The sequence below is a fragment of the Phyllobates terribilis genome, unplaced genomic scaffold (assembly GCF_046119375.1).
Source record: "Phyllobates terribilis strain yellow unplaced genomic scaffold, ASM4611937v1 Scaffold_1__5_contigs__length_1240528914, whole genome shotgun sequence".
Classification (NCBI taxonomy): Eukaryota; Metazoa; Chordata; class Amphibia; order Anura; family Dendrobatidae; genus Phyllobates; species Phyllobates terribilis.
This window is the reverse complement of record NW_027362761.1, coordinates 1,161,486,274-1,161,558,362: the sequence shown is the minus strand read 5'-3', so window position 1 is coordinate 1,161,558,362 and position 72,089 is coordinate 1,161,486,274.

Sequence of the window (72,089 nt, the reverse complement as noted above, 5' to 3'; positions counted from 1 at the left end):
GTCTCTAATCTGAGCTGCTGTTAACCTGCGATTTCTGAGGCTGGTGACTCGGATAAACTTATCCTCAGAAGCAGAGGTGACTCTTGGTCTTCCTTTCCTGGAGCGGTCCTCATGTAAGCCAGTTTCTTTGTAGCGCTTGATGGTTTTTGCAACTGCACTTGGGGACACTTTCAAAGTTTGCCCAATTTTTCGGACTGACTGACCTTCATTTCTTAAAGTAATGATGGCCACTCGTTTTTCTTTACTTAGCTGCTTTTTTCTTGCCATAATACAAATTATAACAGTCTATTCAGTAGGACTATCAGCTGTGTATCCACCAGACTTCTGTACAACACAACTGATGGTCCCAACCCCATTTATAAGGCAAGAAATCCCACTTATTAAACCTGACAGGGCACACCTGTGAGGTGAAAACCATTTCCGGTGACTACCTCTTGAAGCTCATCAAGAGAATGCCAAGAGTGTGGAAAGCAGTCATCAAAGCTAAAGGTGGCTACTTTGAAGAACCTAGAATATAAGACATATTTTCAGTTGTTTCACACTTTTTTGTTAAGTATATAATTCCACATGTGTTAATTCATAGTTTTGATGCCTTCAGTGTGAATGTACAATTTTCATAGTCATGAAAATACAGAAAAATCTTTAAATGAGAAGGTGTGTCCAAACTTTTGGTCTCTACTGTATATACTAGATTCCTTGATAGGGTGTTGATCCAGGGAACTAGTCTGATTGTCGTATGGAGTCAGGAAGGAATTTTTTTCCCTAATGTGGAGCTTAGTGTTTGCCACATGGGTTTTTTTGCCTTCCTCTGGATCAACATGTTAGGCTATGGTTTGAACTAGATGGACTTAGTCTTCCTTCAACCTTAAAAACTATGTTACTATGTAAAGGGGTTGTCCACTACTAGAACTACCCCTTCTTGATCTAAATGTTTGGCCCCGATAAAATAAAAAAGCCTATACTCACCTCCCATACTGGCGGTATTTCAGCAGTGTCGGCACTCGGGGTCCCAGGGCTCCTGTGCAATTGTTGTGACATGTGAGCCTGGCACCCAATCAGCGACGGCGTCACTGTCCCTACCTCCTGTCGAATTGAACATGAAGAGGAAGTCCGGGCTGCAGCTGATCTCTTACTTCCTCTTCATGTTCAATTCTTACGAAGGTGGAGACAGTGACGCTGGTGCTAATCGGGCGTCTGGATCACGTGTCACAACAACTACACAAGAGCTCCGGGACTGAGAGTGCTGACACCGCTGGAATGGGTCTGGCACTAGAGGTGAGTATAAGCTTTTTTATTTTATCTGGGCCAAGCGTGGGGTGTGAGAAGGAGTTGTCCAAGTAGTGGACAACTTCTTTAAGTCTACCTTAAAAACTATGAAGCTAAGGAGCGCTCAGCCAAACTAGCACTCCTGGGTATGGGAGAGCCGGGCATGATGGCTGCCTGCCAAATGATCGCTCGGCCGAACCGGCAATCTAATATGTATGGGTATGGCAGACTTAATCCCAAAGTTTATGGCTTCTCTTTTTCCCATAGTAAGTGTATTGTAGGGTAGAAACGGTGATGGCACATTGATAGAGGGTGTATTTGCATTAACCCTTTTATTCACAATACCCAAACTAAATGTCATCTCTAATGAATGAGCATTAAGTGGTGCTTTAGCCAAACTGAAGAATACCACAAGGGACTTTGGCCACGGCGGGCAGCTGGGCGGCATCTCTCCCGTGTGTCATTATTCCTATCTGATGCTATTTGACACCTGCTGGGGAATGTTGGCAAACAGCCACCATGGAGAAGCTGAAAGTGGCTTGGCTAATAATTGTGCGGTTTTCTATTGAAGGCTTTAGGCATTTTCTCTCTAAACAATGAACAAAGCCTTTTTTTTTTTTTTTCTGCAAGACACACAAGTCAATAATGTTCAGCGCAGGGGATGTTATTACAAATTGTAGATCTGTGTGGGTAATGTAAACCTGTGCTGAAAATGTATTAACAATATCTACCTTGTAGCGCAAAGCTTGTAATTATGTAGCTCCGACCGCACTGCTACTTCCAGGATAACACAACGTTGCCAGGAGGAGATTATTGTTGTATTTCGCACTTGACATTTACATTCACTGTACCGTAAAAGTGCCATAATAACTTAGTTGATGTATTTATTGTAGCTGTAGTTGGCTTGTACGTGTTGATTGGAAAACTAATTCATTTACCTGGAACCTACAGTACTGCCCGGAGCACCATTCATTGGTAGAAGTTCATTGACTTCGGTTGCACTTTAATATTGATGAGGTAAGAGATCTATAAAGTCAAACTCATATTTATGGACTATCCTAAGGAAACTCGGACAGCACCCAAAACAGCCATAAGCATCCTATCTTCTAGATATGAAGACATGGAAATATAATTTATTAGCGAGAACACTTGACTTGCCTACGCCTTTAAAATTGCTATGTAGAAAAAAATCAGTGGCAGTAGTTAAAGGAGTTGTAGCATTTTCTATCTTCAGGAGCCCACCACTCCCCTGTTTCTCAGATTTCTTAATCCCTGGGGCAGTCCACTCCCGATGATTGACAGTTCAGACCAGCGGCACGGTTGGACCTGATGATGAAAAACATTAAAGTCCTTTGACAATGGAATGGAAAGCCTTTTTGTCGAAAATAATGTTGTAACTAGGCTTCCTTTTTCCTGGAGAAAAGATTCAGCTTGCTGCCCTTGTCCTGTATTTCAATATAATGGTCAAACACATTGGCTCAGATGTGCTCTGCCATCATATGCTTAGGCAACCCCCCTATGGTATGCCAAAAAACTCACTCCTGTATCTATCTAAATATTTTCTGGTTATCGTATTTTTTTGGCACTTAAACTATTTAACAAATAGAACATTTTCCAGTCGATTCTTTATTAAAACATTTCAAAAACTTTTATTCCCTATTGTAAAAATTGGCACTTACGATAGATCCAAGTATGTGTATTTCCTATACGTTTCAGAGTTAAAAAATGGCCTTAATCATGGATAAGTTTTTTTTAGCCAGTTGTTACGATATGAAATAAAAGTTTTTGAAACATTTTAATCAAGAATTAGCTGGAAAAGTTTTCTATTGGTTATGCAGTCTTTGGCCACAAGGGGCAGGAGTAACATTTCCATTCTGAGATTAATTGAAAGCCTCAACCAAAGTGAGCAGGACTACATCTGTTTGCACTTAAACTATTCCATGGAGTTGGATTCCTGGTCATTTTGGTCAAGTAGAAGAATAACGTTGGGTCAAAGACAATCTTTTACCAAACATGGCTACTCATTAAAGAAAGTGTTTACGAGCTTCAGTTCTTTTTCATTAAATCTTTGACCTTTAAAGAGTTTTTTCAGCTAAAGAAAAATCTTTGAGTTTGCTTAAATAAGTAAGTTATCCAATTTACAAAAATAATTCAGAAGATGCCCTGATCTTCAACTGCTTACTCAAGTCCTGGGAGGTCCTTTTCCAAGATAGCGATTCCTGTGTCAGCACATGACTGGAGCTTTCTATGGTTCACTGCTCATTTCAATATATAAGTCAGCCCCCTTCTCTCTACTGTGTACACGACTAAAATAATAAGTCTGTCAACCAGCCCCCTTCACATTATGTCACACAGGAAATAGTGGTCTACATTGGACACAAACCAGAAGAGGACCTGGCAGGAGTTGGTATCAGTGCTTGCAGCTGAAGAATGAAGGAACCTTTTATATCTCATTTATATTAGTATAATTTTCTAATTTGAGCAGATTTAAACACAATTATTTAATTTTTTAAGCTAGAAAACCCATTTAATGTTTGAATGTACAGTACAGACCAAAAGTTTGGACACACCTTCTCACCTTCTGTCTACCCTTGTTGTCTGTAGAGTTTAGTGGAGATCGACTACTGCTCATCTCCTCCCATCCCTAGCTTTAGCCATACGCCAGGGAAAGAAAGGGCAAGGCACGCGTGCGACGATTGCTGAACAAAAGTTTGGACAGACCTTCTCATTTAAAGATTTTTCTGTATTTTCATGACTATGATAATTGTACATTCACATTGAAGGCATCAAAACTATGAATTAACACATGTGGAATTATATACTTAACAAAAAAGTGTGAAACAACTGAAAATATGTCTTATATTCTAGGTTCTTCAAAGTAGCCACCTTTTGCTTTGATGACTGCTTTGCACACTCTTGGCATTCTCTTGATGAGCTTCAAGAGGTAGTCACCGGAAATGGTCTTCCAACAATCTTGAAGGAGTTCCCAGAGATGCTTAGCACTTGTTGGCCCTTTTGCCTTCACTCTGCGGTCCAGCTCACCCCAAACCATCTCGATTGGGTTCAGGTCTGGTGACTGTGGAGGCCAGGTCATCTGGCGTAGCACCCCATCACTCTCCTTCTTGGTCAAATAGCCCTTGCACAGCCTGGAGGTGTGTTTGGGGTCATTGTCCTTTTGAAAAATAAATGATGGTACAACTAAACGCAAACCGGATGGAATAGCATGCCGCTGCAAGATGCTGTGGTAGCCATGCTGGTTCAGTATGCCTTCAATTTTGAATAAATCCCCAACAGAAAAATCTTTAAATGAGAAGGTGTGTCCAAACTTTTGGTCTGTACTGTATAAAGAAAACATCTCAAGTCAACCATTCCATGAAGACATTTAGAAATATTCTGCTTTGTCAAATTAAACATTGTTCAGCTCTTGACCTTTAGCTCATGGGATCTTGATCGTACAGGACCCTTGACTTTTCCAGTCTACATATATGGTATTGTTGCCTACATGATCATCTCAACACTGACCTTTAATCTTGGACGCCAACTGGAAAGTGCAAGTACTTTGTCATGTCCAAGATGTTGAATCAAATTTAAGGATTGTGACTTATTAAAAAAAAATTTTCATAAGTAAAAGCTCGGATTGCACGAATTGTACATTTAGGTGTTAGCATCCTTGCAATCCCTTCATGCTCCACTTCCCCTTGCTCAGGCATTAGAGGCTCCTTTGTAAACCATTTTGGCCCATGGTAGTGTAGAGATTAATTAAAGATTAAATTGTCCTGTCCGGAAGGCATGTCCCAGAAGGAACTTGCTGAAACTTTTCCTTCTCTTGAAATCAACATTTTGATGCGTGTCCCGGGGACAGCAGCTTATTCAGAATTGAAGTAAAGAAGCCGTGCTGTTCACTTACTAGTCACAGTCTAGAGGTATATTCACTGCTATTTCCTGGATCCCGAGAGGAATAGTAAAATGCTTCTCTTTTTTGGAAAGATTAGAATGCAATTTACCTTATCGACAAAGACCTTTATTGTTTTCTAGAAGGCAAAAAAGTTGTAATAATTAGTAGATTCCAAAAGTGAATGTTAATAAAGACCACACATGTTCATAGGGATATGGACGTGATAGTTGGGGTCATTTGCACAGACTCAGCACCATTCTCTCTGAGCCAGAACAGAGAGCTGCTTAGTAGCAGCAGCTCTGGTTCCGGTAGACCTAAATCCATCTTAAAGGGAATCTGTCAGTGGAATCAACTCTCCTAATCCATCTATATTGGCATGTAGGTCATGGGAAGCTGAATAACATGATACCTTGAAATCTACGATCTGATGTCTTATGCCAGAGAAATCCAGTTTTTTATTAATATGTAAATGAGGTGTTAAGTTCTATGGGCCGGACATAGATCTCCCTGAGAATCTGCCTCCAGAGATTATGATAAATGACACGGGCATTACCAATGTGAGACATGTAATGACTGACAGTCTACTCTTCTGATCTACATGTCTCACACTGCATACTCCCCTTTGCTTTCTCCCCTCTAATGATGGCCAATCAAATCATGGCTATGCCCTCAGAGAAGTTCTGTAATATACGCCTGTTTGGCTGAAGGGAAAATTTGTACCTTTGATTAACGGGGGGCATAAATTTGGAACAAAAGGTCACAGAAGAAAAGTAAAACTTGTTCCAGAATCAGTGGTGCCTCGCCAATTGGAGGCGGTGCTCAGTTTGAATTAAAAAATCCTATGAAAGGTCCCCTTTAAGTCATTAGTGCATTACAAACACTTACCAAAATTTATGGAGTTGACAAATGGCATTAATTGAATTTTGTCTGTTGTAGCTTCATCAGTAAGTAAGCCGGTAACATGCTGAAGAGGCAAATGTGAGTCTATGAAGGCTCATGCTTTGTTATACCCTACCCTGACTTAAGGGGAATTTTTCTTGTTCTCAAAACCCATTTCCATAAACCCCATTAGATTAATTGTGTCGTCCGGGAAATGTATATATTTTGGGTGTCTTACATAATTAATTCTAACAGTGTGTAATGTACTATTTGTTAGGATTTCGCTTCATTCTTCCTCCCCATGCTCATCACGTGTCAAGTCATGTGCAATTTGCTCATTGGTCTCAAAAGTGGAAGAGAAAGCACATGGCACACTTTTGGGATTCTGCATGTTGGAGCCCCTGTCCAATTCTATAAATGTTCCAGACAACCCCATTTAAGTGGTTGTACCAACATTGTAAGTTGTCCCCCATGCACAGGAGAGGATAACCTACTAATTGGTAGCTATCTGAGTATTGGAAGCCATTTTGATCCCAAGAACAAAGCTTTGGATAGCCCCACGTGACTCAATATCTATGGAACTGCCGAAGATAGCCGAGTGAAGTCCCATAGAAAATGAAAGTGGATAAAACAAAGTAAAGCGCTCCATGTATGTGTCGATCAGATAAGAAATAAATGGCATAAAGGACAAATGAATGACCAAGGAAACAAGAAGCAGTATCATCCAAGCACTGCCCAGGAAGAACACACCGCCAAGCCGGCTCTAGGTAATAACATCTGTTTAATTGGCTGCGCATTTCAAGGATGGTCTGTACTATTTATCATGTTTTGGGCAGCATGAATCGAAAGGATAGGATCTTTTTAACATATTGTTCCAGCGTTATTGGGCTAAATACCAAGGGACATTCTGCATAGAGTTGTGTATTCTAATTATAGGCTAAAAGGGGGTGTCATTAGGGGAAATAGTTGCTGTTGCAAATGCAGGGTCCAGATGACATGGTCCTTCATGCCTTCCAGAATAGTGGGACTTCCTTGCAAATCTTTTGATGACTAGTAGAGGTCTACTCTTTTGGTTTGTACAGTACAGACCAAAAGTTTGGACACACCTTCTCATGTAAAGATTTTTCTGTATTTTCATGACTATGAAAATTGTACATTCACACTGAAGGCATCAAAACTATGAATTAGCACATGTGGAATTATATACTTAACAAAAAAGTGTGAAAATATGTCTTATATTCTAGGTTCTTCAAAGTAGCCACCCTTTGCTTTGATGACTTCTTTGAACACTCTTGGCATTCTCTTGATGAGCTTCAAGAGGTAGTCACCGGAAATGGTTTTCACTTCACAGGTGTGCCCTGTCAGGTTTAATAAGTGGTATTTCTTGCCATATAAATGGGGTTGGGACCATCAGTTGTGTTGTGCAGAAGTCAGGTGGTTACACAGCTGATAGTCCTACTGAATAGACTGTTAGAATTTATCTTATGGCAAGAAAAAAGCAGCTAAGTAAAGAAAAACAAGTGACCATCATTACTTTAAGAAATGAAGGTCAGTCAGTCCGAAAACTTGGGCAAACTTTGAAAGTGTCCCCAAGTGCTGTTGCAAAAACCATCAAGTGCTACAAAGAAACTGGCTCACATGAGGACCGCCCCAGGAAAGGAAGACCAAGAGTCACCTCTGCTTCTGAGGATAAGTTTATCCGAGTCACCAGCCTCAGAAATCACAGGTTAACAGCAGCTCAGATTAGAGACTAGGTCAATGCCACACAGAGTTCCAGTAGCAGACACATCTCTTCAACAACTGTTAAGAGGAGACTTTGTGCAGCAGGCCTTCATGTTAAAATAGCTGCTAGAAAACCACTGCTAAGGACAGGCAACAAGCAGAAGAGACTTGTTCGGGCTAAAGAACACAAGGAATGAACATTAGACCAGTGGAAATCTGTGCTTTGGTCTGATGAGTCCAAATTTGAGATCTTTGGTTCCAACCTCCGTATCTTTGTGCGACGCAGAAAAGGTGAACGGATGGACTCTACATGGCTGGTTCCCACAGTGAAGAATGGGAGGAGGCGGTGTGATGGTCTGGGGGTGCTTTGCTGGTGACACTGTTGGCGATTTGTTCAAAATTGAAGGCATACTGAACCAGCATGGCTACCACAGCATCTTGCAGCGGCATGCTATTCCATCCGGTTTGCGTTTAGTTGGACCATCATTTATTTTTCAACAGGACAATGACCCCAAACACACCTCCAGGTTGTGTAAGGACTATTTGACCAAGAAGGAGAGTGATGGGGTGCTACGCCAGATGACCTAGCCTCCACAGTCATCAGACCTGAACCCAATCGAGATGTTTTGGGGTGAGCTGGACGGCAGAGTGAAGGCAAAAGGGCCAACAAGTGCTAAGCATCTCTGGGAACTCTTCAAGATTGATGGAAGACCAATTCTGGTGACTACCTCTTGAAGCTCATCAACAGAATGCCAAGAGTGTGCAAAGCAGTCATCAAAGCAAAAGGTGGCTACTTTGAAGAACCTAGAATATAAGACATATTTTCAGTTGTTTCACACTTTTTTGTTAAGTATATAATTCCACATGTGTTAATTCATAGTTTTGATGTCTTCAGTGTGAATGTACAATTTTCATAGTCAAGAAAATACAGAAAAATCTTTAAATGAGAAGGTGTGTCCAAACTTTTGGTCTGTACTGTACATGTAAGGTTTGTGACTACCTCTATATTGCACTCCTTCCATCTGCCCAAAACTGTCTTGAATTAATACTGAATAAATCTAGTTTCCACCTATCCCGAGTTCTATGGCCAAATGAAAAAAAAGGACTTCCTCCCTTAATCTCCTTTTCTTTTTCATTCTATTTCTTCTCAAATTACTATTAATATCCTCCTTCCCACTGTCCTCAATGTCGCTGTAAGACAACTGTCTGCAGCAGCAGTCCCCCCCCCCCCCCCGTATACAGTAAAATAAAACATTGCTAAGCTGCACACCCCTTTTCCAAGGGGGCATGGCTTCGGCTAACTTTCAGCCTAAAATGGAACTGATCAGTAGGAGATTAACGCCTTGTTCTTTTCAGAGTTTCACCAAGACTTTCAGTTTAAGGCCACTACCCCACTATCAGTATTTGGTCTTTTTTTTTCTCAGGAGTGGGAGCCAAAACCAGGAGTGGGTGATAAATGCAGAATGGGTGACTTGTTTCTATTATACCTTTTCTCTGATTGTTCCTCACCTGGTTTTGGCTCCCACTCCTGAGAAAAAATACTGACCGAATACTGACCAAATACTGATAGTGGGGCCGTGGCCTAAGAAAGAGTCATACAGAAAATCCTAAATACTAACTGTGATGACAACTAGATTTGTTGCTTAAAGGGAACCTGTGAGGCCAGGTAATGCTATTAACCTGCAGATCTATGGTTAATCTGCAGGTCAATAGCGTTAGAAAGGTGCCTGGCTGCCGAACTGAGAGTGCGGCTCATGGGAGATAATGAACTTTATTTCTCCTAGAAGCCACCGCCTTTCAGTCATACAAGCGTGCCGGTGTGGCTACAGTCATTACTCAGTATAATGTGAGCGGCAGCTGTAACAACTGACTGACAGCTCACGGTGCAGTGTATTAGTGCAGGGCCGGCTGTCAGTCAATGCCGGGGCGCTGTTACAGTGCTGTGACCGGTGATTGTAGATGCATAACTGAATGACTGAAATCAGTAACTCCAGGGAGGAATAAAGTTAATTTTCTCTTGGGATCCACTTTTTACACACCTTTTTTCACATATCTTGGGCTCTGCTTCCTTCACCTCGGTCCGCTGCACTCTGTTGCACTCCACATCTGGTTTTGCAGGTTGCCCGGCATGGCTCATTGAAGTCATATCTATGATCCTATTTAAGGCCCATTAGTACACCTACCTGTGTCTTAGGATTGAGATTCAAGACTTTAGTTTGGTGTACGCCATCTTTGTGCACACCGTGCTTTACCTTGCTTCATTCCCTGCTGACTTTCACTTCATCCGTCCTGCTGCTCCCAAGATTACTGAGTGTGCCATGTCCCCACTTCCCATGAGTCATCCTGCCAGCTGCACCAACGTTCAGGCTCTGTGCACCCACCCGTGGTGCTTAGTGGGTCCACTTTATAAGGTGAGCCTCACACTGTGCTTTCAGTGCTGTTTCTGGGCACCTTTCTAACGCTATTTACCTGCAGATTGACCCTATATCTCCAGGTAAATAGCGTTATCGGATATGACAGGTTCCCTTTAAGTTAATGATTAATTTCTAGGTGTAATGTCCCTTTAAATGCATTTTACATTATATACAGCTCTGCTGTATATGCAGGCGCTACATTACAGTGATGAACTAAAGAACTGTACCTGTTTGTGCGTTCTGGGCCAACTTCATGAAACATCCTCATCACAATGCTGCGCCATATTTCAAGCCTTTACAAACAATATTGATATATTTTAAATAACCGAAACGCGTCACCAAATTCTCTGAACCCGACTTACCTGAGCTGACCCTGTGTTCCATAATCACAGTGTTAATCAATGACACCTATCCCCTGATTTAATGTTCTCCTGCACAGAATATACTGCCAAACTCTATGGAGAAGGGGATCGCGGCACTATTGTGCTGCTCACATCCACTGTGTTGATTTAAGTAGTTAGGTTTTAATTAACCGTGAGCTAATATATCTTGGCAATAAGCGAACACTTTGTTTCTGAGTATTTCAAAGAAAAAAGAAAAAAACCTATTCGCTCACTGTAACGCTAATGTACTTGATTCACCGATGTCCCAGACCTGACGCGAAACGCGGAGAACAGTACACACTTTGATTTGATTACATGAAAGGTAATCCTTTCTATTCTTTCCAGACAAGTACATTTGAATTAATATTACCATCTGCCAATGGGGACGTCGCTGCCAAACGGTTGACCGCAGCGAGTACATTGTGGCCGTTAAATCCTTGTTGTTCCATTCCGCTAATATAACTCGTTTATGTGTCGCTGTTCCTTTAAGAACGCTATGCCGCGTGCGAGTTTATTAAGTGGAGTCAGTATGTCTGACACCAGAAAAGCAGCTAAGTAAAAAAGACAGGCTTGACAGCAATAAAAAGGTACTGTAGCCCCGCTAGTTAAAAATAGCTGCTCGAGTTACAAGAACTTTGAACCGCGGAGGAATATTTTGCATACAGCTGCCATGAAGGTTTTGGTGATATTTCCCCTTAAATCTTATCACACCTTCCATTCTTCTGGCCGGGAGCCTCATAATAGAGACAATTGTGTTTTATCGCAGTAAGCCCATTGTAAACCGAGGAGATGTATAAAAACACTTTTATGGCTCTGAATGGAAGAAAAATAAAAAAAGAGTTGGGCTGTTCTAATTCCAAGGGTTCGCAGTTTATTTTACATGAAGACAGAGGCTCGTCGAACTTGAAATAGCATTGGATAACGCATGATGTAGGGTTAATCTGCAGAGAAATAGCGTTAGAAAGATGCCCGGACCCTGTACTAAAAGTGTGACTCCCGGGAAAACAAGGAACTTTATTCCTAACCGAGAGCTGCCGGCTTTCAGTTATAGAGGCGTGGTGGCGCAGCTACAGTCGCCGCTCACAGCGCTGTAAGCACGCCAGGGTATATTGGCTGCCGGCCGACTCAGAAGAGCATTAGTAAAGATTAAGCTATGAGTCCATGTGCCGGAGCATGCTTACAGCCACCACTGTCAGTGCTGTGAGCAGTTCTGTACCTGCGTCGGCCCGCCTCTATGACTGAAAGCCGGTGTCTACCAGGAGGAATAAAGTTAATTTTCTCCCAGGTGCCACACTTTCCGGACAGCATCTAGGCACCTTTATAATGCTATTTATCTGCAGATGAACTCAATATCTGCAGATTAATTCTGCAGGCAAAACCTGTTCTCTTGACAGTAAAGAAGCAATGGGTTTTGCTGCATTTTTCCTGATTTTTTTGGTGCCTTTTTGCTGCATTTTTTGTTGCAGATTATATGTGTCATTTGTCTACGGTACATGTTTAATGAAGCTAGTTTTATTCACCAAAAATGTGGCAAAAACTTGTTTTCTTCACTTTCTTATTTCTTCTGTGGGTGAAAAATGTTGCAAAAACACTGAGAGAATTGACTGACATGTTTCACGTGTAAAAATGTTGCAGTTCTCCAAATCGGTTAGTAAAAAGAAAAACAAGCGTGTGCACGAGATTTTTGAAATCTCATAGCCTTTACTAGTACCGTAAAGTGCAGCTTTGAATTTGCATAAATAAATGCTGCAAAAAAACAAACGTGTGAACATAGCCTAAGGCTGACCTCCAGTCTGATACGTTTTAGGCTGTATTTATAATGCATTTGCAGTACACATAGAATTTATCCATAGGCCAGTTTTTTTATGTTTTTATTTCTTTTGTAACATGGATGCCAAGGGGAGACAAAAATATCCGCTTCTGATAATATGCTCAAACACAATGTTAAAAACCCGCACCTAACCTCAGGGCCCTCTTCGGCTGGTTGGTGCCCAGTGCATCACCTTTATTGATTCCTTACCTGAAGGCTTTATTCAGATTTCCGTTCTTTTTTCTTGTACGGGTAAAAAGTGGACTGATATTTTGATCTGAGTTTCATCAGCGTTTTTTCCGTGTGTTAATTTTTACCATCAGCGATTCGTCTGTGATTTTCTCGAATGCCAAAAATAAGTAAATAAATACAAATATTGCAAAGCTTCTCCTACCCATTACATCGATAAAAAGGTACAGCACGCGGATTGCAGACGGACGGCGTCCATACTATGTCAATGATTTTAGTAAATAGGAGATTTTGACTCGGATCAAAAAAGAACATGTCTCTGATATTTTTGTATATGCGCAGAACGTTCAGACACATGGGTATGTGAGTACAGTGCCTAAATTGTGCGCGTTCTGCCAAGCTGGGTGGTACTTTGTTGGAAGGGCTGAGGTGTTGTAGTTGCAGCGGAGTGCGTCTGGCCGCTGGGGCTGGAGCTGAGGATGTTCAGTCTGGACAGTCGGATGCCACAACTTTATATTACAAGAAGACCCCGGCAGTAAAGAGCTGACCATGGGGAGGAACTCTGTATTTATAGCAGCAAAACTCTGAAGGCGGGGAGGATAAAAGCCATAGAAAAACTCAAAGAATGACCATTGTCAATTGGCCACAAAGTCATTATGTCTGCGGTAGCGTTCAAGTGATTATCCCATTTGGGATCGTTCTTTCAAAATGGATGATTTCTTACATTAAAGGGGTCATTCAGGATTGGGGCTCAAGTCTGCAGTCACTTTATCTGACTGCAGATTTGTTAATCCTCACAGTGTACACAGTGCATGCTGTCAGGATTTTCCACTGCCGGAGGGCCAATTAGTATGCGAAGTGCCAACTAGACGTGAACGACTTCACTCAATACAAGTGTATTGAATGAGGCCAGTCATGTCTAGTCGAAATGTGGCTGGGACTATGCAAATCGCTTACTTACGGTTACATGACGGCCCGCTCTGGAGAATCCTGACAGTCTGCAGTGCGCACAATGTGAGGATTCACAAGTCTGGAGTCACATAGCATAACTGCAGATTTGAGCCTCAAGTCTAGACAACCCCTTTAAGGTCGTCCCAGTGTTTAACTCAAAATAATTTGTCTTCATCTTTATCCTTACAAACCTGCTTTCTTAGCTACTAACATGTCTGTTTTACTACATTTTCTTTAGAACTCTGTGCTATCCTGTTCCCCTATTAGGCTGTGTTCCCACATGTTGTGTTTTTTTCAGTCAGAAATTTGCAGCAAAACTGATCTCTGGCAGGAAATCAGCTGCGTCAAATCTGCAGGTTTTGCTGCGTTTTTTTGGTGCTTTTTTTCAGCGATTTTCTCACCACCCAATTACTTCCTATGGGTGAAAAAAACACTGGAAAAAGTGACATGTTCTATTTTCCAACAACACAGCCAAGGCACAAAATACGCAGGAAAAAAAACCCACAAGGTGTGGGAACAGGGAATTCTGGTTTCTCATAGACTTTGCTGGTACTGCAAAATGCAGCTAAAAATTTGCATAAAAATCTGCAGCAAAATACGCTGAAAAACACAAGGTGTGGGAACATAGCCTTATTCTTCTAGGAAATGTATCAATAAAAGCCTGGATGTCACCATTCCAAACACATTCTCAAAGTGTAAGTGTGGAACCCCAGGGGTCTGGTTACCACAGTAATAGCAATATTACGTCTGTGAGCAGGTGGGAGGTCTCCTGGTCAGGAATCCTAAGCATGCAACATCTCCTGCCCAGTCCTGGGAGGGGAAGAACTTCCCCTATATAAGCTGGGGCTGAGGCGGGGTTAGGGAGAAGAAGAGGAGTCGCAGACAGAGACACAGTCTGGTCTGGAGTGGAGCTGATACAGGGAGAGCAAGATCAGGAGCTCTGTGGTAGCAGTGATAAAAGGGGTCAGAGACTGGAAGCTGTAGAGCTCGTCCTGACTGAAGAGATCTCACCGGACACGGAGTCCGAGGCTGTGGGGACTGAGCCATACCCAGCAGCAGAAACCGACCGGCAGGGGATTTCAGGTCCTCTGGCCAAGAAACCCGAAGGCACGGTCACACGCAAGGGACCAGCACCGCTGTCGTGGAGCGGAGGCTACCAGAAGACCCCGAGTCACCGGCCATACGGGTGAGCACCACACGGTACACTCAGGGACGTGGGCTACTTTTACCCGCTTCTAGCAAGGTAGCCAGGAAGAGTACAATTAGTGGGGAGGCCTACAACTCCGCCTGGCCAGGGGAGATCCTATCTGCTCACGGACTGACCAGGCCCCAATCGCTAGCCAGTCCTCCTGGGAGGGTCTACCTTTGCCACCAGTAAAGACCCTGAACTACACCGCACCGTCTCTGAGTGGTTCCTGGTGCCTGCGAGCAATTCTACTATCCCCATCATCCACGTCCGCTGCCCTGAGGCCATATCCCTCCCGTTGGGGGTTATACTATCCACGCTGCACAACCGTACCACCGGCCTCAGCGGTCTGCCCTGCAGCGGCGGTTTCATAACCGCATTCAACGGGTGGCGTAGTCGAACACTATAACATCTTATACTAAACTCCGCCGCTTAGTTTGACACCCTGGGCACGGACCGGGTCACCGCCACGAGGACTACTACCCCCAGCAGATCCGGCTCCGGGTATCCCCCTGCGCAGCAGAAGCAGCACAGGCCCAGGGGGCGCGTCAACTTTTGGCGTAGTCGGCAGGATTTCGTGCCCGCAACCACCGGGTACTGCGTGCCTGAAAAAGACTGTTAAACTTACCTGTGGTGAAGATTCCCGCCATCCGACGCCATCTTTTGCCTTCTTCCCGCCATCCGTGGAGTTTTCCCGCCATCCGACGCCATCTTTTGCCTTCTTCCCGCCATCCGTGGAGTTTTCCCGCCGTTGGACGCCATCTCGAGGACGCCGCGCGGGAAGAAGAGGGGCGTGGACTCCGAAAGCGCGCGAGAACTGAAGCCCCGCCTCACGTCCGGACGTTGCGTAAGGTCCTGGAAGGAACCCAGCAGACGCCGACGTCACAGGAGCGCGACGGAAGGTCCTCAACCCTGACGATCCACTGCGGAGCCGCGGCCTACGGAAGAGGATCATCGCAAGGTAGGCCATGGTCCACTAGGGGGGAGGAGGATGTCGAATACGGAGGAGAGCTTCACTGCCACAGCCACCGCCAGCACCACCGCTGCTGCGGTCATGCCTTTCACCATGCCCTACATCCCGGGGGCAGCCTGGCTACCCCAGTACTCAGGGGAGTCACATACCCTAAATGACTTCAGAGAAAGGCTGGATAGCCTCTTCCAGGTGTACCCCCTCACAGAAGAGCAAAAAGTGAGCATCCTGGTGGCTCAATTAACAGGGGCAGCCCAAAGGGAGGTAAAGTCCTGGCCACTTGGGAGGAGGAGGACTGTCGCAGAGATACTAGCCCGGCTGAAGGACACCTTTGATACCCGTACCTCAGCCGAGATCAAGCTTAGATTCTACGGGTGCAAGCAGCGAGCACATGAGAATATAAGGGACTATGCGCTAAACCTACAAGAGGCCCTGAGAGCCATTAAGCAGGCCGACCCTGACGGCGTGGGAAACGAAGACAAACTGTTGACTGAACAATTTATAGAGGGTCTACATTGTAATGCCCACCGAACCCAGTTGCGGGCCATGGCCTTACAGGACCCTCATCTGGACTTTGCACAGTTCAAGGACAGAGCCATCCGGGTGCTCCGAGAACCGGCACCAGGTGGCGCTGTGACCCACAAACGCCCTGCTACCACTTACCACCAGGAGACGGCGCCCTTGTCGGCAGGGCCTGTGGGAGCTGATGCGCAGGCTTTAAACAATGACCCGGCTACAGACCTGCACCATCAGGTCCAAGAGCTAACTAAAAGCGTTGCCGCGCTAACCCGAACTGTGCAGTCTTTACAGGTTTCTACTCCAGGGAAGATCCAGCTGGCATCCGGACCGGAGGATATCCCGTGGCGCCGACCAAGGAGGACCCCACCGGCCAGAGGAAGACCCAGCGACCGATACAACGAGGACGGACAACCCATCTGCCGCCGCTGCAATCAACCCGGACATATGGCAAGGTACTGTCCTTTAAACTGGCACAACCTGGGGTAGAGGGCCAACCCCTAGGAATAAGATCACTAGGCCCATCGAACTGGCGTGACAAATACGTGGGAGGACGTCCAGTCTTGCCTGTGGTACTGGATGGCATTCCTATGAGTGCCCTACTTGACACCGGGTCACAGGTCACCACCATCCCGTACGTGCTCTTCAAGCAGTACTGGAATGACTCGGATATAACCCGCTACCCAGACGACGACTTGAGTATCATCGCCAGCAATGGTCAGCCCGTGCCACAGATCGGATTTAAAGAGATGACCATTAAAATCGGTAAAGTCGAACTGGCAGCACAGGGACTGATCATTGTAGACATTGACAAGCGCGAGAGTCACCCAAAGATAACTCTGGGAACTAATGTGATTGAAAATTGTCTTGCAGAGGTGATTCTCATTTTACAGCAGGTTGCCAAGAACGCCAGCTCCGGTCAGCAGCGAGTGCTCCAAAAAGAGATCCGGGCACTGATGCGACGGCAACAAGTGGAACTCTCCGGTGGTGAGATAGGTAGCGTGAGAATGTGTGACCCGTTCCCTATTGCCATGCCCCCAAAAAGTGAGATGATGATTTGGTGCCGGGCAGCTATTGGTCTCAGAGGTAGAGACTACCAAGCAATGGTAGAACCCGTCTACTCAGACAGTAGGCCCACCATTTTGACAGCACGGGGGGTGGTTGATGTACGCCATGGGAGGGTGCCCGTTCGTATAATAAATATCGGGAAGAGGGAAGTGTACCTGCCCCGGTATGCTACGCTAGCCAAATTGTATACCATCAACCAAAATTCTGTACAGTCCGTGGAACCCTTGCCTCCATCTCATCCAGAGGAAGGTAACGGCTCTAAGTAACAAATGGAGGACTGGTGTCAGCAACTGCATTTGGGTACTGACTCCACTCCCTCACACCAGAAACAGGGAGTCTATCGGGTGGTTCGAGAGTACGAGAGAGTGTTTAGTAAACACCCGCTAGACTTCGGGCGAGTAAAGGGGGTAGAACACCACATCCCCATGGGAAACCATCCTCCCATAAAGGAGAGATACCGACCCGTACCCCCTGCACACTACCAACACGCCAAGGGGATGCTTAGAGACATGAAGGAGGCTGGGGTAATCAGGGATAGCTGTAGCCCCTGGGCAGCTCCACTAGTCTTGGTTAAAAAGAAAGACAACACTATGAGAATGTGTGTAGATTACCGGAAAATCAACCGTATCACACACAAAGATGCGTACCCCTTACCAAGGATAGAGGAGTCTTTGGCTGCTTTAAAATCTGCTAACTTCTTCTCCACTTTGGATCTCACTAGCGGGTACTGGCAGGTTCCTGTAGCAGAGGCGGACCGGGAGAAGACCGCATTCACCACCCCGATGGGACTTAGCGAGTTTACCTGCATGCCGTTCGGACTCTGCAACGCACCAGGAACCTTCCAACAATTGATGGAATGCTGTCTGGGACACCGGAACTTTGAGACGGTCCTGCTGTACCTGGACGATGTTATAGTTTATTCCAAAACCTACGAGGACCACCTGAAACACCTGGCGGAGGTGTTTGAAGCCCTGGCAAACTACGGTCTGAAGGTGAAACCGTCGAAGTGTCACCTGCTAAAACCAAAAGTGCAGTACCTGGGACACGTGGTGAGTGCTGACGGAGTGGCCCCCGACCCTGATAAGATCACCGCGATTAAGGAATGGCCAAGACCCTCCAGCGTAAAGGAAGTGCGGCAGTTCCTCGGGTTGGTAGGCTACTACCGAAGATTCATTCCCGGTTTCACCAAAAAGGCAGCTCCTATGCAGGACCTCCTGATAGGCCAGTCCAGGAAGGCCAAGAACCAGAAGCCGCCCTTCAGATGGGAGAAGCTGGAAGAAGAGTCCTTCCGCCAGCTGAAGATGGCCCTCACGGGGGATGAAATCCTGGCGTACCCTGATTACAGCCAGCCCTTTATCCTCTACACCGACGCAAGTAACATCGGGCTAGGAGCCGTACTGTCCCAGATCCAGCAGGGGAGAGAACGGGTAATTGCTTACGCCAGCCGAAAACTGCGACCCACCGAAAGAAACCCTGAGAATTACAGCTCATTCAAGCTAGAGTTCCTGGCAGTGGTGTGGGCAGTCACCGAACGCTTTAAGCACTACCTCGCCTCTTCGCGGTTCACCGTGTACACGGATAACAACCCGTTGACACACCTGGACACTGCAAGACTCGGTGCCCTGGAGCAGAGATGGATGGCCCGCCTGTCCAACTATGAGTTCACGATCAAATACCGGGCAGGACGCTCCAATACCAACGCGGATGCCTTGTCCAGAATGCCAAACCTACCGGACGTAGGGGAAGATCCAGGGGAACTGGAAGAAGTTGAACTCCCCGCGTTTCACCGTCATGGGACTACCCAGTATTCCCACCGTGTAAGGGGTAAGCAATCCGCTACGTTCAACCCCTTACCTCATTACAACTGGGCGGAAACACAAGACAGTGACCCCGCCGTCCGACTAGTGAAGGAGATGCTGACTCGGCCAGATGCCCGCCTTGACCCAGACGCTCCGGAGGAGACCAAGCAACTGTGGGCTGAGAAGAGTCGACTGTTTCTTTACAAGGGGAAGTTGTGCCGCAGAATGGTTAACTCCCGGACGCATGAACTGATCTGGCAAGTAGTGGTGCCAAGAAGAGATGCGGCTATGGTACTGGAGGCATACCACGACGGAGCTGGGCACTTCGGATGGAAGAAGCTGGAGTTCCTGCTGCGCGGGCGGTTCCACTGGGTAGGCATGAGAGGAACCATCGAGAGGTGGTGCAGAGACTGTGGCCCATGCAACCTAAGAAGGAAGGACCGTGCCAGCCAGAAGACTCCCCTGCAGTCCATCGTCACCAGGCAGCCGTTGGAACTGGTAGCCTTGGACCATGTAAAGCTGACCCCCAGCAGAAGTGGCTACGTCTATGCGTTAACCATCGTGGATCACTACTCCCGGTTCTTGGTTGTAGTCCCCGTCAAGGACTTAACGGCTCAAACAGCAGCTAGAGCCTTCCAGCAGCACTTCTGCCGTCCACACGGATACCCAGAGCAGGTGCTGACGGACCAAGGACCTGCCTTTGAAGCGGAAGTCTTCCAGGAGTTCTGCACTCTGTATGGCTGCCGGAAGATAATAACAACACCCTATCATCCGCAAACCAATGGACTCTGCGAGAAGATGAACCAGGTGGTGATAGACCTTCTGAAAACATTGCCCCTGGAAGAACGCAGTCTGTGGCCTGAGAAACTGCCTGATCTGGTGGACCTATACAACCACATCCCTGTAGGTTCTACCAACTGTACCCCGGCTTACCTAATGAGAGCAAGACCTGGTAAGCTGCCTGTTGATCTGGATATGGGAGTCCTGACACCCGAGGACACTTCACCAGAAGCAGACTGGGACACAGAGAGGCAGCAGCAGTACCGGAAAGTACAGGAGAGCGTTGAGCGAAGTCTCCGTCAAGCAAGAGAAAGACAGGAGAAGACTTACAACCAGTGTGCTCCCGCTGTTCCCCTGGTACCTGGAGAGCAGGTCTTGAAGAGGAAAAGACGGCTCCACAAGTTGGGCGACCAGTGGGAGAAGGACCCGTACACCGTACTGCCATCAAGCCATGAAAACCCAAAAGTCTGCACAATCAGTAAGGATGGAGGAGAAACCACAGCCATTGTCTCCCGAGATCACCTGAAGAAGTGTCCCGAGCAACTACGAAACCCTGAAGAAGATCAAGAAAACCCTCGACCCGCAGAGGAAAGGGAAGAGATGGTCAGTACTGTACTCGGAGACTTCCCTCGGTCTTGGACACAAGTAAATGGCGCTGTTGTGGTACCCGTCCTCACCTTCCTCCAGCCAGCATCCCAAGTGCCTATGGAAAAACAGGTAGAGCTGGAAGAGCAGCCGGTCCAGGAGGCAGAAGACCCCACACAAGCAGACCAGGAGAATCGACCCTCTGCTTATAGTGAGCCTGCCGTGCCCCTAGTGAGCCAAAGAGTCCGTAGACAGCTGCCCAGCTTACCTTTGACAGCTCCTATACCCTGTAGCTCAGGACCGGTCAGTAAGCTCCGTAGGTCTACTAGGGCCACTAGAGGCCAGTTGCCCGTACGTTGGAGGATCTAAAGTGTTCAGACTGTTTTATTGGTATTTACCTGTTTACTGTTGCTTGTAAATAATTATGTTTTTTTCTAGTTATTTTATAGGTGTCTTTTGTGGATTAACCGGAACTCTGTTGTATATATGTTTGGAGCGTAACCCAGGAACGGACTAAAGACTGTTAAAGACTCGGGGCAGAACAGACCCCTACCTGGTTACGGCTCCCTGTTCTTTGGTGAAATGGACACCCTTTTTGCTTCAAAAATTGCACCCGGTTGCGGACACGCCGTGACCACCCTAATGTGTTTTTCCTTATTGTATTGCTCCTGTTTATACCCTGTTATGTTTTCAAAAATATGTTTAGTCCCGGAGTACTAAATTTTACTAGGGGGGAATGTGGAACCCCAGGGGTCTGGTTACCACAGTAATAGCAATATTACGTCTGTGAGCAGGTGGGAGGTCTCCTGGTCAGGAATCCTAAGCATGCAACATCTCCTGCCCAGTCCTGGGAGGGGAAGAACTTCCCCTATATAAGCTGGGGCTGAGGCGGGGTTAGGGAGAAGAAGAGGAGTCCCAGACAGAGACACAGTCTGGTCTGGAGTGGAGCTGATACAGGGAGAGCAAGATCAGGAGCTCTGTGGGAGCAGTGATAAAAGGGGTCAGAGACTGGAAGCTGTAGAGCTCGTCCTGACTGAAGAGATCTCACCGGACACGGAGTCCGAGGCTGTGGGGACTGAGCCATACCCAGCAGCAGAAACCGACCGGCAGGGGATTTCAGGTCCTCTGGCCAAGAAACCCGAAGGCACGGTCACACGCAAGGGACCAGCACCGCTGTCGTGGAGCGGAGGCTACCAGAAGGCCCCGAGTCACCGGCCATACGGGTGAGCACCACACGGTACACTCAGGGACGTGGGCTACTTTTACCCGCTTCTAGCAAGGTAGCCAGGAAGAGTACAATTAGTGGGGAGGCCTACAACTCCGCCTGGCCAGGGGAGATCCTATCTGCTCACGGACTGACCAAGCCCCGATCGCTAGCCAGTACTCCCGGGAGGGTCTACCTTTGCCACCAGTAAAGACCCTGAACTACACCGCACCGTCTCTGAGTGGTTCCTGGTGCCTGCGAGCAATTCTACTATCCCCATCATCCACGTCCGCTGCCCTGAGGCCATACCCCTCCCGTTGGGGGTTATACTATCCACGCTGCACAACCGTACCACCGGCCTCAGCGGTCTGCCCTGCAGCGGCGGTTTCATAACCGCATTCAACGGGTGGCGTAGTCGAACACTATAACATCTTATACTAAACTCCGCCGCTTAGTTTGACACCCTGGGCACGGACCGGGTCACCGCCACGAGGACTACTACCCCCAGCAGATCCGGCTCCGGGTATCCCCCTGCGCAGCAGAAGCAGCACAGGCCCAGGGGGCGCGTCATAAGCGCTGAATAGATACTGTCAATGAATGAAGACACACCTCGCCAAAAGAATGGCAAATGCCCAATTGTCCATTTACACATTTCCAGGAAGAACAAAAGAGGAACAGCACAGTGCAGAGGAGAAAATGTAATACAGATATTTACTAAAACAGGCTCATCAGCCGAGTTGACAGGTTGCCTTTAATATTTTATGTAATCGCAGCGCCGATAGTTTGTGCTCGTTTGATCCTGGCTTTTGTTGGGTAATTTCCTTTGACAACAAGACATGGATGGGAGCGCGGAGTTTACATTGAAACGACCTGCGTTACTTCACAGAGCTGCTGGGATGTGAGGATAAGCAGAAGTAATGTGCAAAGTAAAATAAAGGCAGAGGTATTAGTTTTCACAGGTCACAAGGAAAGTTACAGCAGAGTCAAACATCGTTATCCCGAAATCAGATGAAAAATTCCATCAAAGCAACAAACAGAATTACGCATGGGGAAAGTTCACTTTAATGGTCCCTGAAGTGCTGAAAGTTTTTCATGATAACTGTGCACTTGGCTGAGGACATCGCCATATCCATTTACATTGTGGTCTCTACATCTGTAGGGGGCAGCGATCAAGGGGCAGCCTTGTTCCTCCCATCTTCAGTACTAATGTCGGGGTTCCCCAACCCTTTTGTTCTTCCAGGAGATAACCCACCAATAAAGGTATCTGGCAATGGCTCTCTCTAATCTCACCATTTAAAATACATGAATACCTGTCTGAAACAAATGTTCATGTCTGTATGGGAGTCAACAGAGATACAGTAGCAAACAAAATTACGAAATGATTCTCCCCCATTGCAAATTAGGTTCAGTAATAAAATTTGCAAACTTTCTGCTGTTTCTAATAAAACAATAACATTTTTAATAGCTCAACACATCTAATACAACAAATAGTTTCTGAAAAAACGAACAAAATGCCACTTTTGAATGATGACTGCAGTCTCAGAATTATTCAACCTCCTTCGCGACCGGTCTGTCTAATACTTACTAGAGTTCCTCCAGCTATTATAATCTGCTGCAAATGTGATACCCCAGCTTCTGGCAATGTTCCTGAGACGTCTTATCCCATTCTTCATGGTCAATGGCCTTCAGATCACTTATATTCAGCAAATACCATGCTTCACTGTAGGTATCACTGAGTCATCGCAATGCTTCACTGTAGGTATCAACAAGCTACTGTCATACTTCACTTTAGGCTTCATCAAGCCACTGCCATGCTTCATTGTAGGCATCACTGAGCCACCGCCATGCTTCACTGTAGGCATCATTGAGCCACTGCAATGCTTTACTGCAGGCATTACTGAGCTACCACCATGCTTCACCGTAGGAACCATTGAGCTACTGCCATGCTTCACTGTAGGTATTGTAATGCAGCAGCTTGTGGCATTACTGTAATGGTCCAGGGTGTGTTCTGGCTGACCATGTACCTCTCCCTCAGGTGACTGATCACATGACTGTGACATCATTACAGGTCCTGTGTGCACTGAAGGACTGATCACATGACTGTGACATCATTACAGGTCCTGTGTGCACTCAAGGATATATAAATCCTGGTGCTTTTGAAACAGGGTGTGAAAGGCGTGAGGCCTGTTCCCCGTGTGTGGGACACCGTGAGAGTGTGAAGCTTAGTGAAGCCTGAAGGGCAGAGGCTGGATCCCCGTGTGTGGGGGATGCCAGTAGCCTTGGACGGCAAGAGTCCTGAAAGGCAGAGGCTGGATCCTTGTGTGCAAGAGATGCCAGTAGCCTTGGAGGGCAAGAGACTTGAAAGACAAGAGTCCTGAAAGGCAGAGGCTGGATCCCTGTGTGTGTAAGAGATGCCAGTAGCCTTGGAAGGTACGAGGGCTGGAGACCCCCCATCTGGGAAGCCGTAAAGCCACAGCTGTGGCAGAACAAATCTGATGGAAACCGCTAGACCCGGCAAAAGGTAAAAGCAGTGCGTTATATGGACATTGATATAGTTACTTTGCTCAAGGCTGTAACTGGAGCCAAGTGAACCTGTCTGCCACTTGAAAGGCTCTTGGATGTTATGTGTGTAAACATGCCAGTGAGCCACTGAGATGGACTGTGTGATAAGCAGTTATGAAGTATAATAAACTGCTGGATTTCAAGCTACTGGAAAACGTTGCATGTGTGCTTTAATTGACCCGGTGAAGCGAGTGTCCCCCAGCATGATGACTAGCGCTGCCTTACAGTATCCTCAATCTACCACTATGCTTCACTGTATGCAGAATATTCTATTCAGTGTATTCTTTATTCTTCCTCTTCTAGAAATACCACTGATCCATAGTCCCAGAAAGTTCCAGTTTTGTTTCATCTCTCCAAAGAACAGAATCCCCAAACTTCTGTGGCTTATTCATATGGTTTTGAGCATCACATTTTCATGAGCTTTAATCAGGTTCACCATTCATCAGGGTGAGTCCAGCTGGGTGAGTACAGCTTGAGATTCTGAAGAACAGTTTTCATCAGTCCATCCACTGTGACCAGCTGTCACAACAGGACAGGTGACTGTCACTGCATAAGTCCACTAGGAACAATCAACTTTAACAAGCTTACAATCTCTTTGAGGTGGAGGTTATGCATCTTCCATGGCAGGTAGTGCCTTTTGACCTGTTTATTTAGATCTCATAATTTGTCTTGGTCTCCTGTATAAAACCATACCCCTATTCTTTGTTAAAGCGTAAGACTCATCTTTGCATCAAATTCTTCACCAGAACTTCTCCTTTTTAGACCGCCAAGCATTGCAGCGTGTAGTTTTCAATGGCCTTCTTGGTCTCCACCACTCTGGCTAACCACCGCCATAAGCTTTGCAGCAAGGTCTCTATTATAGCGATCCTCTACCAGGCCAGCCTTCCAGGGGAAGGGTCCTTCCACTGCTACTGGAGCCATGGTCTGCTGCTCAGAAACAGCTCTCTCCTCCCCTGGGGCTCGCTAGTGAACATTTGTTATGTATGCTTGTGGCGCACATGGATTGTGGACACACTCTGCCACGGGACTGGGCTTACCTAGAAGGTCCAGGCTAAGTGGCTACCTTGTCTTCGCTACAGCTTCTGATGTTGGAGTTAGACTTGAGCTGCAGGTAGCCGCTAGGTACCACTCCTAGGCAGTCCCCGGTACAGCAGCTGCTGACCCAGGGGTCAGTATAGCACTCGGACTTGGAGCCACTGGCAGGACAAGATTCGGACACTGTTCAGACAGCACAGGTTCTGGATCACTAGGCTGAACGGACATAGTCTCAGAGTCACTGACAGGACCGGATTTGGACACTGTTCATACAGCACATGTTCTGGATCACCGGGCAGGACGGGATTCGGATACTGGACCAGGCTCTGACTGTATGGACTCTGAAAGGCTAACCAGGACAGACACTGGTGGTGGTTCAACTACCGTCGGAAAGGTTACAGGTACCGATGCCACAGAAGCGACTATAAGTTCAGGAACCGCAGAAGCGGCTTAATGCGCACGTACCGCGGGTGCGGCTTCAGGCACAGGTACTGCAGGGAGCCATGTCACTCTAAGGTACCGCAGGCAACAGTGTCAGGGTTCACGTACAGTGGGTACAGCTTCAGGCACAGGTACTGTGGCGCCCCTGAGGGTTCGACCGCCACAGGGATGCTGCACTTCTTTAATGGAGTGTAGCGTTCCTCCTCTGAGGTAAGAACAGTGTGATGATCGGGACCCTTCCTTAGCATCCAACACCACATTTCTCCACCAGAGGGGGCTAGTATGCACTAGGTGCTGCCCTCCTGGTTACAGGGAGACTGGGGAACCAAAAGTTAGGGGAACCAGTTAGTGGGTGAGGGTGGAGGACTCACAATTTAGTGACACTTTAATATTCATATTTAATAAAAGGCCATCTTGGTTCTTGGTCTGTCCTGGTAGTCTAGTTCTTTTGGCTGTCAAGTACTGTGATCTCCCACCCTGAGCGTGGATCCTGTGTGGGCCTGCATCGGATGGGGACACAGCCCTCGTACCCTGGCCTTGGGACGAGGGGCAGGTTGCAGACAAGGAATGTCTCAACCCGGTCAAGGACCATGACCAAGAAGGCCCGGAGCTTAAGAGTGTAGCTCCACAGCAAATGGATCCCGGGGAGGATGCAGACGGAGCGGTGTACGCCACCTGTCCTCACCAGCTGATATATTCAGAGGGAGTCCGGCTGCAAGAGTGGTACCGGCCCCCGACACCCGACCTTGCTACTCCATGTCCTGGTCAGGAAAGCCCGGTAGGCCCTGAGAATTACACCGGGTATCGGACGGAGCGGAGCTGCCACCCGTACCCTTGTTCTGAGAAGAGCTCAGAGGGAGACCCGGCCTATTTGCACACACACGGACAGGAAAGGATTCGGTCTGTAGTTCAGGAACACTCTGGTGTAGGGTCCCGATTGAACGCTGGACTTACTCGGAGGTTGTCGGACCCCCATCCCTGGTGACCGCAGGACTCCGCGGGGAGCAGAGAGTCGCCTTCCTTCTGCCAACTCTAAAGTGAGTAAAGCCTTGGAAGTTCACCCCTATGGCCTCCGGACTGTTTATTCTGCGCCACACCGCGCGACGCGGCATCCGTTCTCCTCTACTACTACTACCCCCTCCATCCTGTCCCTCTGCCCTGAGGCCTTGCTCCGCCTGTGGGGAGTAGTAATAACTATGGCCACCATAAATCATGCCTCAGCGGACTGCAGCGGCGCTGGTGGCCTTCACCAGGTGCCACAGGTGGCGTAGTCGTAAATCAGCCACTCAACCCGGATAAGCCCACACCATCCTTTTTAATGTGTCGGCCCTGAGCACAGGTCGACTCTGAGTCCCCCATCTCCCAGGGTACAGAAAAGGGCTTTCGAGTAGCGGCTATAAGTTCAGGAACCGCAGAAGCGGCTTAAGGCTCACGTACCGCGGGTGCGGCTTCAGGCACAGGTACCGCCGGGAGCCATGTCACTCTAACGTACCGCAGGGAGCAGTGTCAGGGTTCACGTACAGTGTGTACAGCTTCAGGCACAGGTACCACAAGAAGCGGTGTCAGGCACAGGTACCACAAGAAGCGGTGTCAGGCTCAGGTACCGCAGGGAGTCATGCCGGGGTTCACATACCACAGGTGCGGCTTCAGGCACAGGTACCACTGGAACAGTGTCAGGGTTCATGTACCGCAGGTGCGGCTTCAGGCACAAGCACTGCTGGAGCGGTGTCAGAGATAAGGTGTGTGGCTTCAGGATGCAGGGCTACACAACACAAGATAATGAATTCAGACTAACACAGTGCGGGATACAGGGACCTGGCAACTCACTAGTTGCACGGGACAACCAAATGGAGAATATATAACGTTGTCCAGGCACCTTCCTACTGGGGAGCATGCCTTAAATACTTAATGCCTCCCAGCTATTGGCTGGGGGTATTTCCAAAGTGGACGTTCACTGCCCCTTTAAGAACCAGGGAATGCGTGCACACTAGGTGCACCGCAGGGAGACCTGTACGGCATGTACAGAGCAGGAGGAAGCACAGCAGGGAATGAGGATGCCACTGTGGCCAGGGCGGTAAGTATGTCGGGGTTCCTGCTGGGAGGAGGGAGAGAGACCACGCAGGGATGCCAGCGTAGTGTTACAACATCTCAGTTGTGATGCCCTAATCAGTGATGTGCCCTTCTTCTTGGGCAGCTTCGGCTGTGTTACTCCCTTCGTGGCCAAAGACTGAATGCTTGCTCTTCAGGGACATTCACCACTTCCTCAGTTGGAATAGTCGGGATCACCACTTCTTGGGTTGCTTCATATGCGAGCTCCTCTTCTATACCACCCAGGAGCCCCGCCACTTCAGACTCTAGCTCACGAGTCACACTTCTCAGCTGACATTCTCACCTGGAGTTCTTTCTCCACACTAGTGCTTGTATACTGGATAACTTAACACTTATCCACTTTTCCCAAAATTTGTGCTGTTTGCTCAAAACCTCTGCCTTCCAGTGGGCAGGACTTTCCGATGTCTCTCATCACAGTATGCTGGGCTTTACCTTGTGGCACACTGTACAGTCTCCTACAATGATGGATCAGTCTTTTCTTTCTCATTGCACCATAGCTCGCCAACTTCTTTAACTCTTTGCAGGACTTCACATCCTGCAAACTACACTTCTCTAATCTATTGTCTAAGTGGCCGAGGTACATGTCATCACCGCTAGACATTAAGTGAAAATGTTTCACTTCTATATGTGTGTGATGTTTCATCTTCCAGACACTTTCACAGATGACTGTGTACTTCTAGCTTACAAATTTGGGAAACTTTGCTCACATTAAGGAAGGAGAGACTCTGATTTATGAAAATAAAATTTCTTTTACTGCCTATCTTGTTTAACAGAACATTCAGATGATATCTGGCACAGTGCTTAAAGGGAATCTGTCACCAGTTTTTTTCTATTTAATTTAAGAACAGCATGTAGGGCAGAGATGTGTCACTTACTAGGCTGTGTGTTGTAGTTTCAATACAATGAGTGGTTTATCAGCAGGAGATTATCAGTACAGGGAATAAGTCTCATGTGCAGGTCAGTCCAGCTAATCTGTGTAACAGAGCACCCATCATTGATAGCCAGCTTGCTGACAATGTACACAGAAAGCTGCCAATCAGTGGTGTGGGTGGGGATATACACAGCTCAGCATTCTGAGCACTGCTACGTCTATAGCAGAGAAAACAGGGATTATATCTAGACTGCACCAAGCAGCCCAGTAAGTGATACATCACTGGAATCAGGCTCTGTTCCCCTACATCATGCTGCTCTCAGATTATATCACAAAAACCTGCTGATTCCATTTACTGAATACATTTTCGGTAATTAACAGAGGTTCTAGAGTGTAACATTACATTTGCATGGCACAGCCTACCTGGCCCATTCATTATTCCTATAACTTGCTTGCTTTTTATGGTTTGACTCCAGTGCAGTATTAAGTTCCTTGGCCTGGCAAGCCCAGTATTTTGTCACCAAAATTTCCAGACTCTGGACAACACTCGCCACAGTTCCAGTCTTTTGCTGTCTAAGGGTCCCCACTCAACCCATAGGGGTATCGGTTTGGACTCTTGGCTCCATACGCAGGTGAAATTGAGCTCCGTTTTGTTCTGTAGCACAATTTTGGGGCACCAGAGATGGTTTTGCTGTATCTCAGATCCAATCTGTTGCAACCTTCAAAGTAACCCATTCCAGGTTACATTCTTGCTATTACTGTTGCTCTCCTTCCCGCACACACTCCAATGTAACACAAAGACTAACTAACTGGAACTTTAGCATCGACCTTTTTTATAACCAAGCCTCAACCCTGTTTCTTCCTAACCAGTATTTGCAAGGGCTGATTTTCACAATAAGAACTGCATTTTATAGCAATTACACTGCTATAAACTATATACTATATTCAAAGCATGGCAATCCACCTTCAGGGGGTCCTGGTTTCTTCTTCCCTCCTTCCCAAAATGATACAGTGATTACATTTTACTTGTATAAAACATGCACATTTCAGTAATGGCCAAATTGTATGGAGCAAAAATTGAGACGGGAAGAGAAGGAGACCTCCTTGGGAGTATGGGCTTGGTGTCTGTATAGACAGACTTGGAGTCTTGTTCTCCTTCACTTCTCGTCCTGTATGTTTCCAAAAGAGCAAACACTGCACTGAAAACCTTCCCAAATATTGAAAATGGAAACAAGATGAAAAAAAAAAAGAATATGTTCCAAATGGCCGGCTTTGTGCACTGTTAGGGGGCAGACATTGGCTGCATTCATTCAATGGATTAACTAGACCTGCAGGGAGGGACACGTCTCCTTGGTGGAAGCAGGCACACTCCATAAGGTTTACATGTAAAATGTAAAACTGGCACAACCAGAACCGAAACTTGGGCTGGCCTTCATAATAGACTGTGATATTTATTATGTACTGCAAAGCTGAAGTAATGCAGTATATAGAGCAAACAATTTAATGAAAGCAGGTCACCTAGGAGAAATAGAAAAAAACATGAAAAAAATAAAATAAAAACATAAAAATTCAAATCACTCCCCCTTGTCCCCATCTAAATAGAAATAAATGATAAAAATTAAAAAGAAACAATAATATTTGGTATTGTCCCATCTGTAAAAGTCTGATCTATAAAAATATACAATTATTTAACCTATTAATAATAAAATAAAATTTCAAAAAACTTAACGTCCAAACTGAATTTTTTTCATTCCTCCACCTTCCCTATGAGAAACAAAGTAAAAGAAATCAAAACCTTCCATGTACCCCAAAATAATTCCAGCGAAAACTATCGATTTAAATAAGAAAAAAAAAAACTCTCAGAAAATTGACAGAAAAATAAAAAAGTGGTAATTCTCAGAAAATAGAGATGCAAATTTTTTACAAATTTCACAATGATTTATAATCTACTTGTGACACATGACCGCAAGTGTGCAAATCGCATACATGCAGCCATGTGACTGCCCACCCACATTGCCAATAATGGGGAATCATAACAGCAATATCCTATGCTTTGCAGACCTGAATTGAAAATGGTATTGTGTTGGAAGAAGGGAGCCCATACTCGGATAGCACGTTCTGAAGTAAACAAGTATCAAGTGACAGAAGGATTCCTTATTTCAGGCAAGTGGGGCCTGCAGCAAGTGTTATCTATACTAGATAAGAAATGGAAGTGTAGCCAGACCTGAGGGTCATAGAAAAGAAGGCCAGGTTGGGACATATGTTCTCCCACGAGGATTTGAAGATGCAGTGGCACACCAAGGAGAGTGTGGCCCACATCAATTGGAAGTTTAGAATTAGAGATGAGCGTTGTTCTACTCGAACTGTTCGCCAATCTCAAATTCGAGCTGTTTTGGGCGGTGTTCGAGCCGTTCGGCGAACACGAACAATTTGAGAAAAATTCGGCTGTTCGAGGTTATGTTCGATAACTGTTCGTGCACCAAAATCATAACTGGATTTTTTCTCAGTAATGATGAAAATTAATGTTAATACGCAGTTTGAGTGTACAGCGGGGTGGGGGGAGGGGCAGGGGATGGATCTCTGCAGGAACAATGAAGATCTCCATTTTTTTTCTCTTTCCCGCATTTGCAGTGGGGAGGTGCAATCTGTCAGCCTATCAGCAGCGCACACACGGAGCGAAGTGCTTTTTTTCACACAAGCAAGGGCATGTGTCATTGGCAGTGTATGTCACATGTCCTTGCCCTATAAGACCAAGCCATTTTCCCCGTCGCCACCATTTTCTCACTGCTGCAGCTGCGTGTTAGACGGCACTGCTGTTGCTGTGTGTGACACGCCCCCTGGGACATATTCCTTTTTGAGGGGAATACCCGGCACCGGATCAGATGGGGGGGTTTGTAGTCTCCGAGCGGCTGTGACCCGGCCCGTGCCCAGGGCGTCAAGCTCAGTGTTATGTGGCAGTCCTACAGATGTTATTAAGAGTTCTTTTGTGTCGACTACGCCACCCGTTGTGATGCGGTCACTGTGGCCGCCGCTGCAGCAGGGTCCGCTGAGGCTGATGGTGGGTGCGCAGCTTGGTGGGATAACCCCCAACGGGAGGGGTATAGCCTCAGAGGGGACAGGCGCAGAGGATGGGGGTTGTGGTGGTGTAGTGCAGACGGCAGTGAAGACAGAGTCGGGTTGTGCAGTTAAGGGTGTTTACTTACTGCAGATGTTGTACTGGTCACTCCAGCTGCTAGTGACCACCCGAGCCGTGCTGCGTCCACCAGGTCCTGGATCCAGCCAACCCCCAAACAAGTCCGGAGCGTGGCCCTGAGCTCTCTTTCTGTCCCGTTCTCTGGCCGTCCCCACCAGTAATCCACCTAGGTCCAGCTCCCTCGGGCCTTCTGTTGGGACACCCTTGGCCCTGGGTTCCCTGACCCTTCATGTGGTGTGCCTTCGGGGTGGATGTGATGGGTGACCGTGGCAGACGCTGCCCACGGTCTCCGGTCTCTGGCTGGGGAATGTTTTTACCCCCACCAGCTTGGGTTCCGGTACCCTGATGCCGACTCTTCACCCGGTGCTTTGAGTTGGGATCTCAGAGTCCTTCTCTTCTGTGCTCTGGGTCTCTCTCTTTTCTCCTCTCTCACTCTGGGTCTTTGTCTTTCTTCTCTCCTCTGCTCCTGACTTGTTCTCTGCAGCTGACTGACTCTCTGCATCTGATCCTCTGCATCTGACCCTGATCTTAGTTGGTGCCCACCTTATATACACCCTCTATGTGTGAGCTCAGGTGACCAGCACCCAATGAGCTCCTATCTTTACCCAGGCTGCTCCCCCTATCTGCTCCTACACTACATGGGATGTACCACCCCCCTCCCACTCCAGCCAGGAACAGACTCGGTCGTACCTGCACATTTCTAAGTGGGAGTACCGTCGGCCTGTTCCCCGGAAATGGGATGTGTGTAGTGCATGCAGCCTACCGAGCTCAGTTCCACACTCCATCCTTACCCGGGAGTGGAATATCACACCTCTGGGTTGAGGTGCAATACCCCTGTAGCAGCCGAATCCTCAGGGTGCTACATTCCCCCCTGGTAAATCACAGCACGTCCTCGGGCTGTAAGACATAAATAACACCAAAACATACAAAATTTTTTTTTCATATAAACATAATAAAACATATAAAACATTATATATATAAAACTTTTCATATAAACATTCTCGTCGTCTCTTGTTTCAGGTTCCTCCTCCGGACACTGTGCAACGTGTGTCCGGGAAAAGTGCGACAGTCTCTTAGAAAAACTGGTTTTCCTATAAAACCGGTAGGGGGCGCTTTAGGAAGCGCAACTATATACAGGGGAAGTTGGCCGCTCTCAGTCCTCGGCCAGGTAGAGGGAAGGGAATGGCTGCTCACAGTCCTCAGCCTGTGGGATTAAGGGGTTAACGGGTAAACAGTTCACTCAGCTGGTCCCAACGGGGACTATATATATATATATATCAACAGTTTCTTTGGTACCCGGTCGGGTAACTATTTACATCACTTCTCTGCCGCACTCAACGGCGTCTTCCTCCTGCTCTTTGCTTACAGCTGGTTGTTACTTCAGACCCGTCCGGGTCCTCTTGCTCCTCCTCCTCGCACCGCAACTCCTCCTCCGTCAGGCGGTGTACGTGGAGGGCATAAGGTCCCTTGGCACACTTGTGCCGGGTAAAGGTGACCTCATCTCCGATGTAGAGGTCACGACCTCTGTGCCCCTCCGGCAGATGGGACTCCACGTCTCTGCGCGTGACAAAGACGTCGCCGGGGGTGTTGTTGTCTCTAATGAAGCCCCACCCATGCTGCTGGTTGAACTTGATTACAGTCCCGGTGGTACGGGGACTGTGCGCTGCACGGGGGTCCCTCCTGGTCCGGCTCTTTTGCTCGGCGCTCCTTATTTGGGCCTGTTGTTCCCGGACCCGCCTCTCTCTCCGCTCCCTCGCAAACTCCTCGAGCTGTTGGCGGCAGCACTCCGCACGCTCTGCTGCAGCTGCCCTAGTTTCCTGAGTGAACCCCATTAGATCTTCTCCGGTGGGGTCCCACTCAAACTGTGCTTCCGCTAGCGGGGGCGAGATCCTTATTACGGGCTTCGGAGCCGGAATCAGGGGTGCACACATGGCCCCAACCCTCCTCTGGTGCTCCAGTTCGTAATACTTCTGGGGCCAGATGAAAGGCTGCCCGTCCGGCCACGTGTGCTGGGCAAACAAGTCCTCTCCCAGACGCGGCACCCTTGGTTTTACGGGTGCGGGCGCGGTGGTGGTGGCGCCCGGGTTGCCCAGGCCTTGCGGCCAGGCCTGGGGCACCTGGAAGGTGAAGGGCACCGTTAATACGGCGGCGCCCTGGGCTACCTGGCCTTGCGACCAGGCCGGAGGCTCCGCAGAGGTAGGGGGCGCTGTTGGTGTTGCGGCGCCCGGGAATTCTAGGCCCTGCGACCAGGCTGGTGGTACTTCCTGCTTGGTCACGCTCGGGGTCGAGGCGTGTGACGTCACAGGGGTCGCGGCGGCGGCTTCCGGTTGGGGCCTAGTCTGCGTCGGTGACATGGCGTTTTCGGGCACAGCAGGGGGACTTTCGGGCTCTGCGACGGGGAGCTGGGGCAGGTAAGCGGTGTCACGGCTTGGGGTATAGGCGTCCCCTTTACCTGCCTCCATGCGTTCGGCTCCCTCCTCGGCGCCGTCTCCGGCCTTGGGTCCTCCCGCGCCATCCTCAGAGGCGGTCTCCTTCCTCATCTCGGCTGGCGTGCTCCGGGTCTTGGTTTCAGCTTGCGTCTTGGTTTCAGCTTGCTGGGCCATCTCCCGGCTCCATTCCGCCAATATCTCGCGCTGTACCCGGGCCATCCTCCGTGCGAGGCCCTCCAGGGCAGTCTGCGCACACTCCCGGTCTCGGGGGAGCTGTGCAAGGACCTCCACTAGGCCTAGTGGGGTCGTGGTGTCCAGCAGGCTCCTGACCAACGGGTCGGTGCTGCTCTGCTCTTCTTCCAGCAGGCTCCTGGCCAGCGGGCCGGTGCTGCTCTGCTCTCTGGACATCTCCGGGTGAGCTTCTCTGCTACTCCTCTCCAGACTTCTTCTCTCCGGGTGCGCTCGCTCCAGACTGCTCCAGGCGGCACCCATCTTTGTTCTCTCCTTTCGTCTCCTCCCACTTCGAGGGCGGTCCCGGGGCAACTCGGTGACTGTCAGCTCCAGGGGTAGTTCTTTCACGCTGACAGACACCTCTAGCATCACACTCTCTGTTGGTGGGGGCGGTTTCCACTTTTGGCGCCATTTTCGGTCCTGGCCCACGATGGGAGGTGGCCTCTCGCCACCCTCTGGCACGCCCATAATGGCGTCCGCTCTTCCAAGGCGGGAAACCTTTGGAAATGGCGGGAATCGCTTCCCAGTGGCGGGAAACTCTGCAGATGGCGGGAAAAAGCTGTTAATGGCGGACAACCGGCTGGAATCGACTGGTGATGGGGTCCGATGGCGGGGACCCTCCGGAACCGGCAGGAGACTTCTTTTTGAGGTAAACTCGTTCTTTTCTTCAGGCACGCAGTACCCGGGTGTTGCGGGCACGTAATCCTGCCGACTACGCCAAAGTTGACGCGCCCCCTGGGACATATTCCTTTTTGAGGGGAATACCCGGCACCGGATCAGATGGGGGGGTTTGTAGTCTCCGAGCGGCTGTGACCCGGCCCGTGCCCAGGGCGTCAAGCTCAGTGTTATGTGGCAGTCCTACAGATGTTATTAAGAGTTCTTTTGTGTCGACTACGCCACCCGTTGTGATGCGGTCACTGTGGCCGCCGCTGCAGCAGGGTCCGCTGAGGCTGATGGTGGGTGCGCAGCTTGGTGGGATAACCCCCAACGGGAGGGGTATAGCCTCAGAGGGGACAGGCGCAGAGGATGGGGGTTGTGGTGGTGTAGTGCAGACGGCAGTGAAGACAGAGTCGGGTTGTGCAGTTAAGGGTGTTTACTTACTGCAGATGTTGTACTGGTCACTCCAGCTGCTAGTGACCACCCGAGCCGTGCTGCGTCCACCAGGTCCTGGATCCAGCCAACCCCCAAACAAGTCCGGAGCGTGGCCCTGAGCTCTCTTTCTGTCCCGTTCTCTGGCCGTCCCCACCAGTAATCCACCTAGGTCCAGCTCCCTCGGGCCTTCTGTTGGGACACCCTTGGCCCTGGGTTCCCTGACCCTTCATGTGGTGTGCCTTCGGGGTGGATGTGATGGGTGACCGTGGCAGACGCTGCCCACGGTCTCCGGTCTCTGGCTGGGGAATGTTTTTACCCCCACCAGCTTGGGTTCCGGTACCCTGATGCCGACTCTTCACCCGGTGCTTTGAGTTGGGATCTCAGAGTCCTTCTCTTCTGTGCTCTGGGTCTCTCTCTTTTCTCCTCTCTCACTCTGGGTCTTTGTCTTTCTTCTCTCCTCTGCTCCTGACTTGTTCTCTGCAGCTGACTGACTCTCTGCATCTGATCCTCTGCATCTGACCCTGATCTTAGTTGGTGCCCACCTTATATACACCCTCTATGTGTGAGCTCAGGTGACCAGCACCCAATGAGCTCCTATCTTTACCCAGGCTGCTCCCCCTATCTGCCCCTACACTACATGGGATGTACCACCCCCCTCCCACTCCAGCCAGGAACAGACTCGGTCGTACCTGCACATTTCTAAGTGGGAGTACCGTCGGCCTGTTCCCCGGAAATGGGATGTGTGTAGTGCATGCAGCCTACCGAGCTCAGTTCCACACTCCATCCTTACCCGGGAGTGGAATATCACACCTCTGGGTTGAGGTGCAATACCCCTGTAGCAGCCGAATCCTCAGGGTGCTACATGTGCGCTATACCTTGTTAATTTCAAGCCAATTTTCGCACAAATATACAGATAGCTTGGGAGTAGGGAATAGTTGTGATTGCAGTCCTTTTAAGGACTAGGTTACAGCATTTCCTACGACTTTTATCAGGGAGGTCTGTGCTCTTAAATAGATAGGTTGTGGGAGTAAAGACTAATTGTAATTGGAGTCCTTTTCAGGACTAGGTTACATGAGTTCCTATCAGTTTTTGCCAGGCAGGTCTGTGCCAGTGCTGTGCAAGTTTTTTTCACAGCATTTGGCTGAATCTAGCAAAGCTAATCCTTTTTGGCCTATTGCAGAGTGTATTAGTCAGTGGAATAGCCTATCTGTGTTGCAAGATATACCACCTGTGTATAGAATACCAATTTTTTTACTGCACCTAGTGAAGTAAAATCTTTTGGGCATAGCATCATTCTATTAGTCCATCTATACTGACCTCCATCAGGTTGCAAATTAAAACTAATTTTTATCTGCATCTACAGTACCTCTGAAAAAATATTTGGGCTTCTAGCAGTGTGTGGGACTTGTTCTATTAGTCCATCTATACTGACCTCCATCAGGTTGCAAACTGAATATATTTTTTTCTGCATCTACCTCTGAAAAAATATTGGGCTTCTAGCTGTGTGTGGGTCTTGTTCTTTTAATCCATCTATACTGACCTCCATCAGGTTGCAAACTGAATATAATTTTTTTCTGCATCTAGCTCTGAAAAAATATTTGGCCTTCTAGTAGTGTGTCGGACTTTCTCTATTAGTCCATCTATACTGACCTCCATCAGGTTGCAAATTAAAACTAATTTTTATCTGCATCTACAGTACCTCTGAAAAAATATTTGGGCTTCTAGCAGTGTGTGGGACTTGTTCTATTAGTCCATCTATACTGACCTCCATCAGGTTGCAAACTGAATATATTTTTTTCTGCATCTACCTCTGAAAAAATATTTGGCCTTCTAGTAGTGTGTCGGACTTTCTCTATTAGTCCATCTATACTGACCTCCATCAGGTTGCAAATTAAAACTAATTTTTATCTGCATCTACAGTACCTCTGAAAAAATATTTGGGCTTCTAGCTGTGTGCGGGACTTGTTGTATTAGTCCATCTATACTGACCTCCATCAGGTTGCAAACTGAATATATTTTTTTCTGCATCTACCTCTGAAAAAATATTTGGCCTTCTAGTAGTGTGTCGGACTTTCTCTATTAGTCCATCTATACTGACCTCCATCAGGTTGCAAATTAAAACTAATTTTTATCTGCATCTACAGTACCTCTGAAAAAATATTTGGGCTTCTAGCTGTGTGCGGGACTTGTTGTATTAGTCCATCTATACTGACCTCCATCAGGTTGCAAACTGAATATATTTTTTTCTGCATCTACCTCTGAAAAAATATTTGGCCTTCTAGTAGTGTGTCGGACTTTCTCTATTAGTCCATCTATACTGACCTCCATCAGGTTGCAAATTAAAACTAATTTTTATCTGCATCTACAGTACCTCTGAAAAAATATTTGGGCTTCTAGCAGTGTGTGGGACTTGTTCTATTAGTCCATCTATACTGACCTCCATCAGGTTGCAAACTGAATATATTTTTTTCTGCATCTACCTCTGAAAAAATATTGGGCTTCTAGCTGTGTGTGGGTCTTGTTCTATTAATCCATCTATACTGACCTCCATCAGGTTGCAAACTGAATATATTTTTTTCTGCATCTACCTCTGAAAAAATATTTGGCCTTCTAGTAGTGTGTCGGACTTTCTCTATTAGTCCATCTATACTGACCTCCATCAGGTTGCAAATTAAAACTAATTTTTATCTGCATCTACAGTACCTCTGAAAAAATATTTGGGCTTCTAGCAGTGTGTGGGACTTGTTCTATTAGTCCATCTATACTGACCTCCATCAGGTTGCAAACTGAATATATTTTTTTCTGCATCTACCTCTGAAAAAATATTGGGCTTCTAGCTGTGTGTGGGTCTTGTTCTATTAATCCATCTATACTGACCTCCATCAGGTTGCAAACTGAATATATTTTTTTCTGCATCTACCTCTGAAAAAATATTTGGCCTTCTAGTAGTGTGTCGGACTTTCTCTATTAGTCCATCTATACTGACCTCCATCAGGTTGCAAATTAAAACTAATTTTTATCTGCATCTACAGTACCTCTGAAAAAATATTTGGGCTTCTAGCAGTGTGTGGGACTTGTTCTATTAGTCCATCTATACTGACCTCCATCAGGTTGCAAACTGAATATAGTTTTTTCTGCATCTACCTCTGAAAAAATATTGGGCTTCTAGCTGTGTGTGGGTCTTGTTCTATTAATCCATCTATACAGACCTCCATCAGGTTGCAAACTGAATATATTTTTTTCTGCATCTACCTCTGAAAAAATATTTGGGCTTCTAGCAGTGTGTGGGACTTGTTCTATTAGTCCATCTATACTGACCTCCATCAGGTTGCAAACTGAATATAGTTTTTTCTGCATCTACCTCTGAAAAAATATTGGGCTTCTAGCTGTGTGTGGGTCTTGTTCTATTAATCCATCTATACTGACCTCCATCAGGTTGCAAACTGAATATATTTTTTTCTGCATCTACCTCTGAAAAAATATTTGGCCTTCTAGTAGTGTGTCGGACTTTCTCTATTAGTCCATCTATACTGACCTCCATCAGGTTGCAAACTGAATATAATTTTTTTCTGCATCTAGCTCTGAAAAAATATTTGGCCTTCTAGTAGTGTGTCGGACTTTCTCTATTAGTCCATCTATACTGACCTCCATCAGGTTGCAAATTTAAACTAATTTTTATCTGCATCTACAGTACCTCTGAAAAAATATTTGGGCTTCTAGCTGTGTGTGGGACTTGTTGTATTAGTCCATCTATACTGACCTCCATCAGGTTGCAAACTGAATATATTTTTTTCTGCATCTACCTCTGAAAAAATATTTGGCCTTCTAGTAGTGTGTCGGACTTTCTCTATTAGTCCATCTATACTGACCTCCATCAGGTTGCAAATTCAAAATAATTTTTTTCTGCATCTAACCCAGCCAATAGTTTTGGCCTAATACCACAGTTTGGCCACTCAGCTCTGCTCGGTTACCATCCATTGTTTTTTTGTGCAAACAACTCCAGAGTTGTGAATTAGTTAACCACCAAAATGAGTGGAAAAAGGCCTGCTGCAGGTGGAAAGGGGAATAGGCGTGTTGGGAAGGGGAAAAAAGGTTGTGTCCGTGGGGTAGGTGTTAAAGCAACAGTAACATCTGCAGAAGAAAGACCATCTTCCAGCCAAACTAAAATGTCTACTTCTTTTAGCGGACAATGTGATAAGATCCCTTTCTTATGGCCACGCCAATCGCTACAAATTCCAGATGAGGCACAAAAACAGCAGGTGCTTCAACGGATATCAAGTGCTCCTTTAAGTGGGCTCTCCTCCACATCAACTTCAACATCACAAATACTCCAGTCCTCAAAGGTGTCACCCAAATCGCACTTGCTTCCTCACAGCTCCCAAATCTCCAGCTGCCCGTCTGAGTATGAGGTAGAACAGATGGTTGAGTCTGCAGAGCTGTTTACTCATACTATAGCCTGGGAATCAGAGGTCGACTCCAGCGCTTCTGTGAATCCAGACGAGGAAATGATCTGCACTGATGCCCAGAATCTTTATGAGTCGGATCCAGGACCAGACGCAGAAGGCTCTGACCATAATGTAGACCCTCATTCCCAAACTGTAACTCCTGTTGGTGGAGACAATGAGGAAGACGATGATAAGACTCAAATACCTGATTGGAGCGACAACTTTAGTTTTTTGTCAGGGCAGGAACAGGTTGGCTCTGAGGACGACGGGTGTGATAACGCACAGGGTGATGATGATGAGGTCGGAGATCCCACTTACTGTCAACCCACAGTCAGCCAAGAGATGAGGTCAGCAGAGGAGGTGGAGGAAGATGCTAGTGACGACGAGGTCAGGTTGCACCTTCCTGGACAGAGACGTAGTACTGGAAGCACGTCAACAACTGCATCCTCAAACACAACTCTGCCTCTCACCACAAGTCGTGGTGGCTCTTCAGGTCGCATGGGTGCTAAGCCTTGCATAGCCTGGGCATTTTTTCAGATCGATAAAGATGACCCAACTCGTGTTATCTGTAACATTTGTCAGCAAAAGCTAAGTAGAGGCCAAAAAATACATAGTTTGAGTACTTCATGCATGAACCGGCACATGGACATGAAGCATAAGTTGCAGTGGGAAGGTCAGTGTGCTACAATGCGGCCTAGCCGGCCGGGCCAACCACCGTCTGCCATATCTTGTGCATCCGCGGCCTCTTCATCCTCTGTGACTGGGGGGACAGCAGTCACACCTGTTTTGGGGCGCAGACCTGCCACCTCTTTACCCGCAACAGCCAGCGTTATTGGCAGGTCATCATTTTCTTTGGAGGTGGTAACACCAGCTGGTGTTGAGCGCTGTCCGACATCGATAGCACCACCTTTGGATGAAGGCAACCTAACATGTCCGCCTGCATCTTCCTCACAGACCGGCAGTTTGCCGGGGACACCCTTATCAACCCCGTCTAAGCACAATAGCCAGCCCTCGGTCCCTCAGATGTGGACAAGTAAAAGACCATTTCCTCCTAGCCATGAGAAAGCTAAGAGGTTGAATTTCACCATCTGCAAGCTCTTGGCTACAGAAATGCTGCCTTTCCGCCTGGTGGACACAGAGGATTTTCGAGACCTTATGTCCGTCGCAGTGCCCCAGTACCAGATGCCCAGTCGGCACTACTTCTCAAAGAAAGGTGTGCCTGCGCTCCACCAGCATGTCGCACACAACATCACCGCTTCTTTGAGAAACTCTGTGTGTGACAGGGTGCATTTCACCACAGACACTTGGACGAGTAGGCATGGACAGGGGCGTTACATGTCGCTGACTGGGCACTGGGTAACTATGGTGACAGCAGGACAAGGGGCTGCTGTCCAAGTCTTGCCGTCCCCACGAGTTGTGCGTCAATCCTCTTTATGTCAAAGTTCCTCCACTGCTTCTGCCTCCTCAACCTCCTCTCGGTCTTCCACCTGCACCCAAAGCCTGTCTGGTCATGCCACAAGCTTTCTAACTGCGCAGAAGGGATCCTGCACACCTCCTTACTATGCTGGCAGTAGGGCTCAACGTCATCAGGCGGTTTTTACATTGAAATGTCTGGGAAATGTGAGTCACACAGCTGAGGAGTTGTGGTCAGCTCTGGAGAACCAATTTCATGAATGGTTGTCTCCACTGGACCTGAAACCAGGGAAGGCCGTGTGCGACAATGCTGCAAACCTGGGTGCGGCCCTTCGCCGGGGCAATGTCACACACGTGCCTTGTATGGCTCACGTGTTGAACCTGGTTGTCCAGCAATTTTTAGCCCACTATCCCAGACTAGATGGCCTTCTGCAGAGGGCACGGTCGCTGTGTGCTCACTTCCGCCGTTCGCATCCCGCAGCTCAGCGACTTACATCTCTACAGAAGTCGTTGGGCCTGCCACTTCACCGGCTAAAATGCGATGTGCCTACCCGGTGGAATTCAACTCTGCACATGTTGCAGCGACTGTGGCAGCACCGACAAGCCCTGGTGCAATACGTTCTGACGTATAGCCTGGGCCAACGAGATTCAGAGATGGGGCAAATCACGCTGGAGGAGTGGTCTCAGATCAGGGACCTATGCACCCTTCTGCACAGTTTTGAAATGGCGACGAAGATGTTTAGTGCTGACGGTGCCATTATCAGCATGACTATTCCGGTGATTTACATGCTGGAGCACATGTTAAACAGAATTCGGAGTCAGGTGGTGGCACAAGAGGAGGTGGAGGAAGTAGAGGAGGAGGAGTTGTATGCGGAAGGGCTAACATCTGCAAGGTCCAGAAGGTCGGCAGCACCAAGGCGGCAGGCATGTGAGGGTGGGGGAGATGGTTTTACCAGGGCGCATGGTAGCAGCCAAACTAGTGAGGAAGGTGCAGGAGCCCAGGAAGAAGTGGAGGACGAACTGATGGAAGACTCATCAGATGAGGGAGACCTTGATCACATTTCTGTTGTGCGAGGTTGGGGGGAGAGGACAGAGGAAGGAAGCATGATTGTTACCTCGCCACCAACACAACAGGGACTTGGTGCTCCTGGATGCGCAACACACATGAGTGCCTTCTTGCTGCACTACCTGCAACATGACCCTCGAATTGTGAGAATTAGAAATAATCCTGACTACTGGGTTGCCACACTGTGAGATCCCCGGTACAAAAGTAAATTTGCAGAAATTATTCCTGCCATAGAAAGGGATGCACGCATGCAGGAGTATCAGCAGAGACTGTTGCAGAATCTTACATGTGCTTTTCCACAAAATACCAGTGGTGCACGTAGTGAATCTCACAGTTCCAACTTGCCAACCGTGGGACCGTCAAGTGTTCAGCACTCAAACCGTAACAGAACCACAGTATCTGCTGGTAACATCAATTTTGCGGAATCATTTCACCACTTTTTTAGCCCATCCTTTGCAAGGCCACAGGAGACAAGAAGTCTGACACATAGTCAACGCCTAGAGACGATGGTACAGGAGTATCTCCAAGTAAACATTGAAGCCACGACTGTGTCACTGGACCCTTGCTCTTTTTGGGCTTCCAATCTGGATAAATGGCCGGAGCTAGCCACTTACGCCTTGGAGATCTTGTCATGCCCCGCAGCCAGCGTTCTGTCTGAACGTGTGTTCAGCGCTGCTGGTGGTGTGCTGACAGATAAGCGCACGCGGCTCTCCACTGATAATGTAGACAGACTCACGTTCATAAAGATGAACAAATCATGGATCCGAAATGACTTTTCTACCCCTGTGTCATCCTGGGGAGAGTAAAAGCTTGATGATTGGTTAAAATCACCCTACCAAACGTTTTAAGCTTTCAAATTACTAATCATGTTTATCTGTATCTTGACTGGAAAATAATTTGGGCTTTGTAGCAGTGTGCAGCACTGATCCTATTAGGCCATCTATAATAAGCTCCACCAGATTTAAAATTAAAAATAATTTTTAGCTGCATCTAGCCCGGAAAATAATTTTGGGGCTCCGAGATGCGCAAGACACATAAGTGCCTTCTTGCTGCACTACCTGCAGCATGACCCTCATATTGTCAGAATTCGAAGTAATCATGACTACTGGGTTGCCACACTCTTAGATCCCCCAAACTTTTCGATCAACCTTTTCATTTTAATAAAGACCAAAAAAATGGTCATTTTTGAAATTATAAGCATTAGCAGGTTGTTAGAAACTGAAATCAAACAGTTTTCAACTCAAAACTTTATTCTAGGTGATGTTACATTTTCACATAGGACCCCTTGTTCGAAAGGAGCTTCTGAACTCTCTCGTCCATTGAATTTGTCAGGTTTTGGATGGTTTCTGCTTCAATTGTTTTGCATGAGGACAGAATACCCTCCCAGAGCTGTTGCTTAGATGTGAACTGCCTCCCGCCATCATAGACACTCCTTTTAATGATGCTCCAAAGGTTCTGAATGGGGTAGAGGTCAGGGGAGCATGGGGGTCACACCATAAGTTTGTCCCCTTTTATGCCCATATCAGCCAGAGATGCAGATGTTTTATGTGCAGCATGAGATGGTGCATTATCATGCAGAAAAATGATCTTGCTGTGAAATACACGGTTCTTCTTCTTGAACCATGGCAGGAAGTGCTGTTTGAGAAAATCCACATACATTATGGAGTTCATCTTTAGCGCCTTCAGGGATCCTAAAGGGGCCGACAATCTCTCTCCCCATGATTCCAGCCCAAAACATTACTCCACCTCCTCCTTGTTGGCGCTGTAGCCGTGTTTGCGTGGGGTGTCCATCAACCAGCCATCCTCCACTCCATCCATCTGGACCATCGAGCGCTGCACGGCACTCATCCGTGAACAAAACAGTTTTGAAATCAGTCTTCATGTAATGTTTGGCCCCCTGGAGCCGTTTCTGCTTGTGTGAAGTGGATAGAGGAGGTCGACAGGATGGCGTATGCACAGCTGCAAACCTCTGAAGGACCCTGCATCTTGTTGTTCGGGGGACGTTGGAGGCACAAGCAGCTTCAAAAACTTGTCTGCTGCTATGACAAGGCTTTTTTGCCGCTGCTCTTTCAACCTGACGTAATTGCCTGTAGGAAAGAGTCCTCAATTTGCCCTTATCAGCACGCACACGTGTGTACTGTGAATCAGCTACATACTTCTTGATTGCCAAGACACTTCATCCTGATCATCGCACAATGTTGATTGTAGTCATGCCTTGACCTAAACACTCCACAATTTGTTGCTTCTCAGCAGCCGACACATCCTTTTTCTTTCCCATTTTGGCAGAAAATGTAGGCTGCTTAATAATGTGAGAGAGCCTTCTTAAGTAGTCTTGCCTTTCATTGGACACACCTGCCAAACTAATTAGCACAGGTGTCTGCAATTGCTTACAGTGATATAAAGAGCCCTGACACACATCACCATCAATGAGTTTAACTGACAAACAAACAAATTCTTCCCTTATCACTCCTAAACACTTTTTGCATAATAATTTGGAACGCGGTGTACATGTGCTTTTCCACAAAACACCAGCGGTTCACGTAGTGAATCTTACAGTTCTAACTTGCCAACCGTGGTCTGTATGGAATTGTTCAATAAAGGGCCCAAAATTAAGATAACATAGATGGGAGAGGTCTCTATGAATAGGAATTCCTAAGTATTTGATACCCTGTGAGGGCCAGGCAAAGGGAAAGTTGGACTGGATGGAATCCTATATGGATTTGGGGAGGGAGACATCGAGGGCCTCAGACTTCGCTGCATTGATTTTAAAATTTTACCATGTAACAAAGTGATCTATTTCAGCCATAACAGCATGGATGGATATATGTGATTGAGTGATATATACTAGGACATCATCAGCAAATAGAGAGCACTTGTACTCGGTGCCTCCCACCTCAATCCACCTAATATTGGGGTTATGGCGAATTGATGAGAGCAGGTGCTCCGTCACTAGGATGTATAAGAGAGGGGACAGAGGACATCCCTGCCTTGTCCCATTGGTGATTGTGAAAGGTGATGAAAATGTTCTGACGCACCCCCTGGGCCTTGGGACACCCGGAGCCGGACCCTTTTTGGTGGATGCTGGTGGTTGTAGTCTTCGTGGCGGCGACTCGGTTCCGTGGCTCAGGGCGGTCAAACCAGTGGCGGAACTATTTATGTGGTTTTGATGTTTAAATGTCCGACTACGCCACCCGTGGATTGCGGTCAGAGTGAACCACCGCTACAGGGCAGACCGCTGAGGCTGGTGTTGTGGGTGCAGCAGAGCGTAGCATAACTCCCCACGGGAGGAGTATAGCCTCAGGGCAGTGTATGCGGAGGATGGGGGTGATGGTGCAGGGCAGCAGCAGTAACGACACGGAGTCAGTGATGCAGTCCAGGGCCTTTACTCACAGTTCTTATTATCCAGACCACATCTGCAGGTAACGGCTGCCCACATCGTACTGTGCTCACCAGGTGAGGGGCTCAGACAACTCCCAGATAACTTTGGAGCACTTCACAGGACCCCCTTTGTGTGTCCTTTGTCTGGCCTTTCTTACCAACACTTCTGTCCGGCTGCCTCGGGCCTCCTCTTGGTAAACTTGGCGCCAGTTTCCCTGACCCTATGTGGTGCCTTCCTAGCGGGTGTAGCGAGGGGCTGCGCCACATAAAATGTCAGAGCCTCCGGTTTCTAGCTGAGGGTCGTTTCCTGCCTCCACTAGTTCGGGGACCGGTCTCCCCCTTTGGCCTGACCCCTCCACGCAGGTGGATTCGGGCGTGCGGTGGCGACTCGCCCGTCCGCACCCCTGGGATCCCTTCATTCCTCGTTCCTGGAGCCTTCTCCGCTCCTCTTCCTTCCTTCTCCCTCTTCCAGGCCTGGGCCTCTGTTACTAGGCCCGCCTCCGGAGCAGAGCTCATGCAGAGCCCCTGCTCCCTGCCACTTCTGCTCAGACTTCTCTGCACTGAACTAAGATGGTGCCCACCTTTTATACTCCCTTCTCAATGCACCCAGGAACTGCTTCCTCCCTGCTCCTGCACTACAGGGTTCCCCTTCCTCAGTGTTCCCTCCCCCCACTCCAGCCAGGGACAGGGACTGTCGTGCCCATCTCAGGGGCATATTGGTCGCCCTGCCCCACGGCAATGTGGTGTAATGCATGCAGGTGTCGGGTCCTGATCCACACTCCATCCTTACCTGAGAGTGAGATATCACACCTCTGGGTGAGGTGCAATACGTCTGTAGCAACCGAGCCCTCAGGGTGCTACAGTTCCATTTATCTTCAGCCTAGGTGACGTATTGCGATACAGGGCCGTGATTTTGGCTATAAAAGGGTCCCCTAGACCCCTACCCCAAGCTTTTTAAGAGAATCATATATGGCGTGCCAGGAGACTCTATGGAATGCTTTCTCAGCATCCAACGAGAGTATCTAATTACAAATTTTTAACTGCATCTAGCCCAGGAAATACTTTGTGCCTAGTAGCAGTGTCTGCTAGTGAGCGGATTATCCCGGCTGTTAAGCAAGCTGCACCACCTGTAGTTTAGACACTTAATTTTTTCAAAGGAAATGCTTCGGGACCATGGGATACTCAGTGAAGAGCATCAGGAGGCACCCCAAGGCATAGGGGCTGGGACTGGCAGTAGGATGCCTTGCGGTGGACAGCCGAGCTCGATCCTTATAAAAGCTTTTTAACTGCAGCAGCTTTAGTGGACGCTACTGGAGCTGGAATTACGCGGCTGCTGGCATGAGACTTGCCCTCCAATAGATCCTTGTAAATGGATTTAAAGTGTATTCATTCAAATTAGAGAGACAATTTAAATTAAAAAGCTTAGAGCTGCCTCCACCACAGGGGGGCTCGCTCGACCCACCAGCGGACAGGCACCAGTATTGGGAGAGGGGGGCTGGCCATCAGGGTTCACCGCGGCTCTGGCACAAACCCGGCGACACGGAGGTGGCACGGGCAGGAGCGGACTGGCCGTGTCGGCTTCTCACTTTTTGGATCTTAGAAGGGCATGACATGCCTATATCTGTGTCTCCCCCTCCTTTTACTCCTCCACCTCTTTTATTTTCGCATGACTATATGTACTTGTCACTTTTCCATGTGTTAGTTGTGTCTTCTGAGCAGTTTGTCAGCTTTTGGACACCTTTGAAGGTGTTTTCTATGTGTTTCTATGTGTTTTTGTTTGCCTGCCATTGGTTTTAACGGTGTTCGAAGGTGTTCGACGAACAGTTCGACGAACAGTTCGGCGAACACACGGGTGTTCGACGAACCGAACCGAACTCGAACACTACGGGGGTGGCTCAACACTATTTAGAATAGCAGTTCATTCAGTAAAGAAAGGTTTATATTCAGATTTTTGAACTCTGGTCTCTCTGATTCAAATCTACTTCATTGGGTCCTCGCCTGCCACGCCACGCGGCAGAATGTGGTCTGCGGTGGCATGTTGCTAAGATAAAAGCAGACACACCCAGATCCCCATTCTTCTGTATCTCTGGCAAAAAAATTAACAGACCACTGCAAAATTTTCAGTTTGTCTGATTTTTCTCTTTATATGTATATTTTTGAGTAAAATGTACGTACATAGTTGTTTTAGTCTATAAACTACTGATAACTTGTCTCGGAAATTCAAAGCTAAAAATTTTGTATTTATTTGCAGCAAATGATAAAGCGTCAAAATACTAAAAAAGAAACAGAGCTTTCAGACCTCAAATTACTCATGTTTTAACTCAGGAAGAGTTCAGAAATCAATATTTGGAGGAATAACCATAATTTTTAATCACAGCTTTCATGCGTCTTGGCATGCTTTCCACCAGTCTTTCCATGCTTTCCAATAGAAAACTGTTCAGTGGTCTAATAATTTTTGCCTGAGCTGTATATATACTGTATATAACTAAGCTCAATGTGATATCTCAAAATTATAGATAAACGAGTTATCTATGGCACACAATATCGGGAGACAAATATGTTTCTATTTGCAAAGAGCAAATACCAAAATGGCAGGAAGGGGAATATCAAATTTCAAAATATAATATCCTACCTTAAAGTATTAGTCCAGCAGAATACCTGACAAAAGAGTTAAACCTGACAAAAGAGTGGAGAAGTCTAACCCAGCCCTAAAGTCTTACCAGTGTGGTCCACAATGATGGGGAGATCTAAAGCTGTTTTTATCTGTGGTTGTTATACTGTAATCCACATCTTGGGAACCTGTATAGGTTCCCAAATAGGTCATCCTTTGCAGTAAGATATGCACCAATCAGGACAGGTCAAGACAACCATGAAGAGGAGACTCCTATCAGTGGGCACTAGAAATGAGTGAATCAGTTAGATTTGGATCAAATTTGTGTAGACTTCTAGGAAATTCGCCATGCTCTACAAATTTTGAACAATTTGTAATTCCAATGGCAAAAAAATGCCTGTTGCCATTTAACACGAAGCAGATGATTATATTTGTCACAGAAGGCTCACATGACCTCAGGTGTGACAGCGAGTGCTTCTCCATAATGCCAGCATAATATAGCACAGCCAATCATAGCCTGTATAAAAGCAGAGGCAGGGAATGCTGCAGTTATTTTGTGGTGAATCTGGATAGTGGGGAGATGTCACAGCCCACAGTTTAGCCATAGAGATAGGGATAGAAATCCATAAACAACTGAATAAACATTACTGAGAGTGTGTGAAAAGACAGCAGAGAAGAACAGCTACTACTCATTTACCCATAGTTATACCGTATATACTCGAGTATAAGCTGATCCGAATATAAGCTGAGGCACCTAATTTTACCACAAAAAACTGGGAAAACTTATTGACTCGAAAATAAGCCTAGGGTGGGAAATGCAGCAGCTACTGGTAGATTTCCCCATCCTGGTAAGTATTGCCCACTCATCACCAATCCTGGTATGCATGGCCCCCTCATCCCCAATCCTGGTATGCATGGCCCCCTCATTCCCAATCCTGGTATGCATGACCTCATCATCCCCAATCCTGGTATGCATGGCACCACGCATCCCCAATCCTGGTATGCATGGCTCTACAATCCCCAATCCGGGAATGCATGGCACCCCTCATCCCCAATCCTGGAATGCATGGCACCCCTCATCCCCAATCCTGGTATGCATGGCACCCATCATCCCCAATCCTGATATGCATGGCCCCCTCATCCCCAATCCTGATATGCATTGCCCCCTCATCCCCAATCCTGGTATGCATGGCCCCTCATCCTCAATCCTGGTATGTATGGCACCTCTCATCCCCAGTCCTGGTATATATGGCACCCCTCATCCCCAATCCTGGTAAGCATGGCCCCCTCATCCCCAATCCTGGTATGCATAGCCCCCTCATCCCCAATCCTGGTATGTATGGCCCCCCCTATCCTGGTTTGCATGGCCCTACATCACTGCACACATTGAAAAAAATAAACACTCATACAGACCTTCCTCTCCTCTGCTCCAGCGCTGCTCCTATTCTGCCAGCAGCAGCTCGCCTCCACATCTGAGCAGCTCATGAAGTCACTGCCATGCGCTCTCAGATGCTGAGGTGAGCTGCGGAGATATTCACTCCTCTCCATGCCGGGACTATGTAAGTGGAGAAGAGTGAATATCCCTGTTCTTTAATTGCATGCGCACAGTGTCAGCAGCGCCGCAGCTCCCGCTAAAGAGAATGCATATTCACCCTTCTCCACGCCCATGGGTGTGGAGAAGGATTAATATGCATTCTCTTTAGTAGCGGGCACAGAGGATCACTGAGCCGCAGCTGTGACACTGTGCGCACGCTATTAAAGAAATGAATATTCGTTCCTCTCCACTCCCATGGGCGTAGAGAAGAGTGAATATTCATTTCCCTTTAACAGCAGGCACACGTGGTAGCTGCAGCAGCGGCTACTGCGTGCGCCCCGCTCCTCTGCCACTGCAACCCACCCCCATTATCCACCACCAGACTATGTATGTACTCGAGTATATATGACACGCCCCCTGGGCCGTGGGGTACTCAGTAGCCTGGGCCTGTCGTTGCAAGGGAAGTTGTTACGGTGCGGTGACCCGGTCCGTGACCCAGGGCGGTCGATAAAAGGGGATATTACAGGGGATTTATAGTTTTTTATATAAAGTTCGTGACGCCACCTGTGGTATGTGGCAAAAGGGAGCCATCGCTGCGGAACAGGTCCTCTGAGGCTGATGTTAGTGCAGCAGAGTTGGTTCAGCTCTCCACAGGCAGAGCTTAGCTCCAGGGCAGGAAATGGTGATGTTATAGATGTTGCTGTGCAGTGTAGTGCAGGGGATGATGGCGCAGTAATAATTCGCAGAGACAGTAGGGTGCAGTCTTCAGGGTTTTACTCACGATTTTTAGACTCCATGTTACCAGGGCCAGGGTAACTTCCCACGTCGTCCTGTGCTTACTCAGGGAGGGGTTCAGCAAACCAGCAGGTACTCCCGGAGTACATAACGGGACCCCCTTCTGTGTGTTCCTTCTGGCCGTCTCCCTGCACCTCACACCTAGTGTCCCAAGCCAGTGACCACGGACCTTGTCGGGCGACGTCTTCTCTGTCCCCTGGGTCCTCTATGGCCACCTTTTTGGTGAGTTAGATGTGGCTTATGGCTGCTGCACCTGAAATGCTGCACCCTCCGGTTACCTAGTTGAACATTGCAATTCTCACTAGTTAGGGGCCGGTCCCCTCTGCGGCTCGATCCCTCCACTGCCTGGTAGATTCGGGCGTACGGGTGGCCTCCAGCACTGCCTGTACCCCTGGGATCCGTTCTGCTTTACTGGAGCCTTCCTGCTCCTCTGCTTCTCCTGGGCCTCCTCACTCAGGCCCACGCTTCCCTGAGCAGAGCTCCTGCTCCCAACTCTTCCTCTGACTCAATCTCCTCAGACTCTGACTCTAGAATCTTCCACCCTCTCTTTTATATCGCTTCTTACTGAGCTCCCCTGAACTACTACCTCCACTCACACCCACTACATGGTTCCCCCTACTTTAGTTCCCCCCACTCCAGGCAGGGACAGGGCTCAGCAGGAGAGCGACGCATCTTACCCCTCCTGCTGGTCTGGAGTAGTGTAGTGTTGGATGCAGATGTTAGGGTCCCGGGCACTACTCCTTCCTTACCTGAGAGTGAAATACCACACCTCTGGGTGAGGTGCAGTACCTCTGTGGCGCCACATATACCCGAGTGTAAGCCGAGGGGGGCTTTTTCAGCCTAAAATATGGGCTGAAAAAGTAGTCTTATACTCGAGTATATACGGTACATGTTGAGGTTATTTTTGACATTACTAAGATTGTGTTTGCATTCAATTTCTTGAAAGCAGTTGAATACAGCCTGGGAGACCTCAAAGTGTTACACACGTCTTTTCAGGGCAATTGGAGGCTTTAGAGTTCTTGCGATTCATGATAAATCAATTCTTTGCAAATAAAATTTTATTCTAAAAATGCAACGAAGCTGGCGAGTTCAAAAAGAGATTCACTCATCTCTAATGGGCAGCGTAGAAGTGAGAATTTTAAACGAGGGTGGGCACATTTTATCCCAGCCTTTATTTTCAGTAGTTGCTTCAGATAGATGGGAATTTGGTTTCCTGGGAAAATACAACAATATTACTACAGATTTTTGCAAAGAGGCGCCATACCCCATAGCTATATACAGTCTCAATTATATAGAAAGTAATTATAGTTGCAAAATTAATATTGAAACAGACAAGATTCAACATGATATAAAGCCCAGCCCATCTAAAGCTTAAAAAAATAAATCTCTACACCTAATAAAAATCACAAAAACTATCAGCAAATAAAACTCCTTTTACAGGTTTCAGGGAGAGATGAGTAACAAGCAATATGGCTGCTGAACCATGGAGGTTAATCGAGAAGAATATAGGGTGTAAGTTCATGTGTATATATATATATATATATATATATATATATATATATATATATATATGTATATATATATATATATATATATATATACAGTACAGACCAAAAGTTTGGACACACCTTCTCATTTAAAGATTTTTCTGTATTTTCATGACTGAAAATTGTACATTCACACTGAAGGCATCAAAACTATGAATTAACACATGTGGAATTATATACTTAACAAAAAAGTGTGAAACAACTGAAAATATGCCTTATATTCTAGGTTCTTCAAAGTAGCCACCTTTTGCTTTGATGACTGCTTTGCACACTCTTGGCATTCTCTTGATGAGCTTCAAGAGGTAGTCACCGGAAATGGTCTTCCAACAATCTTGAAGGAGTTCCCAGAGATACTTAGCACTTGTTGGCCCTTTTGCCTTCACTCTGCGGTACAGCTCACCCCAAACCATCTCGATTGGGTTCAGGTCTGGTGACTGTGGAGGCCAGGTCATCTGGTGTAGCACCCCATCACTCTCCTTCTTGGTCAAATAGCCCTTACACAGCCTGGAGGTGTGTTTGTGGTCATTGTCCTGTTGAAAAATAAATGATGGTCCAACTAAACGCAAAACGGATGGAATAGCATGCCGCTGCAAGATGCTGTGGTAGCCATGCTGGTTCAGTATGCCTTCAATTTTTGAAAAAATCTCCAACAGTGTCACCAGCAAAGCACCCCCACACCATCACACCTCCTCCTCCATGCTTCACGGTGGGAACCAGGCATGTAGAGTCCATCCGTTCACCTTTTCTGCGTCGCACAAAGACACGGTGGTTGGAACCAAAGATCTCAAATTTGGACTCATCAGACCAAAGCACAGATTTCCAGTGGTCTAATGTTCATTTCTTGAGTTCTTTAGCCCAAACAAGTCTCTTCTGCTTGTTGCCTGTCCTTAGCAGTGGTTTCCTAGCAGCTATTTTACCATGAAGGCCTGCTGCACAAAGTCTCCTCTTAACAGTTATTGTAGAGATGTGTCTGCTGCTAGAACTCTGTGTGGCATTGACCTGGTCTCTAATCTGAGCTGCTGTTAACCTGCGATTTCTGAGGTTAGTGACTCAGATAAACTTATCCTCAGAAGCAGAGGTGACTCTTGGTCTTCTTTTCCTGGGGCGGTCCTCATGTGAGCCAGTTTCTTTGTAGCGCTGATGGTTTTTGCAACTGCACTTGGGGACACTTTCAAAGTTTGGCCAATTTTTTGGAATGACTGACCTTCATTTCTTAAAGTAATGATGGCCACTCACTTTTCTTTACTTAGCTGCTTTTTTCTTGCCATAATACAAATTCTAATAGTCTATTCAGTAGGACTATCAGCTGTGTATCCACCTGACTTCTGCACAACACAACTGATGGTCCCAACCCCATTTATAAGGCAAAAAGTCCCACTTATTAAACCTGACAGGGCACACCTGTGAAGTGAAAACCATTTCCAGTGACTACCTCTTGAAGCTCATCAAGAGAATGCCAAGAGTGTGCAAAGCAGTCATCAAAGCAAAAGGTGGCTACTTTGAAGAACCTAGAATATAAGACATATTTTCAGTTGTTTCACACTTTTTTTGTTAAGTATATAATTCCACATGTGTTAATTCATAGTTTTGATGCCTTCAGTGTGAATGTACAATTTTCAAAGTCATGAAAATACAGAAAAATCTTTTCTTTTCATCCGGGTCACCAGGAGGCAGGAAGTTGCTTTGGTCATGCGCAGTGCACGACCAAAGTAACTTCTCCTGTGCAGCGCTGACAGGCTGCATAGCACAGGGATGGTTCTGCATTCCAGTGCTATATAGCCGATCAGGCTGCAAAATGTGAAAGTCCCATAGTGGGACAAAGTGTAAAAGTAATAAAAATGTCAGAAAGTGAAAAAAAAAATAAAAAAAAAATTGTAAAAATATTAAAAAAAAATGAAAAAAAGAATAAAAAATAATAAAAAATATATTGTACCCATAAATAAATAATCTTATGGAAAAAAAATAAACCAATAAAAGTACATATATTTGGTATCACCGCATCCAGAACGACCTGACCTATAAAACTGTCCCTCTAGTTAACCCCTTTAGTGAACACGGCAAAAAAAAAACGAAACATAAAACGATGTTTTATCATCATACCGCCAAACAAAAAATGGAATAAAATACGATCAAAAAGACGAATGTAAATAAAAATGGTACCGCTGAAAACATCATCTTGTCCCGCAAAAAACAAGCCACCATACAGCTCCAACAGCCGAAAAATAAAAAAGTTATAGCTCTCAGAATAAAGCGATGCATAAACAATTATTTTTTCTATAAAATAGTTTTTATTGTGTAAAAGCGCCAAAACATTAAAAAAATATATAAATGCGGTACCACTGTAAATGTACTAACCTGAAAAATAAAGCTGCCTTCTCAATTTTACCACATGCAGAACGGCATAAAAAAAAAAAAAAACAGTTCCTGAATTGTTGGTTTTTGTTTATTCTACCTTCTAAAAATCAGAATAGAAAGCGATCAAAAAATGTCACGTGGCAGAAAATGGTACCAATAAAAACATCAACTTGTCCAGCAAAAAACAAGCCATCACATGACTCTGTCGGCCAAAATATGAAAAAATTATAGCTCTCCAAATATGGTGATGCAAAAACTAGTCTTTACAAAAAATGTGTCTATTAGTGTGTGACAGCTGTCAATCATAAAAACCCAATATGAATCTGGCATCGCTGTAATTGCACCGTCCCGAAGAATGAAGTCGTCTAATCACTTATACCGCACGAGGAACGGCGTAAAAAATAAACTTTAGAGTTAGGGTTGTGCTAGGGTTAGGGTTGTGCTAGGGTTTGGGTTAGGGTTGTGCTAGGGTTAGGGTTGGGCTAGGTTTAGGGTTGGGCTAGGGTTAGGGTTGGGCTAGGGTTAGGGTTGTGCTAGGGTTGGGCTAGAGTTGTGCTAGGGTTAGGGTAGGGGTAGGGTTGGGCTAGGATTAGGGTTGTGCTAGGGTTAGGGTTGGGCTAGGGTTGGGCTAGGGTTGTGCTAGGGTTAGGGTTGGGCTAGGGTTAGGGTTGGGATACGATTGGGCTAGGGTTGTGCTAGGGTTAGGGTAGGGTTAGGGTTGGGCCAGGGTTAGGGTTGTGCTAGGGTTAGGGTTGGGCTAGGGTTAGAGTTGGGCTAGGGTTAGGGTTGGCTAGGGTTAGGGTTAGGTTAGGGTTAGGCTAGGGTTAGGGTTGGGCTAAGGTTAGGGTGGGGATTTTTTCAGAAGTAAAGAAAAAAAATTGACGATGATATGGTGACTAATGTTGAGCGCAAGTGCTCGCTACTTGAGTTTGCATCGGGTGCTCGGGTATGCACCGAGTATAGAGGGTGCTCGAGTGACATGCTCGAGTCTCCGCCCCAAATGTTTTGCGGCTGTTATACAGCCAATAAAACCTCGCGGGGATTGCCTGCCATGCATGAGCGATCCCCGCATGGTTTTTTTTGGGTGTCTAATAACCGTGAAACATGTGGGGCAGGGACTCGAGCATGTCACTTGATCACCCGCGATACTTAGTGCTCACCCGAGCACCCGATACAAACTCAAATAGTGAGCACTTGTACTCAAGACTAATGACAACTTATTCAATATGATGACCTAATGTTATCAAATTCTGTGTCGTACCCCTGGGTTCAAAATGTTCACTATACCTGTTACGCTCGCACTCGGACTGACTGGCGTGAGCGTGATTAGTGATCCCACTGTACCATGAACCGAGGAGTGCCTGGAGGGGCGTAACTAAGTATCAACCCGACCCGACCAAGGTCGCACGGCGGCTAGTCGACTCCGTGGACCAAGGAGGAACCGAGCAGAGGGACCAGGTGCGACTCCAGGTCAGACCCCGGTCACAGTTGTTGACCCACACCGGGGAATGCAGGAGCAGGCAGGTTAGACTGGCATACAGGCAGGTGGGTATTGGCAAGTACGGCTGGTATGCAGACAGGTGGGTACTGGCAAGTATGGCTGGTATGCAGACAGGTGGGCACTGGCAAGCATGGCTGGTATGCAGACAGATGGGCACTGGCAAGCACGGCTGATATGCAGACAGGGAGATACTGGCAAGCACGGTTGGTATACAGACAGATGGGCACTGGCAAGCATGGCTGGTATGCAGACAGGGAGATACTGGCAAGCACGGCTGGAGTGCAGACAGGGAGGAACTAGCAGGTTGGAGCGCAGGCTGGATAGGGTCCAGTACAGACTGGAAGACTGGTACAGAGCCACAGATGCAATAGACAAGCAGAATAAAGTGAAACCGCCGGAGCGGAGGACAAGGTACTTCCTATGAAGTAGCGAGTGGACATAAAACCCACAAACAGAAGTACAGAGACAACGAGTTGGAGTTAGGTGCAGCTTCAGATACTGCAGGAAAAGGGAAGGTACAGACATAGAGACAAACAGGTAACAGGCTAGGATACAGTTCAGACAGGAACTGCTACTGCAATGAGATACAAGAACGAGCCTAGGTATACAGCCCCCAAAGTGGCGGAAACAGACTAGAAGTCACAGGTAACAGGCCTGGGTATACAGCCCCCAGAGTGGCGGAAACAGACTAGAAGTCAGAGATAACAGGTCTGGGTATGCAGCCCCCAGAGAGGCGGAAACAGACTAGAAATAGGACAGGACCTGGCAATACAGTTGCAAAGACAAACTGAGTGAAGGTGTTGCTCAGGCCCCTCCTTCTGGGTGGAGAGGGTTTAAATATCCCGTGGACTCACAGCAATAGGCTGGAGACACATTAGGGGTGCGCCCACAGCAGCTATAAGAATCAGGAAGTAACCGGGCCGCCGCCCTAAGCAGTCAGTCAAGAGACATGCACACAGCATGAACTGGAGAAAGATTTGCAGGCTGAACTGACGGGTAAGATTGCGGTCTTGCATAGTGGGAGGTGGTGCACTATGCAAGCACGCTGCCAGGGATGTTACAGTACCCCCCCCCTTTACGCCCCCTCTTCTTCAAGCCTGCAAGGGTCTTCTGCAGAGAATTTGGAAGCAAATCCTTCTCTTCAAGAGGATTACATCTTCTGTCCATTAGAGGAAACGAAACTGGTCTCATCATCTTGGTGACTAGGATGCTTCCTCCTATCAAGCCATCCTCAGCAAGACATGCACACAGCATGAACTGGAGCAAGATTTGCAGGCTGGACTGACAGGTCAGATTGCGGTCTTGCATAGTGGAAGGTGGTGCACTAGGCAAGCACGCCGCCAGGGATGTTACAATACCCCTTGATAAAATCCTGGAGGGGTGTAGTTTCCAAAATAGAGTCACTGGGGGAAGGGGGGTGGTTTCCACTGTTTAGGCACATCAGGGACTCCCCAAACGCAACATGGCGTCTGCTAATTATTCAAGCAAATTTTACATTCAAAAAGTCAAATGGCGCTCCTTCCCTTCCGAACCCTGCCGTGCGCCCAAACAGTGGTTTTCCCCCACATCAACTTACTCAGGAGAAATTGCACAACAAATTGCATGGTGCAATTTTTTCCTGTTACCCTTATGAAAATGCAAAATTGGGGGCTGAAATACATTTTTTTTGTCAAAATGTGAAAATTTTATTTTTACGGTTCAATGTTATAAACTTCTGTGAAGCACCTGGGGGTTCAGGGTGCTCACCACACATCTAGATAAGTTCCCTAAGGGGTCTAGTTTCTAAAATGGGGTCACTTGTGGTGGGTTTCCACTGTTTAGGCACATCAGGGGCTCCCCAAACGCAACATGGTGTCCCCTAATTATTCAAGCAAATTTTGCATTCAAAAAGTCAAATGGCACTCCTTCCCTTCCGAGCCCTGCCGTGCGCCCAAACAGTGGTTTTTCCTTACATATGGGGTATCTACGTGCTCAGGGGAAATTGCACAACAAATTTTGGGGTCCATTTTTTCCTCTTACCCCTGAAAAAATAAAGAATTGGGGTCTAAAATAACATTTTTGGGAAAAAAGTTAAATGTTCATTTTTTTCTTCCACATTCCAAAAGTTCCTGTGAAGCACCTGAATGGTTAATGAACTTCTTGAATGTGGTTTTGAGCACTTTGAGGGGTTCAGTTTTTAGAATGGTGTCACTTTTGGGTATTTTCTGTCATAAAGGCCCCTCAAAGTCACGTCAAATGTGATGTGGTCTCTAAAAAAATGATTTTGTTGTAAAAATGAGAAATCGCTGGACAACTTTTAACCCTTATAGCTCTCCCTACTAAAAAAAAATTTTGGTTCCAAAATGTGCTGATGTAAAGTAGACATGTGGGAAATGTTATTTATTAACTATTTTGCGTAACATACCTCTCTGATTTAAGGGCATAAAAATTAAAATTTTGAAAATTGCAAAATTTTCACAATTTTCGCCAAATTTCTGATTTTTTCACAAATAAATACAAGTGATATCGAAGAAATTTTACCACTATCATGAAGTACAATATGTCACAAAAAAACAATCTCAGAATCAGCAGGATCTGTTGAAGCGTTACAAAGTAATTACCTCATAAACTGAATTGTAAAAATTGACCTGGTCATTAACGTGCAAACCACCCTCGGGGGTAAAGGGGTTAAAGTACACTCTGCATCCCATCTTGACTGAAAAAAACTGAAATGTAGAACTTTTTGAAAATTTATTAAAAAAGAAAAACTGAAATATCACATGGTTATAAGTATTCAGACCCTTTCCTCAGACACTCATATTTAAGTCACATGCTGTCCATTACCTTGTGATCCTCATTGAGATGGTTTTACTCCTTCATTGGAGTCCAGCTGTGTTTATTTAAACTGGTAGGACTTGGTTTGGAAAGGCACACACCTGTCTATTAGTGTTGAGCATTCCCATACTGAAATATCGGGTATCGGCCGATATTCGCGGTATCGGAATTCCGATACTTTTACAATATCGAATACCGGAATCGGAAGTTCCCATAATGCCTGCGCTCTGCAGTGTCTCTGAAGTATGACAAGCTGGATGGCAGTGCTCAGCTGAGATCCAGCCTGTCATCAGAATGCCATCCCAGCGTGGGAGAATTCTCCTGATCGTTTAAAAGCCGGCGCGCGGTAAAAAGCCGCCGGCTTTTAAACAATCACACAGCCCCATACTGCTTCCCCGCAGCCTCCCACCCCGATCCTCCGCTCCCCTCGCCACCTCCCACCCCGATCGTAAGTTAGGACCGGGCGGGGAGCGCAGCACCAAGGAGCTTGGAGCGAAGGACCTGGGCGGGGAAGCCGGCAGTGAAAAGACTTCACCGCCGGCTTTCCCGTTCTGTGCTGCGCTTTCCCGCCGGTTATTTCAAATGAACAGCTGAGGTATCAGGTGATGCTGATCAGCTGTTCATTTGAAGTAGCCGCGGTGCCCTCAGAGGGTTCATGTGAGTTCATGCTTGACTGCATGAACTCACATGAACTTTCCCACAGCCGCACAGGTCAGCCTCACCTCCCAGACCCGTCATGATTGGTGTGTGTGGGTGTCTGTGCGGGTGTGTGTGCGGTGTCTGCGGGTGTGTGCGTGCAGGCAGACATAGGCCGATGTGACACTACTACTCCCATCGGCCTATGTCTGTCCCCCGTCCACTCGTGCCAGCAGGATCAGCTCGATGGGAGCAGTAGTTCCCATCAGCCTAATCCTGCTATTTAAATTGCCCTACTGTGTCCCCAATAAATTTTAAAAACATGTCATTGGTGGCCAGTGGTTGCCTACAATAAATTAGTTCATACATTACCTGTCCCCGCCGATCGCCACCTAAAATAAAGTAAAAAATAAAAAACTACACCTATACTCACCTAGACACCTAATTCCCCGAAGCCATCGATCTCCTGTAATAAAATATAAAATAATAAACCACAACCTTATCCTTACCCCTCCGTAGTAGTTCACGAGTGTCCCACGAAGATCTCCAGTTTAGAGCAGCCACATAGAATGTGACCGCTCTGAACCGCTGCCGCCGCCAGAATGACGGGGCCGTAAAGCAGCCCCGTCATTGCATGAGCGGGTTCGCCGGAGTTGAGGCAGCGCTGCTCCGGTTAGCTCCTTTACGGCCCTGCTGTATCGTGAGAAATTCTCACGGTACAGCAGTGCCGTAAAGGAGGTCTCCGGAGCTGCGCTGCCTGAATGCACTCCGGTGACCGCAGTCAGTGGCTCCCGCTGCCGGGAGCGGACGTGTTCCCGGCAGTGTGAGCTTACAGCAGCCATGCACAGCTGTCACTATCTCCAGATGTGACAGCTGTGCATGGGAGATCAGCGCAGGAACGTGGACAGGTAACTATTTTTTTTTAGTAAACTAAGAATTAAATAAAATGGTGTGTTTTATTTCAAATAAATTATTTTTTTCTGGGTGTAGTGTGTTTTTTCTTTTTAACACTTTGTAGGTTAGTAATGGGGGTGTCTTATAGACGCCCATCATTACTAACCTGAGCTTCATGGCAGCTGGCGCTGACATGAACCCCAGCCCTATTACCTCACTGCCACCGCACCAGGGCAGCGTGGAAGAGCGAGGCTAAGTGCCAGAGTTGGCGCATCCTATGGATGCGCCATTTCTGGGGCGGCTGACGGCTGGTGTTTCTAGCCTGGGAGGGGGCCAATATTCATGGCACCCTTCCTGGGCTATTAATATCAGCCCCCAGCTGTCTGCCTAGCCTTTGCTAGCTATTAAATAGGGGGTACCCCACATCATTTTTTTGGGGGGTCCCCCATTTTAATAGCTAGTAAAGGCTAGGTATTCAGCTGGGTGCTGATATTAGTAGTCTGGGAAGCTCCGTGGGTATTACCCACTTCCCAGGCTTCAAACATCTGTCCCAGCCGTCTGCTTAACCTCCGCTAGAGCCTAAAATTATGGGGGATCCCACGCCAATTTTTTTTTAAATAAATCCTTTATTTTAACACTAAATGACATTTGAGGAGTTAATAAAGATGCAGTCCCTAAATTATTATTTATTTTTTAATTAATTTTTCCCAAAAATGTTGACGTGGGCTTTGTCATATTTTTGTATGCCAGCCAGGTACAGCATCCAGCTTCTATGAACGCGCCATTTTCCGGGGTGGCTGCGGACTGCAATTTGCACCGGGGGGGGGGGCAGAAAGCTTGGGCCTCCCTGCGCTGCAGATTCCATCCCCCAGCTGCCTAGTTGTACCTGGCTGGACACACAAATAGGGCGAAGCCCCACGTATTTTTTTTTTTAATTATTTAATGAAATTCATGAAATAATAAAGAAAAAAAGGGCTTCCCTATATTATTGTGTCCGGCCAGGTACAAATAGGCAGCTGGTGGTTGGGGCAGCCCGTTCCTGCCTGCTGTACCTAGCTGGACACAAATATAGTGCGAAGCCCCACATCAATTTTTTTTTAATTATTTCAGAAAATTCATGAAATAATTTAAAAAAAATTGATGTGGGGCTTCGCACTATATTTGTGTCCAGCCAGGTACAGCAGGCAGGAACCGGCTGCGCCCATCCACCAGCTGCCTATTTGTACCTGGCCGGACACAACAATATAGGGAAGCCCTTTTTTTCTTAATTATTTCATGAATTTCATGAAATAATTTAAAAAAAAAATACGTGGGCTTCGCCCTATTTTTGTGTCCAGCCAGGTACATCTAGGCAGCTGGGGGCTGGAATCCGCAGCGCAGGGAGGCCCAAGCTTTCTGGGCCCCACCCGCTGCAAATTGCAGTCTGCAGCCACCCCGGAAAATGGCGCGTTCATAGAAGCGCCATCTTCTGGCGCTGTACCCAACTCATCCAGGGCCCTGGTGCGGTGGCTCACTGGGTAATAAAGGGGTTAAGGCCAGCTTGGCATTATCAGCTGGCCCTAAGCCCGAAATTCATGGGGTCACGCCAATATTAGACATGACCACCATGAATTTCTAGTAAAGTATTTAAAAAAAACACAACACCCAGAATAAAGTCCTTTAATTGAAATAAACACACAATTCTTTATTGTTCTAAATTAAACTATACTTACCATCACGCACATTCCAGCTGAAGCCAACGATCTCCTGCAATAAAAGAAAAATAATAAAGCAACCTCATCCTTACCTTTCCATGGTTCCCACGACAGCTTCAGCTCTGCTACATCGAGATGACAGGCTGGACCGCAGCAGAACGCTTCCATCCAGCCTGTCATCCCGCAGACACTGAGAAGCGCAGGCATGCTTGCGCTCCTCAGTGTCTCTCTGTGACGGCATAAAGATGAGCCGAGGTCATGTCCAATGAACTCGGCTCACCTCATGCACGTCACTGACAGCGTGGGAAAATTCTCCGGCACTCAGCGCTTCAGCGTGAGAATTTTCCCACGCTGTCAGTGACGTGAATGAGGTGAGGTCATGTCCAATGAACTCAGCTCACCTCATGCACGTCACTGACAGCGTGGGAAAATTCTCACGCTGAAGCGCTGAGTGCAGGAGAATTCTCCCACGCTGTCAGTGACGTGCATGAGGTGAGCTGAGTTCATTGGACAAAAACTCGGCTCATCTGGATGCCGTCACAGAGAGACACTGAGGAGCGCAAGCATGCCTGCGCTTCTCAGTGTCTGCGGGATGACAGGCTGGATGGCAGCGTTCTGCTGCGGTCCAGCTTGTCATCTCAATGTAGCAGAGCTGAAGCTGTCGTGGGAACCATGGAAAGGTAAGGATGAGGTTGGTTTATTATTTTTCTTTTATTGCAGGAGATCGTTGGCTTTAGCTGGAATGGGTGTGATGGTAAGTATGGTTTAATTTAGAACAATAAAGAATTGTGTGTTTATTTCAATTAAAGGACTTTATTCTGGGTGTTTGTGTTTTTTTTTTTAACTTTGACTATGGGGTTAGTAATGGGGGTGTCTTATAGACGCCTCTCCATTACTAACCTGGGCTTGATGTCAGCTGGCATTATAAGCTGACATCAACCCCAACCCTATTACCCCACTGCCACCGCTACAGGGCAGTGGGAAGAGCGAGGCTAAGTGCCAGAATTGGCTCATCCTATGGATGCGCTATTTCTGGGGCGGCTGACGGCTGGTGTTTCTAGCCTGGGAGGGGGACAATATTCATGGCACCCTTCCTGGGCTATTAATATCAGCCCCCAGCTGTCTGCCTAGCCTTTGCTAGCTATTAAATTAGGGGGGACCCCACGTCATTTTTTTGAGGGGGTCCCCCATTTTAATAGCTAGTAAAGGCTATGTATTCAGCTGGGGGCTGATATTAGTAGCCTGGGAAGCTCCGTGGGTATTACCCCCTTCCCAGGCTTCAAACATCTGCCCCAGCCGTCTGCTTAACCTCCGCTAGAGACTAAAATTAAGGGGAACCCCACGCCAATTTTTTTTTAAATAAATCCTTTATTTTTACACTAAATGACAAGTACAGTAATCAACACTGTCACTGTACTTCATATATATGTGACTGACATGTTTCTATCTATCTAATCTATGTGTGAAGATCTATTCTGTCTGTTATAAATTGTCGGGTACCACTGCTGAATTGCCGGCCGGCTTTTTTAAAGAGACAGTGCATGAAAACACAATTATTTTTTTAAATAAATCCTTTACACTAAATGACAAGTACAGTAAGCAACACTGTCACTGTACTTCATATATATGTGACTGACATGTTTCTATCTATCTAATCTATGTGTGAAGCTCTATTCTTTCTGTTGTAAATTGTCGGGTACCGGTGTATGCCGCTGATGAATTGCCGGCTTTTCGTGTAATACATTCTACATTATTCTTAGTTGTTTTACTTCATGTAGAATTAACCTACAAGGAAAGAAAGGGTTTATTTTCATTCCGATATTTGTGTCCCATTGACTTGCATTGGTTTCCGGTATCGGAATCGGCGATATCCGATACTTTTTGGGTATCGGTCCGATCCAATCCGATACGATATTTCCTGATATCGGAAGGTATCGCTCAACACTACTGTCTATATAAGACCTCACAGCTCACAGTGCATGTCAGACCAAATGAGAATCATGAGCTCAAAGGAACTGCCCAAGGAGCTCAGAGACAGAATTGAGGCAAGGCACAGATCTGGCCAAGTTACAAAAGAATTTCTGCATTACTCAAGGTTCCTAAGAGCACAGTGGCCTCCATAATCCTTAAATGGAAGAAGTTTGGGACCACCAGAAGTGTTCCTAGACCTGGCCGTCCAGCCAAACTGAGCAATCGCGGGAGAAGAACCTTGGTGAGAGAGGTAAAGAAGAACCCCAAGATCACTGCGGCTGAGCTTAAGAGATGCAGTAGGGAGATGGGAGAAAGTTCCACAAAGTCAACTATCACTGCCGCCCTCCACCAGTTGGGCCTTTATGGCAGAGTGGCCAGACGGAAGCCTTTCCTCAGTGCAAGACATATGAAAGCCCGCATAGAGTTTGCTCAAAAACACATGAAGGACTCCCAGACTATGAGAAATAAGATTCTCTGGCCTGATGAGACGAAGATAGAACTTTTTGGTGATAATTCTAAGCGGTATGTGTGGAGAAAACCAGACATTGCTCATCACCTGTCCAATACAATCCCAACAGTGAAATAAGGTGGTGGCAGCATCATGCTATGGGAGTGGTTTTCAGCTGCAGGGACAGGACGACTGGTTGCAATTGAAGGAAACATGAATACGGCCAAGTACAGAGATATCCTGGATGAAAACCTCTTCCAGAGTGCTCTGGACCTCAGACTTGGCCGAAGGTTCACCTTCCAACAAGACAATGACCCTAAGCACACAGCTAAAATAACAAAGGAGTGGCTTCAAAACAACTCTGTGACCATTCTTGACTGGCTCAGCCAGAGCCCTGACCTAAACCCAATTGAGCATCTCTGGAGAGACCTGAAAATGGCTGTCCACCAACGTTCACCATCCAACCTGACGGAACTGGAGAGGATCTGCAAGGAAGAATGGCAGAGGATCCCCAAATCCAGGTGTGAAAAACTTGTTGCATCATTCCCAAGAAGACTCATAGCTGTACTAGCTCAAAAGGGGGCTTCTACTCAATACTGAGCAAAGGGTCTGAATACTTATGACCATGTGATATTTCAGTTTTTCTTTTTAATACATTTGCAAAAATTTCTACATTTTTGTTTTTCTTCAGTCAAGATGGGGTGCAGAGTGTACTTTAATGAGAAAAAAAATGAACTTTTTAGAATTTACCAAATGTCTGCAATGAAACAAAGAGTGAAAAATTTAAAAGGGTCTGAATACTTTCCGTACCCTCTGTATAACAAGCAATGAAGCAATGGCAGATTTAAGCTACTTAAGGGAACTAAAATAAAAACAAAAAAGATGTTTTTTAAAAATATAGAAGAGCAAAAATTTTGAAAAATTTGAATCTCTCCTTTTTTTCTCTTTAAAAGTAAAGAAATAAAAAAAAACATATTTGGCATCGAGTCAATAAAAGTTTGTTCTATCAAAATAGAAGATTTTTTTAACCCATGTAGTAAAAAAAAGATCAAAATGCCAATATTTTTTGGTCGCTGTACTGCCTTCAAAAAATGCAATAAGAAGAGATCAAAACAGAATATGACCACTAACATGCTACCAATCTAACCAGCTTGCCATGCAAAAAAAGAGCTTCACACAGGTCCATCAATGGAAAAATTAGAGCGTTACATTGCACAGAAAATAGTGACATAACCCAAATTAATTTTTGTTTTTACAAATTTCAGAATTTTCTTTCACCACTTAAGTTAAAAAAAGCTTTACAAGTTTGGTGTTGCCGTAATCGTATCAACCTGGAGATTCCAAGATTCATGTTGCCAGGTCATCTTTACTGCACAATGAAAACTAAGCCCAAAACGCAATGACAGAATTGCTTTTTTTTCTTTTCTTGACCTTTTTTATTGCGCTTGAATTTTTTTTCACGTTTTCCTGTACATTATATGGTAAATTAATGATGTCATATAAATCTACAACTCAACATCCCAATAAACAAGCTGTCATATGGCCTATGTCGACAAAAATAATAATAAAAAAAAAATGATGTCTTTTTTTAGAGAGGAGCAAGTAAAAAGGGTGCAAGAATGCAAAATTGCATGTCATTAAGGGGTTAAAAATGTTTTGCCATTCTGAATCATTTGACCTTATCTGCATAAAAAATATGGGATCCCCCACTAAGGGTTAAGAATGATAAATGTACCTGTATAATCGACTACATTAAATGGATTAGACAGAGGACAAAGGATTTTAGTTCTGGGTAAAGCTATCTCCCTGCACAGTTTATCGTACTTGGCGTGAAAACGGGTAACTGCTGTTTTTCGGAGAGTCCAGATGAATACTGGCTCAGTAAGAAGCAAGATATACGGGCTCCTTATCATTATAATCCAATTACTACAAGGAAGTGACCCATAAAGAAAGCTTTATGCCACCATTACAGCTACAGATTGTTGTCCCGTCAGCAGGGACCAGGAACATGATCCGTATGAGATGTAAGAAGGTCTACCAGGGACGAGAGCTGTACTGTGTCAGGTTTTATCTACTAGGGGTATCTGACCTGATATAACCCTTTGAAACTTAGCATTCTATGTGATATGATTCACGTTCAAGCAGTGGTGTACCTAGAGTCCAATGGGCCCTGGTGCACAAAATTTGGACGGACCTGTTTCCCCAACGCATGTTAGTCAGATGATTGGGCCCTTTTAGCGTTCTAAATCCTACAAAGCCATATGTCTTCATCCCCTCTTTCATTATGTAGTAATGTCCCCCATCCTGGTAAATATGTCCCCCTTCTTGGTATGTCTCCCATCCTGGGCCCATCCTGGTATATGTGTCCACCATCTTGGTGTATATGTCCCCCATCCTGCTATATATGTCTCCCATCATGGGCCATCTTCGTATATGTGTCCACCATCCTGGTATATATGTCTCTCATCCTGCTATATATCTCCTTTCCTGATCCCATCCTGGTATATGTGTCCACCATCCTGGTATATATGTCCCCCATCCTGGTATATATATCTCCCATGCTGGGCCCATCCTGGTATATGTGTCCACCATCCTGGTATATATGTCTCCCATCCTGGTATATGTGTCCACCATCCTGGTATATATGTCCCCCCTCCTGGTATATATATCTCCCATCCTGGGCCCATCCTGGTATATGTGTCCACCATCCTGGTATATATGTCTCCCATCCTGGTATATGTGTCCACCATCCTGGTATAAATGTCCCCCATCCTGGTATATATATCGCCCATCCTGGTATATGTGTCCACCATCCTGGTATATATGTCTCCCATCCTGGTATATATGTCCCCCATCCTATTATATATATATGCCCTCCATTCTGGGCACCTTTCTGGTATTCTGGTATTCTGGTGTTCACCGTTTTGCATAAAAAAACATTCTTCTCACCTTCCTCCAATCCCTCAATGTGCAGCATCCTCTTCGTCTTCCTCTTCCAGGCTCAGGTGAGAAGGGGCCCAGCACCCACAGTGGGGGAAATAAGTATTTGATCCCTTGCTGTTTTTGTAAGTTTGTCCACTGACAAAGACATGAACAGTCTATAATTTTAAGGGTAGGTTAATTTTAACATTGAGAGATAGAATATCCCCCCAAAAAATCAAGAAAATCACATTGCATAAATGAGATAATCTTTTTGTTGCATTTTGCAGTGAGAAATAAGTATTTGATCCCCTAAAAACCATTAGGAGTTCTGGCTCCTACAGACCAGTTAGACGCTCCTAATCAATTCATTACTTGCTTTAAAGACAGCTGTCTTACATAGTCACCTGTATAAAAGACTTCTGTCTACAGACTCAATTAATCAGTTAGACTCTAACCTCTACAACATGGGCAAGACCAAAGAGCTTTCTAAGGATGTCAGGGACAAGATCATAGACCTGCACAAAGCTGGAATGGGCTACAAAACCATAAGTAAGATGCTGGGTGGGAAGGCGACAATTGTTGGTGCGATAGTAAGAAAATGGAAGAAATACAAAATGACTGTCAATCGACATCGATCTGGGGCACCATGCAAAATCTCACCTCGCGGGGTATCCTTGATCATGAGGAAGGTGAGAGATCAGCCTAAAAATACACGGGGGGGAACTTGTTAATGATCTCATGGCAGCTGCGACCACAGTCACCAAGAAAACCATTGGTAACACATTACGCCTTAAAGGTTTTAAACCCCTGCAGGGCCCGCAAGGTCCCCCTGCTCAAGAAGGCACATATGCAGGCCCGTCTGAAGTTTGCCAATGAACACCTGGATGATTCTGTGAGTTATTGGGAGATGGTGCTGTGGTCAGATGAGACAAAAATTGAGCTCTTTGGCATTAACTCAACTCGTCGTGTTTGGAGGAAGAAGAAGGATGAGTACATGTGGCGCCCCTGAGGGTTCAGTCTCCACAGAGGTACTGCACCTCACCCAGAGGTGTGGCATCTCCTTCTCTCAGGTAAGGATAGAGTACTGCCCGGGACCCTAACACCTGCACTCAACACTACACTACTCCAGGCTGGCTGGAAGGGCATTATGCACTTCTTCTGCTGCCCCGTCCCTGGCTGGAGTGGGGGGAACCAAGGTGAGGGGGAACCAAGTAGTGGGTGTGGGTGGAGGACGCAGACAGGGGAGCACTTGAAGAATATATATATATAGGGAAGCCATCTTTTTAGGAGAGTTGAAGAGTGAGTCAGAGGAGGAGAAGTGAAGGGAGCAGAGGCTCTTCAGGAGCTCTGCTCAGGAGGCAGGCTTGGCCTGTCATGCCCAAGACTGAGAGAGGAGTGGGAGCAAGGGAGGAAGGCTCCAGGAACTGAAGGGATCCCAGGGGGTACGGTGAGTGCAGGATGGCACCCGTACGCCTGAATCTGCCAGGCGTCAAAGGGATCAGGCCACAAGAAGGGAACCGGTCCCTGGACTAGACGAGTTACTTTAGGTCTCAGCTAGAAAACCGGAGGCTTCTGCACTTTCAAGGTGCAGTTGCCACATCCGCACCTAAGCTGCCGAAAAGGGCACCAAGCAAGGTCCGGGAACTTCAAGTTGTCCAGAGGGATCTCAAGGTATCCGATCGGGACTTTGTGTGGCAGGGCGCAGGGTAGGAGGGAGAGACCCAGCGCGGGAAGTAGGCTAAGAAAGGAACATACAGAGAGGGGTCCCGTTGAGTGCTCTTGAGATACTTGAGGGAGTGCTGAACCCCTGCCGGGTGAATGCAGCACGACGTGGGAGACTGTCAGCTGTTTAGTGCTACCTGAGGAACCTAAATAACTGTGAGTAAACTCGGATGACTGCACCCCACTGTTTCTGTCAGTTATTTCTACCATGTTATCGCTCCTGCACTACAACGCCCAGCATCACCATCTGCACCTACACTGCCCAGGAGCTGCGCTCTGCCTGTGGAGAGCCGCACCAACTCAGCTGCCCTAACATCTGCCCCAGAGGTCTGCAGCAGCACCGGTACCCATTACCGGGAACCACAGGTGGCGTCACGAGACAAAACTGTCATCATCCCTTCAAGCAACAACCCCTTTTTAAGAGTGATCCTAGGGTACGGGCCCGGGAGCCGACTGCCATGACATCCCACAGAAGTTCAAGGCCTGGGTACCGAGTCCCCCATATCCCCCTGGGCGAGTCATACAACCCTAAGAACATCGTCCCAACCGTGAAGCATTGAAGCATGGTGGGGGAAACATTATACTTTGGGGGTTCTTTTCTGCAAAGGGGATATGACGACTGCACTGTACTTAAGGGAAGGTGGATGGGGTCATGTATCGCGAGATTTTGGCCAACAACCTCCTTCCCTCAGTAAGAGCATTGAAGATAGGTCGTGGCTGGGTCTTCCAGCAAGACAATGACCCAAAACATACAGCCAAGGCAACAAAGGAGTGGCTCAAAAAGTAGCACAGTAAGGTCATGGATTGGCCTAGCCAGTCTCCAGACCTTAATTCCATAAAAAACTTATGGAGGGAGTTGAAGCTCCGAGTTGCCAAGCGACAGCCTCAAAATCCTAATGATTTAGAGATGATCTGCAAAGAGGACCAAAATTCCTCCTGACATGTGCGCAACCCTCATCATCAACTACAAAAAAGTCTTGTCAACAAGGGTTTTTGCCACCAAGTATTAAGTGTTGTTTGCCAGAGGGATCAAATACTTATTTCTCACTGCAAAATGCAAAAGAAATTATCTAATTTATACAATGTGATTTTCTTGATTTTTTTTTGATATTCTATCTCTCAGTGTTAAAATTAACCTACCCTTAAAATTATAGACTGTTCATGTCTTTGTCATTGTGCAAACTTACAAAAACAGCAAGGGATCAAATACTTATTTCCCCCACTGTACTTTAGCTGGATGTGTGTCCGAGGACGCTGCAATACACGCCGCCGGCCAATCAGAGGCCAGCAGCTGGCATCAGCATGCCTGCTATGACGTCACTGCCATGAGAAGCCAATGCCTGGCATGCTGACGTCAGCTGTCGGCCTCTGACTGGCCAGTGGCGTGTATAGCAGCACAAGGAGCAGGAGGTTCCCTGCACTGCAATCCAGTTCAGCTGGAGTAGGCGCTGTGGAAGGCAGGCCCCCTAACCGTATGGGCCAGGTTGCAGCCGCAATCATTACACCCCTGCATTCAAGCAATAAACTTTAAAGGCTCCCATACACTTTACAGAAAAGTTCTCCTGAACCTTACCAGTATACACTGTGTGCAGAATTATTAGGCAAGTTGTATTTTAGAGGATTATTTTTATTATTGATCAACAACTATGTTCTCAGTCAACCCAAAAGACTCATAAATATCCAAGCTTAATATTTTTGGAAGTTGGAGTGGTTTTTTTCTTAGATTTGGCTATCTTAGGAGGATATCTGTTTGTGCAGGTAACTATACTGTGCAGAATTATTAGGCAACTTAATAAAAAACAAATATAATCCCATCTCACTTGTTTATTTTCACCAGGCAAACCAATATCAGTGCACAAAATTTAGAAATAAACATTTCTGACAAGCAAAAACAAAGGCCAAAAAAAATAGTGATCAATATAGCCGCCTTTCTTTATGATGACACTCAACAGCCTTCCATCCATAGATTCTGTCAGTTGCTTGATCTGTTTTCGATCAACATTGCGTGCAGCAGCCACCACAGCCTCCCAGACACTGTTCCCAGAGGTGTACTGTTTTCCCTCCCTGTAGATCTCACATTTTATGATGGACCACAGGTTCTCTATGTGGTTCAGATCAGGTGAACAAGGGGGCCATGTCATTATTTTTTCTTCTTTTAGACCTTTACTGGCCAGCCACACTGTGGAGTAGTTGGATGCATGTGATGGAGCATTGTCCTGCATGAAAATAATGTTTTTCTTGAACGATACCGACTTCTTCCTGGACCACTGCTTGAAGAAGTTGTCTTCCAGAAACTGGCAGTAGGTCTGGGAGATGAGCTTCACTCCATCCTCAACCCGAAAAGGTCCCACAAGTTCATCTTTGATGATACCAGCCCATACCAGTACCCCACCTCCACCTTGCTGGCGTCTGAGTCGGAGTGGAGCTCTCTGCCCTTTACTGATCCAGCCTCTGGCCCATCCATCTGGCCCATCAAGAGTCACTCTCATTTCATCAGTCCATAAAACCTTTGAAAAATCAGTCTTAAGATATTTCTTGGCCCATTCTTGACGTTTTATCTTATGTTTCTTGTTCAAAGGTGGTCGTTTTTCAGCCTTCCTTACCTTGGCCATGTCCCTGAGTATCGCACACCTTGTGCTTTTTGATACTCCAGTAATGTTGCAGCTCTGAAATATGGCAAAACTGGTGGCGAATGGCACCTTGGCAGCTTCACGCTTGATTTTCCTCTATTCATGGGCAGTTATTTTGCGCCTTTTTTGGCCA